Genomic DNA, 62865 nt, shown 5'->3' on the forward strand with positions numbered 1-62865 from the left:
CTAGCCTCCGGATAATTATATCAGCACGTCGCTAGCATGATGCTAACGCTATTAGCATGTTGCTAGTATTACATATACCATCCACTTTTTTCTTCCGCCTAAAACTTTGAACCGTTTCACGCCCCGCAGTTTTGAGAAAACCCCCACGTATGTTACATCGTTGCGAGCGGCTCGGTCGGGAATGGTGTGCTATGACTTTTGGTACGGATCCGTCGCACGGTTTTCCCGAAATTCCCAAATAACCACCCCATTTTTCCTCTATTCATTTCAATGGGAAATGGCCCGAAAAAGGGTGAAAACATGGGTCGCTTTGAAAGCTTACCGTTCGGCCATAATTTGTCGTAGAAACATCATTCAAAGTTTAAACGAGTCACAAGACTTTGGACTTTTACGGATTGGGTCCATGTTTCGATAACTTTCACGGTTGCTTCACGAGAGCAGTTTAAGTTTGATGAAAATTTTGATTTTTCACCATGCGTGCCACTGTCAACTGCCATATTCACAGAGTGTGAATCGGAGGGTGTCTTTACACTGTCACCACGTCAATATAATACACTCTTCGGGCATGAGGATTCAATATGTCGTAGTCAGGAAGTTCCTGCCACTCACGGTGAAAGAATTTTTGCGATCGGACCTACGGTTCTCTGTTGGGAAGCGTTTGTTTGAGAGCTTAATTACAGTTTGCGGTTCTCTGTGTCTGTCACAGAGCAGTGTGCGTGCGCCCTACTCTCCCATCCCCCCCACACACACACACCCCTCCACCACCCCCCCCTCCACCACTGACAGGAGTTATACAGGCACTGAATAATAGCGACACTGATTAGAAGTGACCCGGCATGCGCATAGACACACTTTAAAATTTCTTCAGGAATTTTCGCTCTCTAGTATTACATATACCATGCTCTTTTTTCTTCCGCCTAAAACTTTGAACCGTTTCACGCCCCGCAGTTTTGAGAAAACCCCCACGTATGTTACATCGTTGCGTGCGGCTCGGTCGGGAATGGTGTGCTATGACTTTTGGTACGGATCCGTCGCACGGTTTTCCCGAAATTCCCCAAAAACCACCCCATTTTTCCCCCATTCATTTCAATGGGAAATGGCCGGAAAAAGGGTGAAAACCCGGGTCACTTTGAAAGCTTACCGTTCGGCCATACTTCATCGTAGAAACATCATTCAAAGTTTAAACGGGTCACAAGACTTTGGACTTTTACGGATTGGGTCCATGTTTTCATAACTTTCACGGTTGCTTCACAAGGGCAGTTTAAGTTTCATGAAAATTTTGATTTTTTACCATGCGTGCCACTGTCAACTGCCATATTCACAGAGTGTGAAACGGAGGGTGTCTTTACACTGTCGCCACGTCGGTATAATACACTCTATGGGCATGAGGATTCAATATGTCGTAGTCAGGAAGTTCCTGCCACTCACGGTGAAAGAATTTTTGCGATCGGACCTACGGTTCTCCGTTGGAAAGCATTTGTTTGAGTGCTTAATTCCTGTTTTCTGTTCTCTGTGTCTGTCACAGAGCAGTGTGCGTGCGCATGCACGACCCATCCCCCCCTCCCCACACACACCACCACCACCCCCCCTCCTCCACCCACCTCCCCCACTGACAGGAGTTATACAGGCACTGAATAATAGCGACACTGATTAGAAGTGACCCGGCATGCGCATAGACACACTTTAAAATTTCTTCAGGAATTTTCGCTCTCTAGTATTACATATACCATGCTCTTTTTTCTTCCGCCTAAAACTTTGAACCGTTTCACGCCCCGCAGTTTTGAGAAAACCCCCACGTATGTTATATCGTTGCGAGCGGCTCGGTCAGGAATGGTGTGCTATGACTTTTGGTACGGATCCGTCGCACGGTTTTCCCGAAATTCCCCAAAAACCACCCCATTTTTCCCCCATTCATTTCAATGGGAAATGGCCCGAAAAAGGGTGAAAACATGGGTCACTTTGAAAGCTTACCGTTCGGCCATAATTTGTCGTAGAAACATCATTCAAAGTTTAAACGGGTCATAAGACTTTGGACTTTTACGGATTGGGTCCATGTTTTGATAACTTTCACGGTTGCTTCACGAGAGCAGTTTAAGTTTGATGAAAATTTAGATTTTTCACCATGCGTGCCACTGTTAACTGCCATATTCACAGAGTGTGAATCGGAGGGTGTCTTTACACTGTCACCACGTCATTATAATACACTCTTCGGGCATGAGAATTCAATATGTCGTAGTCAGGAAGTTCCTGCCACTCACAGTGAAAGAATTTTTGCGATCGGACCTACGGTTCTCGGTTGGGAAGCGTTTGTTTGAGAGCTTAATTACAGTTTGCGGTTCTCTGTGTCTGTCACAGAGGAGTGTGCGTGCGCATGCACGACCCATCCCCCACACCACCACCCCCCCTCCTCCACCCACCTCCCCCACTGACAGGAGTTATACAGGCACTGAATAATAGCGACACTGATTAGAAGTGACCCGGCATGCGCATAGACACACTTTAAAATTTCTTCAGGAATTTTCGCTCTCTAGTATTACATATACCATGCTCTTTTTTCTTCCGCCTAAAACTTTGAACCGTTTCACGCCCCGCAGTTTTGAGAAAACCCCCACGTATGTTACATCGTTGCGTGCGGCTCGGTCGGGAATGGTGTGCTATGACTTTTGGTACGGATCCGTCGCACGGTTTTCCCGAAATTCCCAAAAAAAGACCTTATTTCCCCCCCATTCATTTCAATGGGAAATGGCCGGAAAAAGGGTGAAAACATGGGTCACTTTGAAAGCTTACCGTTCGGCCATAATTTGTCGTAGAAACATCATTCAAAGTTTAAACGGGTCACAAGACTTTGGACTTTTACGGATTGGGTCCATGTTTTGATAACTTTCACGGTTGCTTCACGAGAGCAGTTTAAGTTTGATGAAAATTTTGATTTTTCACCATGCTTGCCACTGTCAACTGCCATATTCACAGAGTGTGAATCGGAGGGTGTCTTTACACTTTCGCCCCGTCGGTATAATACACTCTACGGACATGAGGATTCAATAAGTCGTAGTCAGGAAGTTCCTGACGCTCAGCGTCCAAGAATTTTTGCGATCGGACCTACGGTTCTCGGTTGGGAAGCGTTTGTTTGAGAGCTTAGTTTCTGTTTTCTGTTCTCTGTCTCTCACAGAGGAGTGTGCGTGCACATGCACGACCCATCCCCCCCTCCCCACACACACCATCACCACCCCCCCTCCTCCACCCACCTCCCCCACTGACAGGAGTTATACAGGCACTGAATAATAGCGACACTGATTAGAAGTGACCCGGCATGCGCATAGACACACTTTAAAATTTCTTCAGGAATTTTCGCTCTCTAGTTAGTGGTGCTTGCAAAGCATCACTATTGTTATCTTGCAGGCTTATTATTTTTTTTATTATTAGTGGTGCTTGCAAAGCATCACTATTGTTATCTTGCAAACTTATTAGTGGTGCTTGCAAAGCATCACTATTGTTATCTTGCAGGCTTATTATTTTTTTTATTATTATTTTTATTCTTCCGTACAAAAGTTTGGCACGTAACTAGTCCCGCACCGTTTGTCGTAGACCCATGAGAGAGGTGTCAAATCGTGCGGCTTATACGGGAATGGGGTGCTATGACTTTTATAAGGGGTGGGCGGTTAATTGCCCCCACAGGGGGCAATTAACCGGCCAAAAAATCCCATAGACTTAACATTACGGCCAACTTTGACGGATTGTAGCGCAGAGAGTGAATTTTGTAGAGACGTCAGATTTACCACATTTGAAGAGGTTTGCAGCCTGTGTGAGAAGATACCCCGCACAAGGGGATACGTTCGACCCCCGGGGCAAGAGAGGTCCCCAAAGTTGCCCCATAGAATTTGAATGGGGATTTTGGCGACTTTGCCCATTGACTTATAATGGGAATTTAAAAAAATTACTAGTCCCGCACCGTTCGTCGTAGACCCATGAATGAGGTGTCTAACCATGCGGCTTATTCTGGAGTAGGGTACTCTCACTGTTGAAAGGGGTGGGTGGTTAATTGCCCCCGCAGGGGGCAATTAACCACCTACAGACTTAACACTGAGAACAACTTTGACTGAGTCCTGCACCGTTCGTCGTAGACCCATGAATGAGGTGTCAAACCGTGCAGCTTATTCGGGAGTAGGGTGCTCTGACTGTTTAAAGGGGTGGGTGGTTAATTGCCCCCGCAGGGGGCAATTAACCACCCACAGACTTAACACTGACAACAAATTTGACTGAGTCCCGCACCGTTCGTCGTAGACCCATGAATGAGGTGTCAAACCGTGCGGCTTATTCGGGAGTAGGGTGCTCTGACTGTTTGAAGGGGTGGGTGGTTAATTGCCCCCGCAGGGGGCAATTAACCACCCACAGACTTAACATTGAGACCAACTTTGACCGAGTACCATGAGTGAGGTGTCAAACTGTGCGGCCCATTTTCGGGAACAGGGTGCTGTGACTTTTCTAAGGGGTGGGTGGTTAATTGCCCCCGCAGGGGGCAATTAACCACCCACACACTTAACACTGAGAACAACTTTGACTGAGTCTTGCACCGTTCGTCGTAGACCCATGAATGAGGTGTCAAACCGTGCGGCTTATTCGGGAGTAGGCTGCTTTGACTGTTTGAAGGGGTGGGTGGTTAATTGCCCCCGCAGGGGGCAATTAACCACCCACAGACTTAACATTGAGACCAACTTTGACTGAGTCCCATGAGTGAGGTGTCAAACCGTGCGGCCCATCTTCGGGAACGGGGTGCTGTGACTTTCCTAAGGGGTGGGTGGTTAATTGCCCCCGCAGGGGGCAATTAACCACTCACAGACTTAAAATTGATTTAACTGTGGAACCGACTGTCGTAGAGACACTCTTTTGCATGTATCATCATGCTCATAAGCCACGCCCCCTAGCACCCTCATTAGCATGCTGTTAGCATGATGCTAACAAAATTAGCATCTTGCTAGCGTTTTGCTAATTTCATCAGCACATCGCTAGCATGATGCTAACGCTATTAGCATGTCGCTAGCATTATGCTAACTTTTCGCTAATAACATGTATAGAATGTTCCTAGCATCATGCTAGTGTAATTAGCATGATGTTTAGCTGATTAGCATGGTGCTAGCTTGATGCTAGCTATATTAGCATGTTGCTGTCAAGATCCCATTGCCGTAGAGATATGGAGGGCCAGAGTTTCGCCACGGCAAGCACCACTCACATTTTCTTCAGGAAATGTACCTCTCTAGTTATTATTATTCTTCTTCCGTACAAAAGTTCGGCGCGTAACTAGTCTCGCACCGTTTGTCGTAGACCCATGGGTGAAGTGTCAAATCGTGCGGCCTATACGGGAATGGGGTGCTATGACTTTTATAAGGGGTGGGCGGTTAATTGCCCCCGCAGGGGGCAATTAACCGCCCCAAAAATCCCATTGACTTAACATTGAGACCAACTTTGACGAATTATAGCGCAGAGAGTGAATTTTGTAGAGACATCAGATTTACCACATTTGAAGAGGTTTGCAGCCTGTGTCAGAAGATACCCGGCACAGGGGGATAAGTTCGACCCCCGGGGCAAGAGAGGTCCCCAAAGTTGCCCCATAGAATTTGAATGGGGATTTTGGCGACTTTGCCCATTGACTTATAATGGGAATTTTAAAAAATTACTAGTCCCGCACCGTTCGTCGTGGACCCATGAATGAGGTGTCAAACCATGCGGCTTATTCGGGAGTAGGGTACTCTCACTGTTTGAAGGGGTGGGTGGTTAATTGCCCCCGCCGGGGGCAATTAACCACCCACAGACTTAACCCTGACAACAAATTTGACTGAGTCCCGCACCGTTTGTCGTAGACCCATGAATGAGGTGTCAAACCGTGCGGCTTATTCGGGAGTAGGGTGCTCTGACTGTTTGAAGGGGTGGGTGGTTAATTGCCCCCGCAGGGGGCAATTAACCACCCACAGACTTAACACTAAGAACAACTTTGACTGAGTCTTGCACCGTTTGTCGTAGACCCATGACTGAGGTGTCAAACCGTGCGGCTTATTCGGGAGTAGGGTGCTCTGACTGTTTGATGGGGTGGGTGGTTAATTGCCCCCGCAGGGGGCAATTAACCACCCACAGACTTAACATTGAGACCAACTTTGACCGAGTACCATAAGTGAGGTGTCAAACTGTGCGGCCCATTTTCGGGAACAGGGTGCTGTGACTTTTCTTAGGGGTGGGTGGTTAATTGCCCCCGCAGGGGGCAATTAACCACCTACAGACTTAACTTTGAGACCAACTTTGAGTCCCATGAGTAAGGTGTCAAACCGTGCGGCCCATCTTCGGGAACAGGGTGCTGTGACTTTTCTAAGGGGTGGGTGGTTAATTGCCCCCGCAGGGGGCAATTAACCACCCACAGACTTAAAATTGATTTAACTGTGGAACCAACTGTCGTAGAGACACTCTTTTGCATGTATCATCATGCTCATAAGCCACACCCCCTAGCACCTTCATTAGCATGCTGTTAGCATGATGCTAACGCGATTAGCATTTTGCTAGCATGATGCTAACAAAATTAGCATCTTGCTAGCGTTATGCTAATTTCATCAGCACATCGCTAGCATGATGCTAACGCTATTAGCATGTCGCTAGCATTGTGCTAACTTTTCGCTAATAACATGTATAGAATGTTCCTAGCATCATGCTAGTGTGATTAGCACGATGTTTAGCTGATTAGCATGGTGCTAGCTTGATGCTAGCTCTATTAGCATGTTGCTATCGAGATCCCATTATCGAAGAGATTTGGGGGGCCAGAGTTTCGCCACGGCAAGCACCACTCACATTTTCTTCAGGAAATGTACCTCTCTAGTTAGTGGTGCTTGCAAAGCATCACTATTGTTATCTTGCAAAATTCTTCCGTACAAAAGTTTGGCGCGTAACTAGTCCCGCACCGTTTGTCATAGACCCATGAGTGAGGTGTCAAATCGTGCGGCTTATACGGGAATGGGGTGCTATGACTTTTATAAGGGGTGGGCGGTTAATTGCCCCCGCAGGGGGCAATTAACCGGCCAAAAAATCCCATAGACTTAACATTGAGGCCAACTTTGACGGATTGTAGCGCAGAGAGTGAAATTTGTAGAGACGTCAGATTTACCACATTTGAAGAGGATTGCAGCCTGTGTCAGATGATACCCCGCACAGGGGAATAAGTTCGACCCCCGGGGCAAGAGAGGTCCCCAAAGTTGCCCCATAGAATTTGAATGGGGATTTTGGCGACTTTGCCCATTGACTTATAATGGGAATTTAAAAAAATTACTAGTGCCGCACCGTTCGTCGTAGACCCATGAATGAGGTGTCAACCCGTGCGGCTTATTCGGGAGTAGGTTGCTTTGACTGTTTGAAGGGGTGGGTGGTTAATTGCCCCCGCAGGGGGCAATTAACCACCCACAGACTTAACACTGACAACAACTTTGACTGAGTCCCGCACCGTTCGTCGTAGACCCACGAATGAGGTGTCAAACCGTGCGGCTTATTCAGGAGTAGGGTGCTCTGACTGTTTGAAGGGGTGGGTGGTTAATTGCCCCCGCAGGGGGCAATTAACCTCCCACAGACTTAACATTGAGACCAACTTTGACCGAGTACCATGAGTGAGGTGTCAAACTGTGCGGCCCATTTTCGGGAACAGGGTGCTGTGACTTTTCTGAGGGGTGGGTGGTTAATTGCCGCCGCAGGGGGCAATTAACCGCCCACAGACTTAACACTGAGAACAACTTTGACTGAGTCTTGCACCGTTCGTCGTAGACCCATGAATGAGGTGTCAAACCGTGCGGCTTATTCGGGAGTAGGATGCTTTGACTGTTTGAAGGGGTGGGTGGTTAATTGCCCCCGCAGGGGGCAATTAACCACCCACAGACTTAACATTGAGACCAACTTTGAATGAGTCCCATGAGTGAGGTGTCAAACCGTGCGGCCCATCTTCGGGAACAGGGTGCTGTCACTTTTTTAAGGGGTGGGTGGTTAATTGCCCCCACAGGGGGCAATTAACCACCCACAGACTTAAAATTGATTTAACTGTGGAACCGACTGTCGTAGAGACACACTTTTGCATTTATCATCATGCTCATAAGCCACGCCCCCTAGCACCCTCATTAGCATGCTGTTAGCATGATGCTAACCCGATTAGCATTTTGCTAGCATGATGCTAACAAAATTAGCATCTTGGGAATGGGGGCAATTAACCGCCCACAGACTTAACACTGAGAACAACTTTGACTGAGTCTTGCACCGTTCGTCGTAGACCCATGAATGAGGTGTCAAACCGTGCGGCTTATTCGGGAGTAGGGTGCTCTCACTGTTCGAAGGGGTGGGTGGTTAATTGCCCCCGCAGGGGGCAATTAACCTCCCACAGACTTAACATTGAGACCATGTTTGACCAAGTACCATGAGTGAGGTGTCAAACCGTGCGGCCCATCTTCAGGAAGGGGGTGCTGTGACTTTTCTAAGGGGTGGGTGGTTAATTGCCCCCGCAGGGGGCAATTAACCACCCACAGACTTAACATTGATTTAACTGTGGAACCGACTGTCGTAGAGACACGGGGGAAAGCTCATTTGACTCAATCACTCTTTTGCATTTATCATCATGCTCATAGGCCACGCCCCCTAGCACCCTCATTAGCATGATGCTAACGCGATTAGCATTTTGCTAGCATGATGCTAACAAAATTAGCATCTTGCTAGCATTATGCTAATTTTATCAGCACATCGCTAGCATGATGCTATAGCTATTAGCATGTTGCTAGCATTATGCTAACTTTAGTGGCATTTTGCTAATAACATGTGTAGAATGTTCCTAGCATCATGCTAGTGTAATTAGCATGATGTTTAGCTGATTAGCATGGTGCTAGCATGATGCTATCCATATTAGCATGTTGCTATCAACATCTTTAAAATTCACTCACATGATGCTAACATCCCATTGTCATAGAGATATGGGGGGCCAGAGTTTCGCCACGGCAAGCACCACTCACATTTTCTTCAGGAAATGTACCTCTCTAGTTATTTTTATTCTTCCGTACAAAAGTTTGGCACGTAACTAGTCCCGCACCGTTTGTCGTAGACCCCTGAGTGAGGTGTCAAATCGTGCGGCCTATACGGGAATGGGGTGCTATGACTTTTATAAGGGGTGGCCGGTTAATTGCCCCCGCAGGGGGCAATTAACCGGCCAAAAAATCCCATAGACTTAACATTACGGCCAACTTTGACGGATTGTAGCGCAGAGAGTGAATTTTGTAGAGACGTCAGATTTACCACATTTGAAGAGGTTTGCAGCCTGTGTGAGAAGATACCCCGCACAAGGGGATACGTTCGACCCCCGGGGCAAGAGAGGTCCCCAAAGTTGCCCCATAGAATTTGAATGGGGATTTTGGCGACTTTGCCCATTGACTTATAATGGGAATTTAAAAAAATTACTAGTCCCGCACCGTTCGTCGTAGACCCATGAATGAGGTGTCTAACCATGCGGCTTATTCTGGAGTAGGGTACTCTCACTGTTGAAAGGGGTGGGTGGTTAATTGCCCCCGCAGGGGGCAATTAACCACCTACAGACTTAACACTGAGAACAACTTTGACTGAGTCCTGCACCGTTCGTCGTAGACCCATGAATGAGGTGTCAAACCGTGCAGCTTATTCGGGAGTAGGGTGCTCTGACTGTTTAAAGGGGTGGGTGGTTAATTGCCCCCGCAGGGGGCAATTAACCACCCACAGACTTAACATTGAGACCAACTTTGACCGAGTACCATGAGTGAGGTGTCAAACTGTGCGGCCCATTTTCGGGAACAGGGTGCTGTGACTTTTCTCAGGGGTGGGTGGTTAATTGCCCCCGCAGGGGGCAATTAACCACCCACAGACTTAACACTGAGAAAAACTTTGACTGAGTCTTGCACCGTTCGTCGTAGACCCATGAATGAGGTGTCAAACCGTGCGGCTTATTCGGGAGTAGGCTGCTTTGACTGTTTGAAGGGGTGGGTGGTTAATTGCCCCCGCAGGGGGCAAATAACCACCCACAGACATAACATTGAGACCAACTTTGACTGAGTCCTATGAGTGAGGTGTCAAACCGTGCGGCCCATCTTCGGGAACGGGGTGCTGTGACTTTTCTAAGGGGTGGGTGGTTAATTGCCCCCGCAGGGGGCAATTAACCACCCACAGACTTAACATTGATTTAACTGTGGAACCGACTGTCGTAGAGGCACTCTTTTGCATTTATCATCATGCTTATAAGCCACGCCCCCTAGCACCCTCATTAGCATGCTGTTAGCATGATGCTAACGCGATTAGCATTTTGCTAGCATGATGCTAACGCGATTAGCATTTTGCTAGCATGATGCTAACAAAATTAGCATCTTGCTAGCGTTATGCTAATTTCATCAGCACATCGCTAGCATGATGCTAACGCTATTAGCATGTCGCTAGCATTATGCTAACTTTTCGCTAATAACATGTATAGAATGTTCCTAGCATCATGCTGGTGTAATTAGCACGATGTTTAGCTGATTAGCATGGTGCTAGCTTGATGCTAGCTATATTAGCATGTTGCTATCAAGATCCCATTGTCGTGGAGATATGGAGGGCCAGAGTTTCGCCACGGCAAGCACCACTCACATTTTCTTCAGGAAATGTACCTCTCTAGTATTACATATACCATCCACTTTTTTCTTCCGCCTAAAACTTTGCAGCGTTTCACGCCCCGCAGTTTTGAGAAAAGCCTCACGTATGTTATATCGTTGCGAGCGGCTCGGTCGGGAATGGTGTGCTATGACTTTTGGTACGGATCAGTCGCACGGTTTTCCCCAAATTCCCAAATAACCACCCCATTTTTCCTCCATTCATTTCAATGGGAAATGGCCCGAAAAAGGGTGATAACATGGGTCACTTTGAAAGCTTACCGTTCGGCCATAATTTGTCGTAGAAACATCATTCAAAGTTTAAACGGGTCACAAGACTTTGGACTTTTACAGATTGGGTCCATGTTTCGATAACTTTCACGGTTGCTTCACGAGAGCAGTTTAAGTTTGATGAAAATTTTGATTTTTCACCATGCGTGCCACTGTCAACTGCCATATTCACAGAGTGTGAATCGGAGGGTGTCTTTACACTGTCACCACGTCAATATAATACACTCTACGGGCATGAGGATTCAATATGTCGTAGTCAGGAAGTTCCTGCCACTCACAGTGAAAGAATTTTTGCGATCGGACCTACGGTTCTCGGTTGGGAAGCGTTTGTTTGAGAGCTTAAATACAGTTTGCGGGTCTCTGTGTCTGTCACAGAGGAGTGTGCGTGCACATGCACGACCCATCCCCCACACACAGCATCACCCCCCCCATCCCCTCCTCCACTCCCCTCCCCCACTGACAGGAGTTATACAGGCACTGAATAATAGCGACACTGATTAGAAGTGACCCGGCATGCGCATAGACACACTTTAAAATTTCTTCAGGAATTTTCGCTCTCTAGTTAGTGGTGCTTGCAAAGCATCACTACTGTTATCTTGCAAACTTATTATTCTTTTTATTATTATTCTTCCGTACAAAAGTTTGGCGCGTAACTAGTCCCGCACCGTTTGTCGTAGACCCATGAGTGAGGTGTCAAATCGTGCGGCCTATACGGGAATGGGGTGCTATGACTTTTCTAAGGGGTGGGCGGTTAATTGCCCCCGCAGGGGGCAATTAACCGGCCAAAAAATCCCATTGACTTAACATTGAGACCAACTTTGACGGATTATAGCGCAGAGAGTGAATTTTGTAGAGACATCAAACTTACCAGATTTGAAGAAGTTTGCAGCCTGTGTCAGAAGATACCCCGCACAGGGGGATAAGTTCGACACCCGGGGCAAGAGAGGTCCCCAAAGTTGCCCCATAGAATTTGAATGGGGATTTTGGCGACTTTGCCCATTGACTTATAATGGGAATTTAAAAAAATTACTAGTCCCGCACCGTTCGTCGTAGACCCATGAATGAGGTGTCAAACCATGTAGCTTATTCGGGAGTAGGGTACTCTCACTGTGGAAAGGGGTGGGTGGTTAATTGCCCCCGCAGGGGGCAATTAACCACCCACAGACTTAACACTGAGAACAACTTTGACTGAGTCTTGCACCGTTCGTCGTAGACCCATGAATGAGGTGTCAAACCGTGTGGCTTATTCGGGAGTGGGGTGCTTTGACTGTTCAAAGGGGTGGGTGGTTAATTGCCCCCGCAGGGGGCAATTAACCACCTACAGACATAACATTGAGACCAACTTTGAGTCCCATGACTGAGGTGTCAAACCGTGCGGCCCACTTTCGGAAACGGGGTGCTGTGACTTTTCTGAGGGGTGGGTGGTTAATTGCCCCCGCAGGGGGCAATTAACCGCCCACAGACTTAACACTGAGAACAACTTTGACTGAGTCTTGCACCGTTCGTCGTAGACCCATGAATGAGGTGTCAACCCGTGCGGCTTATTCGGGAGTAGGCTGCTCTGACTGTTTGAAGGGGTGGGTGGTTAATTGCCCCCGCAGGGGGCAATTAACCACCCACAGACTTAACATTGAGTCCAACTTTGACTGAGTCCCATGAGTGAGGTGTCAAACCGTGCGGCCCATCTTCGGGAACGGGGTGCTGTGACTTTTCTAAGGGGTGGGTGGTTAATTGCCCCCGCAGGGGGCAATTAACCACCCACAGACTTAACATTGATTTAACTGTGGAACCGACTGTCGTAGAGGCACTCTTTTGCATTTATCATCATGCTCATAAGCCACGCCCCCTAGCACCCTCATTAGCATGCTGTTAGCATGATGCTAACGCGATTAGCATTTTGCTAGCATGATGCTAACAAAATTAGCATCTTGCTAGCGGTATGCTAATTTCATCAGCACACCGCTAGCATGATGCTAACGCTATTAGCATGTCGCTAGCATTATGCTAACTTTTTGCTAATAACATGTATAGAATGTTCCTAGCAACATGCTAGTGTAATTAGCATGATGTTTAGCTGATTAGCATGATGCTAGCTATATTAGCATGTTGCTATCAACATCTTTAAAAATTTACTAACTTAATGATAAGATCCCATTTTCATAGAGATACGAGGGGCCAGAGCTTCGCCACGGCAAGCACCACTCACATTTTCTTCAGGAAATGTACCTCTCTAGTTAGTGGTGCTTGCAAAGCATCACTACTATTCTCTTGCAGGCTTATTATTATTCTTTTTCTTATTCTTTTTCTTCTTCTTCTTCCGTATGAAAGTTCGGCGCGTAACTAGTCCCGCACCGTTTGTCGTAGACCCATGAGTGAGGTGTCAAATCGTGCGGCCTATACGGGAATGGGGTGCTATGACTTTTCTAAGGGGTGGGTGGTTAATTGCCCCCGCAGGGGGCAATTAACCGCCCCGAAAAGTCCCATAGACTTAACATTGAGGCCAACTTTGACGGATTGTAGCGCAGAGAGTGAATTTTGTAGAGACGTCAAATTTACCACATTTGAAGAGGTTTGCAGCCTGTGTCAGAAGATACCCGGCACAGGGGGATAAGTTCGACCCCCGGGGCAAGAGGGGTCCCCAAAGTTGCCCCATAGAATTTGAATGGGGATTTTGGCAACTTTGCCCATTGACTTATAATGGGAATTTAAAAAAATTACTAGTGCCGCACCGTTCGTCGTAGACCCATGAATGAGGTGTCAACCCGTGCGGCTTATTCGGGAGTAGGGTGCTTTGATTGTTTGAAGGGGTGGGTGGTTAATTGCCCCCGCAGGGGGCAATTAACCACCCACAGACTTAACCCTGACAACAAATTTGACTGAGTCCCGCACCGTTCGTCGTAGACCCATGAATGAGGTGTCAAACCGTGCGGCTTATTCGGGAGTAGGGTGCTCTGACTGTTTGAAGGGGTGGGTGGTTAATTGCCCCCGCAGGGGGCAATTAACCACCCACAGACTTAACATTGAGACCAACTTTGACCGAGTACCATGAGTGAGGTGTCAAACTGTGCGGCCCATTTTCGGGAACAGGGTGCTGTGACTTTTCTGAGGGGTGGGTGGTTAATTGCCCCCGCAGGGGGCAATTAACCGCCCACAGACTTAACACTGAGAACAACTTTGACCGAGTACCATGAGTGAGGTGTCAAACTGTGCGGCCCATTTTCGGGAACAGGGTGCTGTGACTTTTCTGAGGGGTGGGTGGTTAATTGCCCCCGCAGGGGGCAATTAACCGCCCACAGACTTAACACTGAGAACAACTTTGACTGAGTCTTGCACCGTTCGTCGTAGACCCATGAATGAGGTGTCAAACCGTGCGGCTTATTCGGGAGTAAGCTGCTTTGACTCTTCGAAGGGGTGGGTGGTTAATTGCCCCCGCAGGGGGCAATTAACCACCCACAGACTTAACATTGAGACCAACTTTGACTGAGTCCCATGAGTGAGGCGTCAAACCGTGCGGCCCATCTTCGGGAACGGGGTGCTGTGACTTTTCTAAGGGGTGGGTGGTTAATTGCCCCCGCAGGGGGCAATTAACCACACACACACTTAACATTGATTTAACTGTGGAACCGACTGTCGTAGAGACACACTTTTGCATATATCATCATGCTCATAAGCCACGCCCCCTAGCACCCTCATTAGCATGCTGTTAGCATGATGCTAACGCGATTAGCATTTTGCTAGCATGATGCTAACAAAATTAGCATGTTTCTAGCTTTATGCTAATTTCATCAGCACATCGCTAGCATGATGCTAACGCTATTAGCATGTCGCTAGCATTATGCTAACTTTTCGCTAATCACATGTATAGAATGGTCCTAGCATCATGCTAGTGTAATTAGCATGATGTTTAGCTGATTAGCATGGTGCTAGCTTGATGCTAGCTGTATTAGCATGTTGCTATCAAGATCCCATTGTCGTAGAGATATGGAGGGTCAGAGTTTCGCCACGGCAAGCACCACTCACATTTTCTTCAGGAAATGTACCTCTCTAGTTAGTGGTGCTTGCAAAGCATCACTATTGTTATCTTGCAGGCTTATTATTATTATTATTCTTCCGTACAAAGTTTGGCGCGTAACTAGTCCCGCACCGTTTGTCCTAGACCCATGAGTGAGGTGTCAAATCGTGCGGCCTATACGGGAATGGGGTGCTATGACTTTTCTAAGGGGTGGGCGGTTAATTGCCCCCGCAGGGGGCAATTAACCGGCCAAAAAATCCCATAGAATTAACATTACGGCCAACTTTGACGGATTGTAGCGCAGAGAGGGAATCTTGTAGAAACGTAAACTTTTCCAGATTTGAAGAGGTTTGCAACCTGTGTCAGAAGATACCCTGCACAAGGGGATACGTTCGACCCCCGGGGCAAGAGGGGTCCCCAAAGTTGCCCCATAGAATTTGAATGGGGATTTTGGCAACTTTGCCCATTGACTTATAATGGGAATTAAAAAAAATTACTAGTGCCGCACCGTTCGTCATAGACCCATGAATGAGGTGTCAACCCGTGCGGCTTATTCGGGAGTAGGGTGCTTTGACTGTTTGAAGGGGTGGGTGGTTAATTGCCCCCGCAGGGGGCAATTAACCACCTACAGACTTAACATTGAGACCAACTTTGAGTCCCATGAGTGAGGTGTCAAACCGTGCGGCCCATCTTCGGGAACGGGGTGCTGTGACTTTTCTGAGGGGTGGGTGGTTAATTGCCCCCGCAGGGGGCAATTAACCGCCCACAGACTTAACACTGAGAACAACTTTGACTGAGTCTTGCACCGTTTGTCGTAGACCCATGAATGAGGTGTCAAACCGTGCGGCTTATTCGGGACTAGGCTGCTCTGACTGTTCGAAGGGGTGGGTGGTTAATTGCCCCCGCAGGGGGCAATTAACCACCCACAAACTTAACATTGAGACCAACTTTGACCGAGTCCCATGAGTGAGGTGTCAAACCGTGCAGCCCATCTTCGGGAACGGGGTGCTGTGACCTTTTTAAGGGGTGGGTGGTTAATTGCCCCCGCAGGGGGCAATTAACCACCCACAGACTTAACATTAATTTAACTGTGGAACCGACTGTCGTAGGGACACTCTTTTGCATGTATCATCATGCTCATAAGCCACGCCCCCTAGCACCTTCATTAGCATGCTGTTAGCATGATGCTAACGCGATTAGCATTTTGCTAGCATGATGCTAACAAAATTAGCATCTTGCTAGCTTCATGCTAATTTCATCAGCACATCGCTAGCATGATGCTAACGCTATTAGCATGTCGCTAGCATTATGCTAACTTTTCGCTAATAACATGTATAAAATGTTCCTAGCATCATGCTAGTGTAATTAGCACGATGTTTAGCTGATTAGCATGGTGCTAGCTTGATGCTAGCTATATTAGCATGTTGCTATCAAGATCCCATTGTCGTGGAGATATGGAGGGCCAGAGTTTCGCCACGGCAAGCACCACTCACATTTTCTTCAGGAAATGTACCTCTCTAGTTATTATTATTATTCTTCCGTACAAAGTTTGGCGCGTAACTAGTCCCGCACCGTTTGTCCTAGACCCATGAGTGAGGTGTCAAATCGTGCGGCCTATACGGGAATGGGGTGCTATGACTTTTCTAAGGGGTGGGCGGTTAATTGCCCCCGCAGGGGGCAATTAACCGGCCAAAAAATCCCATAGAATTAACATTACGGCCAACTTTGACGGATTGTAGCGCAGAGAGGGAATCTTGTAGAAACGTAAACTTTTCCAGATTTGAAGAGGTTTGCAACCTGTGTCAGAAGATACCCTGCACAAGGGGATACGTTCGACCCCCGGGGCAAGAGGGGTCCCCAAAGTTGCCCCATAGAATTTGAATGGGGATTTTGGCAACTTTGCCCATTGACTTATAATGGGAATTAAAAAAAATTACTAGTGCCGCACCGTTCGTCATAGACCCATGAATGAGGTGTCAACCCGTGCGGCTTATTCGGGAGTAGGGTGCTTTGACTGTTTGAAGGGGTGGGTGGTTAATTGCCCCCGCAGGGGGCAATTAACCACCTACAGACTTAACATTGAGACCAACTTTGAGTCCCATGAGTGAGGTGTCAAACCGTGCGGCCCATCTTCGGGAACGGGGTGCTGTGACTTTTCTGAGGGGTGGGTGGTTAATTGCCCCCGCAGGGGGCAATTAACCGCCCACAGACTTAACACTGAGAACAACTTTGACTGAGTCTTGCACCGTTTGTCGTAGACCCATGAATGAGGTGTCAAACCGTGCGGCTTATTCGGGACTAGGCTGCTCTGACTGTTCGAAGGGGTGGGTGGTTAATTGCCCCCGCAGGGGGCAATTAACCACCCACAAACTTAACATTGAGACCAACTTTGACCGAGTCCCATGAGTGAGGTGTCAAACCGTGCAGCCCATCTTCGGGAACGGGGTGCTGTGACCTTTTTAAGGGGTGGGTGGTTAATTGCCCCCGCAGGGGGCAATTAACCACCCACAGACTTAACATTAATTTAACTGTGGAACCGACTGTCGTAGGGACACTCTTTTGCATGTATCATCATGCTCATAAGCCACGCCCCCTAGCACCTTCATTAGCATGCTGTTAGCATGATGCTAACGCGATTAGCATTTTGCTAGCATGATGCTAACAAAATTAGCATCTTGCTAGCTTCATGCTAATTTCATCAGCACATCGCTAGCATGATGCTAACGCTATTAGCATGTCGCTAGCATTATGCTAACTTTTCGCTAATAACATGTATAAAATGTTCCTAGCATCATGCTAGTGTAATTAGCACGATGTTTAGCTGATTAGCATGGTGCTAGCTTGATGCTAGCTATATTAGCATGTTGCTATCAAGATCCCATTGTCGTGGAGATATGGAGGGCCAGAGTTTCGCCACGGCAAGCACCACTCACATTTTCTTCAGGAAATGTACCTCTCTAGTTCTTTTTCTTCTTCTTCTTCCGTATGAAAGTTCGGCGCGTAACTAGTCCCGCACCGTTTGTCGTAGACCCATGAATGAGGTGTCAAATCGTGCGGCCTAATCGGGAATGGGGTGCTATGACTTTTCTAAGGGGTGGGTGGTTAATTGCCCCCGCAGGGGGCAATTAACCGCCCCGAAAAGTCCCATAGACTTAACATTGAGGCCAACTTTGACGGCTTGTAGCGCAGAGGGGGAATTTTGTAGAAACGTGAAATTTACAACATTTGAAGAGGTTTGCAGCCTGTGTCAGAAGATACCCCGCACAAGGGTATAGGTTTTACCCCCGGGGCAAGAGGGGTCCCTAAATTTGCCCCATTGACTTATAATGGGGATTTTGGTGAATCACTTGTCCTGCACCGTTCATCGTAGACCCATGAATGAGGTGTCGAACCATGCGGCTTATTCGGGAGTAGGGTGCTCTGACTGTTGGAAGGGGTGGGTGGTTAATTGCCCCCGCAGGGGGCAATTAACCACACACAGACTTAACATTGAGACCAACTTTGACCGAGTACCATGAGTGAGGTGTCAAACCGTGCGGCCCATTTTTGGGAACAGGGTGCTGTGACTTTTCTAAGGGGTGGGTGGTTAATTGCCCCCGCAGGGGGCAATTAACCACCTACAGACTTAACATTGATTTAACTGTGGATCTGACTGTCGTAGAGACACTCTTTTGCATTTATCATCATGCTCATAAGCCACGCACCCTAGCACCCTCATTAGCATGCTGTTAGCATGATGCTAACGCGATTAGCATTTTGCTAGCATGATGCTAACAAAATTAGCATCTTGCTAGCTTTATGCTAATTTCATCAGCACATCGCTAGCATGATGCTAACCCTATTAGCATGTCGCTAGCATTATGCTAACTTTAGTGGCATTTCGCTAATAACATGTATAGAATGTTCCTAGCATCATGCTAGTGTGGTAAGCATGATGTTTAGCTGGTTAGCATGCTGCTAGCTTGATGCTAGCTATATTAGCATGTTGCAATCAAGATCCCATTGTCGAAGAGATATGGGGGGCCAGAGTTTCGCCACGGCAAGCACCACTCACATTTTCTTCAGGAAATGTACCTCTCTAGTTATTATTATTATTCTTCCGTACAAAGTTTGGCGCGTAACTAGTCCCGCACCGTTTGTCCTAGACCCATGAGAGAGGTGTCAAATCGTGCGGCTTATACGGGAATGGGGTGCTATGACTTTTATAAGGGGTGGGCGGTTAATTGCCCCCGCAGGGGGCAATTAACCGGCCAAAAAATCCCATAGAATTAACATTACGGCCAACTTTGACGGATTGTAGCGCAGAGAGGGAATCTTGTAGAAACGTCAACTTTTCCAGATTTGAAGAGGTTTGCAACCTGTGTCAGAAGATACCCCGCACAAGGGGATACGTTCGACCCCCGGGGCAAGAGGGGTCCCCAAAGTTGCCCCATAGAATTTGAATGGGGATTTTGGCAACTTTGCCCATTGACTTATAATGGGAATTAAAAAAAATTACTAGTGCCGCGCCGTTCGTCATAGACCCATGAATGAGGTGTCAGCCCGTGCGGCTTATTCGGGAGTAGGGTGCTCTGACTGTTTAAAGGGGTGGGTGGTTAATTGCCCCCGCAGGGGGCAATTAACCACCCACAGACTTAACACTGACAACAAATTTGACTGAGTCCCGCACCGTTCGTCGTAGACCCATGAATGAGGTGTCAAACCGTGCGGCTTATTCGGGAGTAGGGTGCTCTGACTGTTTGAAGGGGTGGGTGGTTAATTGCCCCCGCAGGGGGCAATTAACCACCCACAGACTTAACATTGAGACCAACTTTGACCGAGTACCATGAGTGAGGTGTCAAACTGTGCGGCCCATTTTCGGGAACAGGGTGCTGTGACTTTTCTGAGGGGTGGGTGGTTAATTGCCCCCGCAGGGGGCAATTAACCGCCCACAGACTTAACACTGAGAACAACTTTGACTGAGTCTTGCACCGTACGTCGTAGACCCATGAATGAGGTGTCAAACCGTGCGGCTTATTCGGGAGTAGGCTGCTTTGACTGTTTGAAGGGGTGGGTGGTTAATTGCCCCCGCAGGGGGCAATTAACCTCCCACAGACTTAACATTGAGACCAACTTTGAATGAGTTCCATGAGTGAGGTGTCAAACCGTGCGGCCCATCTTCGGGAACAGGGTGCTGTCACTTTTCTAAGGGGTGGGTGGTTAATTGCCCCCGCAGGGGGCAATTAACCACCCACAGACTTAAAATTGATTTAACTGTGGAACCGACTGTCGTAGAGACACTCTTTTGCATTTATCATCATGCTCATAAGCCACGACCCCTACCACCCTCATTAGCATGCTGTTAGCATGATGCTAACGCGATTAGCATTTTGCTAGCATGATGCTAACAAAATTAGCATGTTTCTAGCTTTATGCTAATTTCATCAGCACATCGCTAGCATGATGCTAACGCTATTAGCATGTCGCTAGCATTATGCTAACTTTTCGCTAATAACATGTATAGAATGTTCCTAGCAACATGCTAGTGTAATTAGCATGATGTTTAGCTGATTAGCATGATGCTAGCTATATTAGCATGTTGCTATCAACATCTTTAAAAATTTACTAACTTAATGATAAGATCCCATTTTCATAGAGATACGAGGGGCCAGAGTTTCGCCACGGCAAGCACCACTCACATTTTCTTCAGGAAATGTACCTCTCTAGTTATTATTATTATTCTTCCGTACAAAGTTTGGCGCGTAACTAGTCCCGCACCGTTTGTCGTAGACCCATGAGAGAGGTGTCAAATCGTGCGGCTTATACGGGAATGGGGTGCTATGACTTTTATAAGGGGTGGGCGGTTAATTGCCCCCGCAGGGGGCAATTAACCGGCCAAAAAATCCCATAGAATTAACATTACGGCCAACTTTGACGGATTGTAGCGCAGAGAGGGAATCTTGTAGAGATGTCAGATTTACCACATTTGAAGAGGTTTGCAGCCTGTGTCAGAAGATACCCGGCACAGGGGGATAAGTTCGACCCCCGGGGCAAGAGAGGTCCCCAAAGTTGCCCCATAGAATTTGAATGGGGAATTTGGTGACTTTGCCCATTGACTTATAATGGGAATTAAAAAAAATTACTAGTGCCGCACCGTTCGTCGTAGACCCATGAATGAGGTGTCAACCCGTGCGGCTTATTCGGGAGTAGGGTGCTTTGACTGTTTGAAGGGGTGGGTGGTTAATTGCCCCCGCAGGGGGCAATTAACCACCCACAGACTTAACACTGAGAACAACTTTGACTGAGTCCCGCACCGTTCATCGTAGACTCATGAATGAGGTGTCAAACCGTGCGGCTTATTCGGGAGTAGGGTTCTCTGACTGTTTGAAGGGGTGGGTGGTTAATTGCCCCCGCAGGGGGCAATTAACCACCCACAGACTTAACATTGAGACCAACTTTGACCGAGTACCATGAGTGAGGTGTCAAACTGTGCGGCCCATTTTCGGGAACAGGGTGCTGTGACTTTTCTGAGGGGTGGGTGGTTAATTGCCCCCGCAGGGGGCAATTAACCGCCCACAGACTTAACACTAAGAACAACTTTGACTGAGTCTTGCACCGTTCGTCGTAGACCCATGAATGAGGTGTCAAACCGTGCGGCTTATTCGGGAGTAGGCTGCTTTGACTGTTTGAAGGGGTGGGTGGTTAATTGCCCCCGCAGGGGGCAATTAACCACCCACAGACTTAACATTGAGACCAACTTTGACTGAGTCCCATGAGTGAGGTGTCAAACCGTGCGGCCCATCTTCGGGAACGGGGTGCTGTGAATTTTCTAAGGGGTGGGTGGTTAATTGCCCCCGCAGGGGGCAATTAACCGCCCACAGACTTAACACTGAGAACAACTTTGACTGAGTCTTGCACCGTTCGTCGTAGACCCATGAATGAGGTGTCAAACCGTGCGGCTTATTCGGGAGTAGGGTGCTTTGACTGTTTGAAGGGGTGGGTGGTTAATTGCCCCCGCAGGGGGCAATTAACCACCCACAGACTTAACATTGAGACCAACTTTGACTGAGTCCCATGAGTGAGGTGTCAAACCGTGCGGCCCATCTTCGGGAACGGGGTGCTGTGACTTTTCTAAGGGGTGGGTGGTTAATTGCCCCCGCAGGGGGCAATTAACCACACACACACTTAACATTGATTTAACTGTGGAACCGTCTGTCGTAGAGACACTCTTTTGCATATATCATCATGCTCATAAGCCACGCCCCCTAGCACCCTCATTAGCATGCTGTTAGCATGATGCTAACGCGATTAGCATTTTGCTAGCATGATGCTAACAAAATTAGCATCTTGCTAGCGTTATGCTAATTTCATCAGCACATCGCTAGCATGATGCTAACGCTATTAGCATGTCGCTAGCATTATGCTAACTTTTCGCTAATAACATGTATAGAATGTTCCTAGCATCATGCTAGTGTAATTAGCACGATGTTTAGCTGATTAGCATGGTGCTAGCTTGATGCTAGCTATATTAGCATGTTGCTATCAAGATCCCATTGTCGTGGAGATATGGAGGGCCAGAGTTTCGCCACGGCAAGCACCACTCACATTTTCTTCAGGAAATGTACCTCTCTAGTTATTTTTTTTATTTTTTAGTGGTGCTTGCAAAGCATCACTATTGTTATCTTGCAAACTTATTAGTGGTGCTTGCAAAGCATCACTACTGTTATCTTGCAAACTTATTATTCTTTTTATTATTATTCTTCCGTACAAAAGTTTGGCGCGTAACTAGTCCCGCACCGTTTGTCGTAGACCCATGAGTGAGGTGTCAAATCGTGCGGCCTATACGGGAATGGGGTGCTATGACTTTTCTAAGGGGTGGGCGGTTAATTGCCCCCGCAGGGGGCAATTAACCGGCCAAAAAATCCCATTGACTTAACATTGAGACCAACTTTGACGGATTATAGCGCAGAGAGTGAATTTTGTAGAGACATCAAACTTACCAGATTTGAAGAAGTTTGCAGCCTGTGTCAGAAGATACCCCGCACAGGGGGATAAGTTCGACACCCGGGGCAAGAGAGGTCCCCAAAGTTGCCCCATAGAATTTGAATGGGGATTTTGGCGACTTTGCCCATTGACTTATAATGGGAATTTAAAAAAATTACTAGTCCCGCACCGTTCGTCGTAGACCCATGAATGAGGTGTCAAACCATGTAGCTTATTCGGGAGTAGGGTACTCTCACTGTGGAAAGGGGTGGGTGGTTAATTGCCCCCGCAGGGGGCAATTAACCACCCACAGACTTAACACTGAGAACAACTTTGACTGAGTCTTGCACCGTTCGTCGTAGACCCATGAATGAGGTGTCAAACCGTGTGGCTTATTCGGGAGTGGGGTGCTTTGACTGTTCAAAGGGGTGGGTGGTTAATTGCCCCCGCAGGGGGCAATTAACCACCTACAGACATAACATTGAGACCAACTTTGAGTCCCATGACTGAGGTGTCAAACCGTGCGGCCCACTTTCGGAAACGGGGTGCTGTGACTTTTCTGAGGGGTGGGTGGTTAATTGCCCCCGCAGGGGGCAATTAACCGCCCACAGACTTAACACTGAGAACAACTTTGACTGAGTCTTGCACCGTTCGTCGTAGACCCATGAATGAGGTGTCAACCCGTGCGGCTTATTCGGGAGTAGGCTGCTCTGACTGTTTGAAGGGGTGGGTGGTTAATTGCCCCCGCAGGGGGCAATTAACCACCCACAGACTTAACATTGAGTCCAACTTTGACTGAGTCCCATGAGTGAGGTGTCAAACCGTGCGGCCCATCTTCGGGAACGGGGTGCTGTGACTTTTCTAAGGGGTGGGTGGTTAATTGCCCCCGCAGGGGGCAATTAACCACCCACAGACTTAACATTGATTTAACTGTGGAACCGACTGTCGTAGAGGCACTCTTTTGCATTTATCATCATGCTCATAAGCCACGCCCCCTAGCACCCTCATTAGCATGCTGTTAGCATGATGCTAACGCGATTAGCATTTTGCTAGCATGATGCTAACAAAATTAGCATCTTGCTAGCGGTATGCTAATTTCATCAGCACACCGCTAGCATGATGCTAACGCTATTAGCATGTCGCTAGCATTATGCTAACTTTTTGCTAATAACATGTATAGAATGTTCCTAGCAACATGCTAGTGTAATTAGCATGATGTTTAGCTGATTAGCATGATGCTAGCTATATTAGCATGTTGCTATCAACATCTTTAAAAATTTACTAACTTAATGATAAGATCCCATTTTCATAGAGATACGAGGGGCCAGAGCTTCGCCACGGCAAGCACCACTCACATTTTCTTCAGGAAATGTACCTCTCTAGTTATTATTATTCTTCTTCCGTACAAAAGTTCGGCGCGTAACTAGTCTCGCACCGTTTGTCGTAGACCCATGGGTGAAGTGTCAAATCGTGCGGCCTATACGGGAATGGGGTGCTATGACTTTTATAAGGGGTGGGCGGTTAATTGCCCCCGCAGGGGGCAATTAACCGCCCCAAAAATCCCATTGACTTAACATTGAGACCAACTTTGACGAATTATAGCGCAGAGAGTGAATTTTGTAGAGACATCAGATTTACCACATTTGAAGAGGTTTGCAGCCTGTGTCAGAAGATACCCGGCACAGGGGGATAAGTTCGACCCCCGGGGCAAGAGAGGTCCCCAAAGTTGCCCCATAGAATTTGAATGGGGATTTTGGCGACTTTGCCCATTGACTTATAATGGGAATTTTAAAAAATTACTAGTCCCGCACCGTTCGTCGTGGACCCATGAATGAGGTGTCAAACCATGCGGCTTATTCGGGAGTAGGGTACTCTCACTGTTTGAAGGGGTGGGTGGTTAATTGCCCCCGCAGGGGGCAATTAACCACCCACAGACTTAACCCTGACAACAAATTTGACTGAGTCCCGCACCGTTTGTCGTAGACCCATGAATGAGGTGTCAAACCGTGCGGCTTATTCGGGAGTAGGGTGCTCTGACTGTTTGAAGGGGTGGGTGGTTAATTGCCCCCGCAGGGGGCAATTAACCACCCACAGACTTAACACTAAGAACAACTTTGACTGAGTCTTGCACCGTTTGTCGTAGACCCATGACTGAGGTGTCAAACCGTGCGGCTTATTCGGGAGTAGGGTGCTCTGACTGTTTGAAGGGGTGGGTGGTTAATTGCCCCCGCAGGGGGCAATTAACCACCCACAGACTTAACATTGAGACCAACTTTGACCGAGTACCATAAGTGAGGTGTCAAACTGTGCGGCCCATTTTCGGGAACAGGGTGCTGTGACTTTTCTTAGGGGTGGGTGGTTAATTGCCCCCGCAGGGGGCAATTAACCACCTACAGACTTAACTTTGAGACCAACTTTGAGTCCCATGAGTAAGGTGTCAAACCGTGCGGCCCATCTTCGGGAACAGGGTGCTGTGACTTTTCTAAGGGGTGGGTGGTTAATTGCCCCCGCAGGGGGCAATTAACCACCCACAGACTTAAAATTGATTTAACTGTGGAACCAACTGTCGTAGAGACACTCTTTTGCATGTATCATCATGCTCATAAGCCACACCCCCTAGCACCTTCATTAGCATGCTGTTAGCATGATGCTAACGCGATTAGCATTTTGCTAGCATGATGCTAACAAAATTAGCATCTTGCTAGCGTTATGCTAATTTCATCAGCACATCGCTAGCATGATGCTAACGCTATTAGCATGTCGCTAGCATTGTGCTAACTTTTCGCTAATAACATGTATAGAATGTTCCTAGCATCATGCTAGTGTGATTAGCACGATGTTTAGCTGATTAGCATGGTGCTAGCTTGATGCTAGCTCTATTAGCATGTTGCTATCGAGATCCCATTATCGAAGAGATTTGGGGGGCCAGAGTTTCGCCACGGCAAGCACCACTCACATTTTCTTCAGGAAATGTACCTCTCTAGTTAGTGGTGCTTGCAAAGCATCACTATTGTTATCTTGCAAACTTATTAGTGGTGCTTGCAAAGCATCACTATTGTTATCTTGCAGGCTTATTATTTTTATTATTTTTATTATTCTTCCGTACAAAAGTTTGGCACGTAACTAGTCCCGCACCGTTTGTCGTAGACCCCTGAGTGAGGTGTCAAATCGTGCGGCCTATACGGGAATGGGGTGCTATGACTTTTATAAGGGGTGGGCGGTTAATTGCCCCCGCAGGGGGAAATTAACCGCCCTAAAAATCCCATTGACTTAACATTGAGACCAACTTTGACGAATTATAGCGCAGAGAGTGAATTTTGTAGAGACGTCAGATTTACCACATTTGAAGAGGTTTGCAGCCTGTGTCAGAAGATACCCGGCACAGGGGGATAAGTTCGACCCCCGGGGCAAGAGAGGTCCCCAAAGTTGCCCCATAGAATTTGAATGGGGAATTTGGTGACTTTGCCCATTGACTTATAATGGGAATTAAAAAAAATTACTAGTGCCGCACCGTTCGTCGTAGACCCATGAATGAGGTGTCAACCCGTGTGGCTTATTCGGGAGTAGGGTGCTTTGACTGTTTGAAGGGGTGGGTGGTTAATTGCCCCCGCAGGGGGCAATTAACCACCCACAGACTTAACACTGACAACAACTTTGACTGAGTCCCGCACCGTTCATCGTAGACTCATGAATGAGGTGTCAAACCGTGCGGCTTATTCGGGAGTAGGGTGCTCTGACTGTTTGAAGGGGTGGGTGGTTAATTGCCCCCGCAGGGGGCAATTAACCACCCACAGACTTAACATTGAGACCAACTTTGACCGAGTACCATAAGTGAGGTGTCAAACTGTGCGGCCCATTTTCGGGAACAGGGTGCTGTGACTTTTCTGAGGGGTGGGTGGTTAATTGCCCCCGCAGGGGGCAATTAATCGCCCACAGACTTAACACTGAGAACAACTTTGACTGAGTCTTGCACCGTTCGTCGTAGACCCATGAATGAGGTGTCAAACCGTGCGGCTTATTTGGGAGTAGGGTGCTTTGACTGTTTGAAGGGGTGGGTGGTTAATTGCCCCCGCAGGGGGCAATTAACCACCCACAGACTTAACATTGAGACCAACTTTGACTGAGTCCCATGAGTGAGGTGTCAAACCGTGCGGCCCATCTTCGGGAATGGGGTGCTGTGAGTTTTCTAAGGGGTGGGTGGTTAATTGCCCCCGCAGGGGGCAATTAACCACACACACACTTAACATTGATTTAACTGTGGAACCGTCTGTCGTAGAGACACTCTTTTGCATATATCATCATGCTCATAAGCCACGCCCCCTAGCACCCTCATTAGCATGCTGTTAGCATGATGCTAACGCGATTAGCATTTTGCTAGCATGATGCTAACAAAATTAGCATCTTGCTAGCGTTATGCTAATTTCATCAGCACATCGCTAGCATGATGCTAACGCTATTAGCATGTCGCTAGCATTATGCTAACTTTTCGCTAATAACATGTATAGAATGTTCCTAGCATCATGCTAGTGTAATTAGCACGATGTTTAGCTGATTAGCATGGTGCTAGCTTGATGCTAGCTATATTAGCATGTTGCTATCAAGATCCCATTGTCGTGGAGATATGGAGGGCCAGAGTTTCGCCACGGCAAGCACCACTCACATTTTCTTCAGGAAATGTACCTCTCTAGTTATTATTATTCTTCTTCCGTACAAAAGTTCGGCGCGTAACTAGTCTCGCACCGTTTGTCGTAGACCCATGGGTGAAGTGTCAAATCGTGCGGCCTATACGGGAATGGGGTGCTATGACTTTTATAAGGGGTGGGCGGTTAATTGCCCCCGCAGGGGGCAATTAACCGCCCCAAAAATCCCATTGACTTAACATTGAGACCAACTTTGACGAATTATAGCGCAGAGAGTGAATTTTGTAGAGACATCAGATTTACCACATTTGAAGAGGTTTGCAGCCTGTGTCAGAAGATACCCGGCACAGGGGGATAAGTTCGACCCCCGGGGCAAGAGAGGTCCCCAAAGTTGCCCCATAGAATTTGAATGGGGATTTTGGCGACTTTGCCCATTGACTTATAATGGGAATTTTAAAAAATTACTAGTCCCGCACCGTTCGTCGTGGACCCATGAATGAGGTGTCAAACCATGCGGCTTATTCGGGAGTAGGGTACTCTCACTGTTTGAAGGGGTGGGTGGTTAATTGCCCCCGCAGGGGGCAATTAACCACCCACAGACTTAACCCTGACAACAAATTTGACTGAGTCCCGCACCGTTTGTCGTAGACCCATGAATGAGGTGTCAAACCGTGCGGCTTATTCGGGAGTAGGGTGCTCTGACTGTTTGAAGGGGTGGGTGGTTAATTGCCCCCGCAGGGGGCAATTAACCACCCACAGACTTAACACTAAGAACAACTTTGACTGAGTCTTGCACCGTTTGTCGTAGACCCATGACTGAGGTGTCAAACCGTGCGGCTTATTCGGGAGTAGGGTGCTCTGACTGTTTGAAGGGGTGGGTGGTTAATTGCCCCCGCAGGGGGCAATTAACCACCCACAGACTTAACATTGAGACCAACTTTGACCGAGTACCATAAGTGAGGTGTCAAACTGTGCGGCCCATTTTCGGGAACAGGGTGCTGTGACTTTTCTTAGGGGTGGGTGGTTAATTGCCCCCGCAGGGGGCAATTAACCACCTACAGACTTAACTTTGAGACCAACTTTGAGTCCCATGAGTAAGGTGTCAAACCGTGCGGCCCATCTTCGGGAACAGGGTGCTGTGACTTTTCTAAGGGGTGGGTGGTTAATTGCCCCCGCAGGGGGCAATTAACCACCCACAGACTTAAAATTGATTTAACTGTGGAACCAACTGTCGTAGAGACACTCTTTTGCATGTATCATCATGCTCATAAGCCACACCCCCTAGCACCTTCATTAGCATGCTGTTAGCATGATGCTAACGCGATTAGCATTTTGCTAGCATGATGCTAACAAAATTAGCATCTTGCTAGCGTTATGCTAATTTCATCAGCACATCGCTAGCATGATGCTAACGCTATTAGCATGTCGCTAGCATTGTGCTAACTTTTCGCTAATAACATGTATAGAATGTTCCTAGCATCATGCTAGTGTGATTAGCACGATGTTTAGCTGATTAGCATGGTGCTAGCTTGATGCTAGCTCTATTAGCATGTTGCTATCGAGATCCCATTATCGAAGAGATTTGGGGGGCCAGAGTTTCGCCACGGCAAGCACCACTCACATTTTCTTCAGGAAATGTACCTCTCTAGTTTTATTTTTATTCTTCTTCCGTATGAAAGTTCGGCGCGTAACTAGTCCCGCACCGTTTGTCGTAGACCCCTGAGTAAGGTGTCAAATCGTGCGGCCTATACGGGAATGGGGTGCTATGACTTTTATAAGGGGTGGGCGGTTAATTGCCCCCGCAGGGGGCAATTAACCGCCCGAAAAATCCCATTGACTTAACATTGAGACCAACTTTGACGGATTATAGCGCAGAGAGTGAATTTTGTAGAGACATCAAACTTACCAGATTTGAAGAGGTTTGCAGCCTGTGCCAGAAGATAACCCGCACAGGGGGATAAGTTCGACCCCCGGGGCAAGAGAGGTCCCCAAAGTTGCCCCATAGAATTTGAATGGGGATTTTGGCGACTTTGCCCATTGACTTATAATGGGAATTAAAAAAAATTACTAGTGCCGCACCGTTTGTCGTAGACCCATGAATGAGGTGTCAGCCCGTGCGGCTTATTCGGGAGTAGGGTGCTTTGACTGTTTGAAGGGGTGGGTGGTTAATTGCCCCCGCAGGGGGCAATTAACCACCCACAGACTTAACACTGACAACAACTTTGACTGAATCCCGCACCGTTCGTCGTAGAGCCATGAATGAGGTGTCAAACTGTGCGGTTTATTCGGGAGTAGGGTGCTCTGACTGTTCGAAGGGGTGGGTGGTTAATTGCCCCCGCAGGGGGCAATTAACCACCCACAGACTTAACATTGAGACCAACTTTGACCGAGTACCATGAGTGAGGTGTCAAACCGTGCGGCCCATCTTCGGGAACGGGGTGCTGTGACTTTTCTGAGGGGTGGGTGGTTAATTGCCCCCGCAGGGGGCAATTAACCACCTACAGACTTAACACTGAGAACAACTTTGACTGAGTCTTGCACCGTTCGTCGTGGACCCATGAATGAGGTGTCAAACCGTGCCGCTTATTCGGGAGTAGGGTACTCTGACTGTTTGAAGGGGTGGGTGGTTAATTGCCCCCGCAGGGGGCAATTAACCACCCACAGACTTAACATTGAGACCAACTTTGACTGAGTCCCATGAGTAAGGTGTCAAACCGTGCGGCCCATCTTCGGGAACGGGGTGCTGTAACTTTTCTAAGGGGTGGGTGGTTAATTGCCCCCGCAGGGGGCAATTAACCACCTACAGACTTAACATTGATTTAACTGTGGATCTGACTGTCGTAGAGACACTCTTTTGCATTTATCATCATGCTCATGAGCCACGCCCCCTAGCACCCTCATTAGCATGCTGTTAGCATGATGCTAACGCGATTAGCATTTTGCTAGCATGATGCTAACAAAATTAGCATGTTTCTAGCTTTATGCTAATTTCATCAGCACATCGCTAGCATGATGCTAACGCTATTAGCATGTCGCTAGCATTATGCTAACTTTTCGCTAATCACATGTATAGAATGGTCCTAGCATCATGCTAGTGTAATTAGCATGATGTTTAGCTGATTAGCATGGTGCTAGCTTGATGCTAGCTATATTAGCATGTTGCTATCAAGATCCCATTGTCGTAGAGATATGGAGGGTTAGAGTTTCGCCACGGCAAGCACCACTCACATTTTCTTCAGGAAATGTACCTCTCTAGTTTTTATTGTTGTTGCTAATTAAATTTCATTTTACCATTATTCTGTGCTCAAATATGCTTATAACTGAATGAAACATTTTTTTCCACTTTCTGATCCATTTACACATATTTCATTGACAAAAGATATATATTTAAGTTCTCCCTAGTTTTTATTTTTTATTTTTAAAGAACTACTGAATTTCTCCCGACATTCTGCATTTGGGAGATTTTCTAACCCTAGCGGGTCATGAAGGTACTGCATATGGGTCCCACAAAATCATTTACAATAAATGAACAAAAATGCTTCATTATGTAATCAAGTTAGAATTTGTATAAATAAATGTTTTCATTTACCCAGAAAGTTTGAAGATTACAAACTGACCCGCTGCTTACTTAAGGTCAGCAATAACTGCTTTAAAATTACCTGTTAAAAAAAACTGAGTGGTTTTTTTTTTTTGTGTTGTTTGATTCATACCGCCGCACCACAAGGGGGTAGTATAATAATCAAGATCAAGATGAACTAAAAAAAACAACATGAAACACAAGTGGAAAATTCCACAACGGTTAAATGTTATCGAGAATAGAAGCTACATTTCGACGCTTTTGTCACGTGAACAAAAAAAAATACAGCGTTTTATAGTGTTAACGCGTCATGTACACACTACTAAATACATAACGCGTTAACACAAGCAACTCCGAACCCTTTCACTTTGAAAACACCACCATATTATTAGCCTTGACCTATTTAGCACCTTGATTGGATCGACAACTTGACCACTTGACCAATCGTTCTTATGCGGAGGCGGGGCTTCGACGACGCTGGGGTCTGGCCAATGGCAATACAAGAAAGATATCCTTTAAAAAAAATTAAATTAAACGCAAACAAACAAACACAAATGAATAAATAGTCTAATATTCCCAGAAAAGCAGATTCCTAATTTTTATTTAAATATATTATTATGTACAATATTATGAACACAAAGAACACAGCTATTTATCAAAAGCAATGAATAAATTTCAGGTCATGAGGACATAAAGTGCTGATCATTATTAATGTGACTTCTACAGTTTCTAAAGGGTGGTCTTATTACTTTTAATTCTCTGAGCCACTTTATGTTTACATTAATAAAGTACACATGTGAATTATGAGTTCATGTTTTAGAAATAGGATGTAATGCACAGACATGACTCATAATAATACTCCAGAGCACTTTGTGTAAATAATATAATGTTCACATGCACAAGAGATAGTGGTACATGTTTAATCATGCATTACAAACATTGAGTAAGTGTAACATTAAGGGACATGAAGCTCTTGCAGCTTGTTTCTAACCAAAGTTCTACCCAAGCCATGACATCATCAAGCCTACTGTGACATCATCGATGCTCACTCACCCGGTATAAGCCTAGTGTGACACCATCGTTGGTTATTTCTGCTCGTCTCCTGCTGCACTTCAGCCTCTCATCGTTGAATCTAGCACAGTGTGTGATCTCTTGTTAGCAGAAACAGTGAAGATGGTCTCATGTTCAGGTACGGACTCACATGTGTGGAGAGGTGGGACATTAGAAGTAAATATAGAAGTACCTTGCATGGCTGTATGTGTGTAGAACTGGACAGAAAGCAAAAGAAAAATCCCTAATGTCCGAAAAACCTGATAAAGGTTATTAAAATGTGTTTTAAATTACTTCTACGTTCTTTACTCTGCTTTTAAGTGTCACTTAAATGTGAGGTTCAGGCTGGTTTCTGTGGCGCAGGTCACGAGTAACAGTTAGTTTTAGTGAAAATCTAGTTAGTGAAAGAAATGTTTTTTACAAGTCTTAGTGTATGAGTGAATAAAACACGCATTTACAATTCTATTCTTGTGTAGTTTTGTGAAATAGCTAAGCTACATCCACCCTATTCTGAAGAAGGACATGGAGTCGATCCATGGAAAGGTAGATCGACTCCATGTCAACACACAAAATCACTCAACACACAAAATCTAAATACTTATATTTATTTAAAAAAAAATTATTATTATATTTTTTAACAACCAAATTGAGCCTTTTTGACCTGAATGTGAACAGTTGTGATTCTAAATTTGGGGAATTTTCCACTGAAACCTCCCAAGTTCAAAAGTAAACATCAATTGATCAAAAGCATCAAAGAATAAATAAAGGCTTTATTTGATTTTATAATTCACTTAAAACCTTTAGCTTTGTGTTTTTGAATTCTTATATAGGTAATAACGTTATTACCTGGTTTAATAGCTGGCACTAATCTGCCATACATTACCTAGCACTATTAAGTTGATATTTATATTTCGACAGCTGACCTGACATCGTTTCTGAGCTACACATATTAACATTATTTCTAACTAGTACACAAGTTTACAATTCTGTAAGATGAATAAGATTTATATTTACAATAAGGTTCTTATCCCTGGCTATTGTTTTAATGGTTGCCAGCAGGGAATCGCAGTGTCCCGCGCCGTGGTGAGAAGAACGTGTCTAAAGGAAAGATTAAAACTTTTCCAGGCCCTCTGCTGGGGTAAGAGGCTCTGTCTCTTCTTGTGTAATATTAACACATTCAATCAGCTGCCTGTTTCAGAAGTTACATCGTGTCCTGCTACATCTCTTACAGCAGTCAGATGAAGAAATCCGCCCTGGACGCTTTCATCCAGGAGAAATCTCAGGAGCTTCTACAGCGTCTTGATGATCCTGAGCAACCAGAACAGTATTTCTTTTGGAAAATCATGGAGCTCTTCTGTAAATGTAAAGAGGTAAGTAAAAAGGATTGTTTTAGCAAAAAAATGTGTGAATAAATAAACAAATGCATAAATGTTCTAGACATACAAGTTAAATTATTATTATTATTATTATTATTTTTACAGAAAGTCCTAATGCGCGACTTTGCTACATGCCTGTTCAGGGCCTACATACACCTGAGGAGCAAGGTACCAAAAGTTATATATATATATATATATATATATATATATATATATATATATATATATATATATATTAGCACTTTAGCATCTATCTGTCATTGATGTGGATTGTATAATTGTGTACTTCTGCTTCTACAGGGTGTGCATGATGAGAGCCTGGACCACTGGTGCCTTCCTCTGGTGCGGCTTTTATGCTCGGAAGCTCCGGTCAAGCGGCTTATAAAAGTCGTAATCAAAATGGCAGACGATCTTGGTAATGACAATTAACGGTATATATTTGTAATGATAACTTTATTATCAAATCAGCATTGGTTTGTGATCCCTAATGTGTGGCGTTTCATCGGCAGCCTGCAGAGGGCGAATGTTCGCGGCGCACATCTGCTGTGTGGTGGCGCAATTGCAGCTGGGATCGTACAACGACTGCAGCTTCGATCTGATTGGCTGTAATAGGTACTGTATATTAATAGATGTGCGTGTGCATGGGTATGATTCATTTCCTTCTCTCGCGACTAAGACATAATCCTTTTTTTCCACCAGCTTGCCATTCGAGAAACCAGCCATCAGGGAAGCTATCGAGCGATCTGAGGTTTATGAATATGTACTGTTCATGACCTCAGGGTTCGCTCAGCCAAGCTTCCAGGTCAGATTTAAAATTTATATATATATACATATTTAAAAAAAAAAAATTTATGTAAAATTTACGTGGAAATCACCGTACTGAGAACGAACTACTACTGTCTGTCGCAGGAGTACAAACTCCTTCACGCGAGAATGCTAGCCAGGGAGGGACTTACGGATCAAGCGCTTGAATATAGTGAATGCATCGCTAGAGCAGTCATCACCTCACCCTCCAGCATCACCACGGCCTTAATGAAACAGATTGTTCAGGTAAATGTGATAAACTCACAGGTGAATGCATAGTGGTGTCTCATCAACGTCTTACTTTTCCTGTTTGTCTTGAAGCTGTCTGAGAAGCTTCACAGAGGGAGGACGGAGGAACCCGAGTGGCTACTGAAACTTCGCCGGCTCCTTCAGCAGGACGAGATGTCTTCTCCTCCTGTGTTGATTTCAAGGTTTCCATCTTTTAAGTGGCCCGAGAGTCCTGTGCTCCGGCCTTTTCCTGTGCAGTTGAACACCACACCAGAAGAAGGTATGTTAGAATCTGGCCTTTGCATGGATTATTATTTTTATATTAACCAAGCACAAAGTTGCTAGTGTGATTATTTCAGATGCACTTTCTTTTCCAGAATAATTGAACAGAATGATGATCTGTTTGTTTAACAGTGGCGTTTGCGTCACGGTACATCCTGGGAGAGCTGCTGGGCAAAGGAGGCATGGGCTCGGTTTATGCTGGAGTAAGGAAGGCAGATGGGAAGTCCGTAAGTCACGTGCACATATACTGAACACTTAATAACATTCAAATGGAAATCATCAGGAATTCCAATTTTTCATAATTATGTTCTATATATTTGAATAGGTCGCTATTAAATTTGTGGCCAAGTCTACCTGCACGGAATACATCAGCAAGGTGAGGAAACCTACTTTACACTTCGATCATGTCTCAGACACCTCTTCCACCATACCCATGCTAACCCGAGTTGTCATTTCAGCCTGGAGAAACACATAGCCTGCCTCTGGAGGTTGCGCTAATGCGGATGGTGTCCATTGCTCCTCGCTGTGAGAACCTGGTGGAGCTACTGGACTGGTGTGAGATGTCCGGTTGCGTCGTCTTGGTTCTGGAGCGACCCAGTCCCTGCATTGACCTGCGTGAGTTCTGCACTCGTATAAACAGCCCACTGTCTGAACCACTGGCTCGACTCGTCATGCGGCAAGTGATCCAGGCGGCTCGGCACTGCTGCGATCGCCAGGTCCTTCATCGCGACATAAAACCGGAGAACCTGCTCATCAACATTGACACACTCAAGGTGAAGCTGATAGACTTTGGATGTGGTGCATTGTTAAAAGACTCGCCCTACACGAGATTTGCTGGTAAGCGTAGAATACATATAAGAACGAATACATATGAGAACGAATCCAAGAGAACGCAGCTGAGAAACATTGTTGCGACGGTTAATGAACTGTCTGTTGTTTTTTCCCCTCAGGAACTTCAATATATTCTCCTCCTGAGTGGATTCGAGACAGGCAGTACATGGGGCGTCCGGCTACCGTCTGGAGTCTGGGTGTGCTCCTGTACGACCTGGTCTGCGGAGACGTCCCCTTTCAGACCACTAAGGAAATAGCTGAAGAGGACGTCCCACTACCTCGTCATCTGTCTAGCGGTGAGAAAATGCAGAAGCGTCACCTCAGACCTGTAGCATAAAAGCTGCAAAACTTAAAAAGTAAAATAATAATTCATGTTTTTCAAATCTCTATCTCACTTACAGACTGCCAAACACTGATCACATGGTGCCTGGAGAAAGACCCTCACTATCGGGCAGCTCTGGAGGACATCAACAACCATGTCTGGTTTACGGACAATCCAGAATTTACAAACTGACAATGCTGTGAAGAATATTTTTATAATTCTTAGCTTAAAGCGTTTGAGATTTCTGTACAAGTATTTGACTTCTTTTCTGAATTAATTCATTATTATTATTTTTTTTAATTGTATTTAATTATAGTTTGTTTTTATAATAAAAAAATCAAATAGGACTCACAATCATTATTATAATCATCGGAAAGCATAGTAATAATCAGGGAATCTGTATCTAGAACATTTCTTGGGCCTACTACCTCAGACTATGCAGAGATTTTTACTTACTGTACTGTTTATATGAGTTTAGAAAATCTGATTTTTTTACCGCTGTATAAAACAGCAATATATTAACAATTGTTAATTGAAACAGCTTTTTACTGTGGATTCTCGACATCCATAAATATCTGCATGATGTTTAGTTTTATTCACTACTTCATGTGTATCATTTTTTCCCCCACAAAACCTGCCATGGTGCCTAGTGGCAGTACACTGGTACACTGGACATGTACACGTTTTACTGTGGATTCCCCAATTCCAGAGCCGACACGTGATTATCATTTTAGGTCTAAAACAGACAAACTTGTCTTCACAAATGCTGTTTCTAATTATGTCCTAAATCCTAAAATATATTAGTATTTTCTGTGTGGGTTTTTAAGGTTTTCAAAGTACTTTATTTCATTTTATTTGTTAAAAGAACTGATGAATTATGCGGTCGGCAGATTTTTTAACCCAGCGTTTCCCCCTAGCGGGTCGTGAAGGTACTGCACATGGATAACAAGAAATCATTGACAAAAAATATATATATTTAAAAAATGTATGATACATTTTTTGTATAATTACATTTTATTTGTTAATAAATACATTTTGAATATAAATCAGTAATGTATGAATAAATATGAACATTTAAAAATGTTAGAGCTAGAAAAAAAGTTTAAAGTGCCCCAATTATGCCATTTTAAAGGTTGCTAATATTGCTTAATGAGTCTCTTAAAACGGGTTTACAGGTATGCAAGGTCAAAAAACACTTTAGTTTTCTCCAAAAATAGATTAAATTTTACCCAATTTCTAAATGATTCGTAAATGACTCGTGTGAAGTAGTTCGAAAATTCTGTCTGTCTAAACTCCTCCTTTCCGTGCGCCCTCACTGCTGTGATTGGTCAGATGGTGCAGTGATTTATGATTGGTCAACCGCTACAGCGTGTCAATACATAGAAAAGATGGCGTAGGTTTTACCGTCTAACGACCAGCTAATTTTATATTAACTGTGGCTACAAAAATCCAGAGGTCTTTTATCTTTGTGTCGATGTTGCGTTAAAAGGGCGGTGAGCAAAAATGACAAAAACAAACAAGTAGATAAAGCAAACGTGTATTTTACAAAACTAAATAAAGTAAACGAAAAAGGTGCACCACAACCAAACAAAGATATAAACAATATTTACAAAATACATATAATAAATAGTAGGTGTATGTATGCGAGTGAGTGGAAAATGTCCGAAGTCCGTGTTGATTGTATGTGTATTAGAGGAGTATAGTTTTATAGTCTTACCAGGGTTAATGAAGTCAGAGAGGCAGATGACAGGGAATATGTCCAGTCAAAGATAATCCCGTTTAAAAAATCTTCGAAAGAAAATGATCCACACAATCTCTCCTTCTCTTGTCCAAACAAATAACGCCAGCGCTAGTCCACCATTACTACTCATGCATTTTGTGTGTGTGTGTGTGTGTGATGCGCAAAGTGCACAAGCTCTGTTCCCTTAGTCTTCGCGTGTATGCGAAGTGCGGATGTTCCCTGCCCATACTCTTCGCGCGTGTGTGTGTGTGATGCGCGAAGTGCGCATGCTCTGTTCCCCTACTCCCTTACTCTTCGCGTGTGTGCGAAGTGCGCATGCTCCGTGCCCTTACACGAGTGTTAGAGTTCAGTTTTGGTGAATGGTGGAGAATAAACAGTTAAAAAGGATTTCCTGTGCTCTCGTTTTTATTGTTTTTTTTTTATTACAAAGTGTTTAAGAGAACCTGGCATGAATGCTCGGTCACATTAACAATAGTGTGGTAACGTTAATTGTAAGATGGCGGGCAAGTTGTTTGTGACATAGAACGTGGGCGGACATTATGCAAATATGTTACGGAGTGACGTGGATCCGTAACAGATTTGCCAACGACTCGTTTAGGCGAATGTGAGCCGATTCTTTTTTTTAATAGACAAAAACTTCATTTATCGTGCACTGTCAGCGTCACAGATAGTACAGATAATTTATGTTCACATACAGCTACATGATGCACTGCATGAAAGAAAATATTTTAAAAAGTATAATAGTGGCACTTTAAAGTTACATGTTTTTCTTCATTTATCCTTTAATTCTTCAGTTGAAGTTAAGTCAATGGAGGTGGGGCATTTTATGTCTGTGCAATACATTTTGTCCTTTGGGGCTTGCCATAGGCAAGTGTGTGTGCACGCAGATCTATGGCGAGAGCCTAAAGAACAAAAAATATTCCTCGGACAGAGTAGGACATAAAAGTTCTTTAGGTAGCTTTCAACTCTTATTATCACCAAGGAGTACTTTTAGCTTTTAGGACTGCTCCTAGGAAAGTGTGTGACGACACTGAGAACTGCAAACTAGGCTTTACATTATAGTGGGTGTTGTAGTTTTGACAAGCTTTTGTAGTTTTAAACGGTGGAAAAGCAAAATAAAGAAATCATTATGCACATCGACAAAACTTATAGATGCATGACTCAACCAGATGAAGTTATCCTAATCATACTGCTCTAATCACAACTGTTTCAATAGAGCGGTGTAGGACTGTCATAATGTGATCAACATGAATTCGAAATAAAAGCAAAACTAGATGGAAGACGAGAGCGTTTGCTGGCAAACGAGGGAGTAAAATGTCAAAAAAAAATTTTTAAGAAAATCCTGCTCTGCTCTTACCTATAAAGATAAAATGTTCGTGGACGGCAATTTGTGAAAGCATTAATATAAATATATAAAATGTATATATATATATATATATATATATATATATATATATATATAGTGGTACCCAAAAATAATACCAATACTACCAATTTCCAATCATAATCATATTTTATACATATAAAAACTATCAAAATATTTATAAAAGATGTTTAAATAAATTAAACATGAAATAAATAAGCATTAAACCTCACTTAACCTTAATTTATGCTTCCTCTTGACACTGGTTGCTTTGGGGGGGAATGATGATTCTCACAGAGTTTACTGTTCTACATTGTTTTGTACAAAAATTGCACAAAATTTTTTGGTGGCACTGTGACCTTGCACTTCTCGAGTCCGTGTGCATGGAGTTTGCATGTTCTCCGCATTCTAGGTTTTCTCAGGTACTCCACCCACATTCCAAAAACATGCAGATTACATTTAGCAGACGCTCTTATCCAGAGTGACTTACATTTTTATCGCATTATATATCTGAGCAGTTGAGGGTTAAGGGCCTTGCTCAAGGGCCCAACAGTGGCAACTTGGTGGTTATGGGGTCTGGGATCTTCCGAACCATAGTCCAATGCCTTAACCACTGAGCTACCACTAGATTAAGTAAACTGCTATTTCCAAATCACCTGCAGTGTGTGTTTGCTCTGTGATGACTTGTGACCACCTTGTGACCTGCGCCTCCTGGGGTAGGCTCTAGACCCCGCTAAATTTTTTCAGCTATTTCCTCTTCCACCTTACTGAATGGTAAATTCCAACTAAAATGTTTTATCCTACTGGTCAACATGGGCCAAGATAATTGTACTGGATCAGTTAGATTTGGGCAATGAGATTAAAGAAAATGCAGCAGGTTAAGTCACTGAGAAAACTTACTGACAGTGGAGACTCCTTACAAAAATATATTGCTTAATGGTATCACAATATTCTGTATATATCATAATGCAACTCTATATATATAACCATATAATTCTAGTCATTTTTAGTGTTTATCACTCTTTAGTGTTGTTCCTTATATTTAACATAACAGCCAGACCTTGACCAATTTTCAGGTATGTCATGCTCACTCTCACCATTAGATGTCACTTGATGTCCACTTTTCTTCATTTTCCCTCCTCTTTTTCTCCCTGATATCCCTGACTGCAACTTTAACTACAAATGTTATAATGGTGCAGACTGTATGTATACTTCATATACCTTTGTTACACGTATTAAGTGGCTTCTCAGGGCTCTTTAACATGTATTTGTAGTCATGTCTACAGAAAGGCAAATGTCCACATGGAGCCTGGGATTTATATATACATTTACCTTTGACACGCCGTACTGATGTGGTACACACATGAAACACCAAGTTACATCAGCTGAGTATAAATTGTACAAAACTTTCTGAACAAATACCCCCAAGTGCATAAGCGTGTGTCATACCTGGCGTATAAGTATCTTTCACTCTGTCCCTCTTACACAGATACACAGATATACAGTAGACATTCATGCACTTAAATTTGTGGGCCGCTGTTGATGCAAGTGCACTTTAACAGAATAGTTCTGTTGGTTAATCATCATATGAGTGCAGCAATCAGCAGATTTATTTCTTGCATTATGAAATACAGGGCCAAGCGTCAGTTTTTTTTTTACTTTTTTCTCAAGGAATGCAATTTATTTGCTTTTATTTGTGATTAATTTTAAGGACATGATACTAAGTAAAAAAAAGAAAAAATCTTATAAATAATTATACAATCAGCCATAACATTATATATACGACTCCTTGTCTGTTATCGAGCAAGTCCCTCCAAAACAGCCCTGACCTGTCGAGGCATGGACTCCACTAGACCTCTAGAGTGCTGTGGTGTCTGGCACCAAGCTACCAGTTGCAGATCCTTTAAATCCTGTAAGTTGTAAGGTGGGACCTTTACAGATTAGACTTGTTCTTCGAGCACTTTCCACAGATGTTCTATTAGATTGAGATTCAAAGGACAGGTCAAGCACTCAATCTCATTGTTGTGCTCCTCAAACCATTCTTAAACCATTTTTTGCAGTATGTCAGGAAAAGAGGCCACTTCTATCAGGGACCACCGTTCTCATAAAGGGGTGTACGTGGTCAACGAGAATGTTTAGTTAGGTGTTTAGCTAGTGAAATGGCAGGACCCAAAGTTTCCAAGAAGAACATTACCCAAAGCATTACACTGCCTCCACTGCTTCACCTTCTTCCCATAGTGCCTCCTAGTGCCATCTATTTCCCAAGTATAGTAATGTAAAAGAAAACATGATTCGTCAGATCAGGCCACCTTCTTCCCTTGCTCTGTGGTTCAGTTCTGATGCTCATGTGCCAATTGTAAGAGTTTTTTGGCAGAACACACACTGCATTGCTGTTTGTTGTGTAACCCATGTCCCCTGACACATTTCTGCCAAAACCAGCATGTACCTTTTCAAAAACATTTTGAGCTACAGTATCGCTTCTAGTGGCGGCACGGTGGTGTAGTGGTAAGCACTGTCGCCTTGCACCTCCGGGGTCCGGGATTGATTCCTGGCCAGGCTTGATTCCCGTCTCTGTGTGCATGGAGTTTGCTTGTTCACCCTGTGCTTGGTGGGTTTCCTCCGGGTACTCCGGTTCTCTCCCACAGTCCAAAGACAAGTATATTAGGCTAATTGGTGTTCCCATAGTGTGCGAATGAGTGTGTGTGTGTGCCCTGCGATGGATTGGCACCCTGCCTCAAGCCCTAAGCCTCATGGGATAGGCTCCCGGTCCCAGCGACCCTGAATACAGGATAAAGCGGTATAGATGAGTGAGTGAGAAAGTATCGCTTCTATTGGATCGGACTACAAGGACCAGCCTTCTCTCCCCGTGAGCCTTGACTCCTATAATCCTGTCTCCGTTTCATCTGTTTTTTCCATAGTAGAAGTCTAAGTTCTTTTCTCTTTATAAAGTTTCTTTATAAACATTAGCCAGTGTTGAGTGTAACACGTTACAAAGTAGACTAGATTAGTAGTTAGAGTACTTTTTTGATGTAACGAATTTTTTTTTTAAATGGAATCCTTTATTCAGACAATTTATGTAATCCTTGAGCCAGACAACAGTCATTCCCAATCTTTTAGCGTGTGTGTGTGTGTGTGTGTGTGTGTGTGTGTAAAAGTCGTCCTTCAAGCCCCGCTCCCAATAACCTGCCCCCTCTGTTACTCCTGCTGTTATACCCCTATCTCACCTATGCACTTTGACTATGTGAGGACCGACGCACGGAAAGATGAAAACCTAATCACATCGCCAAAACTAACGGTGAATCATAATGAACCGTACTTACGGCCACCGCGTGAAACCGCGTAGGTGGGATTGGGGTATTAGTAGTTAACAGATTATGGGCCAAACTTTACTGAGTGATGATGGTAGAATAATTATAAAGGTCTTGACTAAAGCAACATGCCTAAGGAATCACAAAGGAGTTATCATTTTCTGCAGTGGAAAAGTACTCAAACTAGTTACTTTTATCAGAAAGTAACGCTGTAATGTAACTGATTACTTTTTAAAGACAGTAATTTTGTAATAAAATTAGTTACTTTAAAAAGTTACGTCCCCCAACACCGACAATGGCATACACCCACTTGTCTATCAAATCACAGTGACGCTAACCATGTGTGTTCGCATATGCATAAGATGGTGGATAGCTCTTCCCGTTAAGTGGATTACAGAACCCAGTGATGTTCTAATTGAGAGCAACGTAAGGGGTGGCAATGTTTTTGCTCTCGGTTGTTGTTGGTATTGTATTTTCAAGCAGGTTTGAAAGTTCACACGTGAATGCCAAGATCCCACACAAAGCACATCCAACAGAATAAATACTATTTGACATGCAGTAGTGTATAATTATGTATCATATGCAACATGACTCAGATTGTATAAAAAGTAACATTTGGGAGTATGCTACTGTATTCTGGCACTAAACCTAGGATTAAATTCTCTTCTGGTATTTACTTTTGTGAATATTGCACTTCCTAGTGCACTATTCTTACTTGCTCCAGTTCTGTGAATCCAAGAGCTTAGAGCCTTTAGTCTAGTGAGAACCATGCCTGCTAAAGCACTCTGCACTGATCATGTCAGTGATGACCAGTCTCTCTCTCTCTCTCTCTCTCTCTCTTTCTCTCTCTCTGACCTCTCCTCTTGTTTTCAAGGCGGTGGCGTGACTGTTCTAGTTCAGTCCCTGTTTCCCAACATGCACTTGGGTCATCAATCCATCAGCTATAACCATTCTGACAACCAACCAATCCATGACAGCCAGACCCATCACTCCAGACACAATCAAGAATATTAAAAAAAATTATTATATGTACAATAATGCACAACAGAACGCACAGAAATGAAATCCATTTTAAATACATATTGTTAAAAGACGAAAGCAATTTTGTAATAAAATGACTGATAGGAATAAAAGACAAACAAGTCCAAAGATATGTCCACTCTTGTCCCGGGTGTACCCCACACTGTGCCCTGGGAGTTCTCTAGGATAGACTCCAGGCCCCTGCGACCCTGTACACAGTACAAGTGGTATAGCGGATGAACGACATAGTGTCACGTGATGCGAGTTTGAGCGCCGCACTACGAGATGTTTTTTTTTTTTAAGCCATATAAGAGGATTTCTGAAGGGATCGATAAAATAGGAGGCTGTAAGAGCGCTTATCGTGTGAAGATAGCTTGGGTTTATTAATTAGAAACTTAAAACGAAACAAAAGAAAACTGAAAACACACCAAAATAAACAGAGCTTCGCCGTCTGCACGAGACCGACATGGCTTTGGAAAATAAAAATAAAACAATATCCTCTCGGGGGTTTCACCCTTACCTAGGATTTATGGGATTTTATGCTTTGCACTTGAACTGAGAGCGCACACTTGACAGGTGTCATGCTGTTCTTGCGCTCTCTACTCCTTTACGTCTAAGGAAGACTGAAGTTTGTCTTTGGCCCTGATACCTTTACTGGTGCTACCTATTGATAGCACGAAGTGCGCCAGCATTAGGACCCTTAAATAGACACGCCTCCAGGTGTAGCTAATTTGCCTCCACGGCGGCGTCGCCTGGCAACCGCATGACTAGATGCCCGTGCTTCTGCCTGTTTAGAACTCCACGGGTTAGCATTAGCATTGTATATTCCATGTATATTTTACAAATGAAATGTATTATTTTTTAAATACATATCCAGTGTCTCTTTCTACATTTAATGAGTCTATTGTATTTAAATTTAAATAATACACCGCCTGGACAAAAAAAGAAAAAGGGCATTATGCATAATGGGAGCATCGCTCCATGTGCTTCCCTTATTACCCTGGATCGCTCCAAAATAGGGTCAATCTGGACTCATCAGACATCATGACCTTTTTCCATTGCTTAATAGTCTAATCTTAGGTTTTTTCTTTTCTTTTTTTTTTGTCTCATTAACAAGTTTTTTTTTTTTTTTTTACATGGACACACAGCTGTTTAATCTCAATTCTATGAGTCCTTGTCACATTGTGTGTGTGAATAGAAATGCTTTTACTTTGACTGATAAACATAGCTCTAATTTCTGCTCTATGTTTTGTGAATCTCAGATAATAATAATTCCTATTTTTTTTATCATTCATTCATTATTTTTCTTCTGTTGAGTTGATGGTAAAGCACTATTGTTCCAGGTTTTAATAATGCATCGGACAGTTCTTAACCCAGTTCCAGTAATTTCAGGAATCTCCTTAGTTGCTATCTTTGCTTAATGCAGCTTAATAAGTCGACCCTTCTGAAGCACAACTACTGTTTTGGCCCGACTGTATATTCTTGTACATATTTAACAAAAAATAAAATAAAAACTTAATAGCAGTTGTTAAAAGTGGAGTTAGATCCTCTGACAGTTTTAGATAATGTTATAGACATATTTCGTCCTGTTTTAGACATGAAGTACCAGACTGACAGATTGCTCTATGCGGTCTGTCTTGTGGTCCACAAAGGCAATCATACAGCAATAATTTTTTCTCCTCTTGCAGAAGTGAGTGGCGCAATATGACCTCCAGTACAAAGCCTTAAGGCTGCACTGTGCTGATATCCCTCAGCCTCTCACCATGTTTCATAACGTCTTTGGGGGTAAAGTCATAGATAAGAGTACAGACACAGTAATGTAGTCTCATAGCAGCAAGGCACTAAATAATGACCCGTGTGTGACAGTCTATAAGCCTTGTCCCAAATTGTTTTATTTATTACATACAAATTTATAAAAATCTATTCGAAAAGCATTACATTTCCATGATAGAGATGTGTATGGTTATCTATATACAGTATGCCTTATATGGTTAATATACTGCAATAATTAAATTATATAGCGTTCTCTAACTGAAAATGAGTTTTGATGATTGACAAAAAAAATCTCTGACTTAGCAATGATATGATGTCAGATTGCCTTCAGAATGAATGACTGGAATTTTATGCCTATGTAGAGTGATGTGAGCAGGTTAGAAGTGCTTCTATAAGCTTCATAAACATGCTCCTTGAATAAACTGTTAGCATATTATCATGAATCACACACACATTCCACATGACCCGGTCTTTCTCCTTAATCACAGCCATATGAAGTGTTTAAGTCACTGATGCCCGTATCACCACATCACAGCAATGCCTTGACGGGCAACTCTATAACAGGTGCCAAATATATTTTACAAACCCTCACACCTCTATTATGATCACTCAGCTGCTGTCAAGAGGAAAGTGCTGGAGGTTGATACAGGACCTGCAGAACAGAATGACGTACTGTAGCTGGAGGTTGGAATAGACACTGGAACATTAACACACACTCTGATCTGATCCTGGATGACTGGCTGGTCCGTGGAAACTTTTTCCAACACCTGATTCAGTGACAGCCTTCAAAGTCAGATTTACTGTAGACTCGTTTACAAAGAAATGTCAGTCATTCACACCGAACAAAATGGAGACGTTTCGAACAAGCAAAAGTTTCAGACTTTAAGAAATTTCTGATGATTTTGAAACTTTATTATCTCTTCAGCTTCTAGTTCTAGTTAGTGCAACCCTAACATCAAGAAATAGTCATGGTGGCTGTTGATAACAAATTAGGGAGAGCTGGCTGGTGGGTTGGAGTTGGCTGGTGACCAAATGAGGCGGAAGAAATGGGAAAACCTTCCCCCCAGACATTATAACCTCACACCAACCCAAGCCCAAGTTTCTAAAATCAAAATTGTCTTTTTACTAAACTTTGACTTCATCAAGTCTCATATTTTAATTATGGTGTGTGCTACGGCACCGTCTGTACCTCTGAACGTTTTCCAACAGTGCTGGACTACATAAACACAAACACGCACACACTCAGTACACACCACACACACACTGTGTAATTCATCCTGTGCAGTGGCAGCATGCGGAACGAATAGAATCACATGGCGTGTGAAATTCTCAGGCATCCACGATGTAAAACAGAGGATACATTCAACCATTCATTCCTTTTGGAAACACACTCACACACACGCCATTTGAGCAGCCGTGAGCTGTAGTAAACTCTTTCATTTTAGCGTTTCTTTGTGTGTGTTTGTCACCAATAGTTCCTGTCCATCAGATTACAATGTGTATTTATTTTTGCTTTAAGTTAGGATGTAAATGGTTGGAATGCATTGAAGAAGAGGTATTATTCAATTATACAAAGCTTACACAAGTGTAACGATGGTCTAAAAACATCCCCTAATTTCCATACATTTTTTTGGAGGGGGTGGGGGGTGGACTGGGGGCAGTGATAAATATAAATTCAGAGATTCGATTGCTTTCATGTGTTCAAAACTTGACACTTTATTTATAGACCTTGGATACGTATGGCATTGTTTATTTTAGATTACACTTTAAAGAAGCTCTTGAGCCAATTCTCCAATCAACAACCCAGAGCCTCAACCCTTAGAGCCACCCAAAAAAAATGTTCACTTTAAATGCATCCAAGTCTGATCTAAATACATTACCAACATAAGCAACTTTGTTGGCATAACAGTTGCAAATTTCTAACAATTTGCACCATCAAGGATTAGCTCTGATACTCATTCATATTTAATTTTTTTTCATTGTTCAAAAAAATTTCACTCAAAGGTCATTTTTCATTTACTCTTTTTAATTGTTCACAAAATCTCTCTCAATGTTCACAGGGTTCATTTACTCTTTTTAACTGGTAGACAGAGAGTTAAATATCTACAGTACCTCTATCACCCATAACATTAAAGCCATCGACAGGTGAAGTGAATAACATTACCACCTGTCAATGGGTGGGATATAAGACAGTCAATTCCTAAACTTGATATGTTGAAAGCAAGAAAAAAAAATGGACAAAAGTTAATAAAAAAATAATCATCCACAGCATTTGGTTGGAGCATATATATATATATATATATATTACAGAATATAATTAAAAAATTATAAACACACAAAATACTATACATTAAACATTTAAATGCAAAACAAATGCACAATCTTAAAGGAACTCGACTAATCTGTACTTTGAATAAAAGTGGTCAGTTTCGAATTCCTGATCGGAATGTTAAGCAGAGGCAGCTCGGACGAAGCATTAGATCACAGCTCTAACATCTTAAATAACAAATACTTAGTTTACAAACGAACACATGACACTTATTAAGTAAAAAGAGCACAAGACATTAGTGAATTTATAAGTGCACTAGGTTGTAATAAGTAACATATTATATGACATGCAACAAAAAATTGTTATATCATTATTTACAAAATATAGCCAAACTTAATCTTTCAAGTAGTTCCTTATACTGTACTTCATGTTCAATAATACACAACGACACACCTTCCGATTTTATTTTCACTCTGCTCATCGAGATTATGACTGTGTAACTCAAAAGTCTTTAGATTGATTGTAGATAGTATTAAAGTTCACAGCGCAGCGACCAAATCAGGAACTCTGTGCAATTGCCGTCTTTGTGGTTCCCGTCATTGTGTTCCCTGTTTGCTTTTCTGGATTTTTCAAGTCGGCCGCCGTCTCGGTTTCATTCCGCTTGAAGAAGCTGCCGTGCATTTTAAGCCTATGTAACCTGAAACAAATCAGCGACAACAAGAACAAGATTTCAGTTTGCTCCTCATACGAACTTAATGGTCTTGGTTGTTCCACGATTACAAACAATGGATTAGTTTTTTTAAATCCAGTTGTCTTTACCTTTCCTCTTTCCTGCTCTGTGGATGATCGGTAGATTTTACAAAGATGACACCATCAGCTCCCCGATTTAGGACTGCAAATTCCACATCCTTCGGTTTAAAAATTACCCTGGAACAAAAAAAAATACATTTCCTCTTACAACTACATATTAAACCTACTGTAGAGCGTTATGGTATAGAGAGTAAAACGTTCTGATGTCAAATTTACATAATAAATGACTTGTTCACAAAATCATTTTTCGAAATTAAAAGTTCCATTACATTCACTTTCTCTCCAAGCATGAAATTGGTTTTGTACCAATAATTTAGCAATTTCTTTCCTTAACGTGTATTCAGTCATAAGTGCCATAAGCTTTTTATTCATATAATTATAATTAAATAAAATTGTATAATGCAACATTGGAGGTAGCTAGTCAACATTTGCAAGGCAGCGTGCCAAATGTGCAACCACACATTGCCTTGTGCCCTCTCTAGGGCCTTGCTTCTGGCCTGCAACCCTGCATATTTTTATTAGTTCTTCAGTAATGGTGCTAATAAATTCATGTGTGTTAATATATAATCAAGGTCACATAAAAATAAAACATTTTATCAAGTATTATATTTCATCAGCACAAAGTCGAGTGTTATGAATGAATGACATGACATGGATTTTCATTGTATGAATTTTCATGGATAAAATGTATCATGTGACCGGCTTGAAGGATTTTCCAGTCCAGTGCTGAAAAATAAAAAAGCTGAGAACTATGTTAGATTTTAAAAGGTTACTTTGTGGGTTTGTTTACATGTGGCATCAGGCAAACAAAGCTTTTCGAAGTTAAAGATTATTAACAGTGGGTAGTTTAAAGTTTTTTGTTTTTTTTATCGGTTTACAGCAACTTTATTGTGTGGGAGTTTGCTGAGTTTGCAAACAAGAAGGCAAGGAAAGTGACCATTACGGAAAGTGACCATTTATTCAACAAGCCATCTCATTATACCACTAAAAAAAGAAAAGCTTCTGTAAGGGCTAGAACCGCACGATATGGCAGCGTTGCAACGGCACAGCTGTTGGCATCAAGGAGCTATGATTTATACAGCTATGATCCATGGTTTTAAAAACTGTGTAATTTCTTGTTGTATACGACCTGGGGGTTCAAAATTCATGGCAAAATAAATGACAGCTGAGCAGACTTAATGATTTAAAGCCACTAGTTTTACTGTTTGTTTCGGTTGGAAAGACAGCAGAAAGTCATAGCTGAGACTGTCAATGTTAAGCTGTGTTTTTCTATTTGTAAAAAAAATGGATAGCACAGGAAGATGACGTGTTATTGCACAGGGACTCACACTCTTCTTTTAAAATAGCACTTTGAATATCCATACTTCAAATTAACCAATTATTCAAAACAAAAAAAAAGTCAATTATTTTAAAAGAAACTTATTTAGCTAAGTATTAGCAGTTCACGCAACTTTAATTAAAGGTTGGGATTTAAACAGGATTCATGATCTTAATCATTTTTTTCATAATAAGTCAAGTAAAATTTAAACCCAATTTTAAATGCTTGTTATTTAAGAAGAAACTAATTCTTTTTTTTATGCTAGTCTTTTTTTCATGATTGTTTAAGTGTGAGGTGAGTTAATATAATACTGGGTTAGTTTGGGATTATTACTGCCACTGAAGCCTATTTTAATATTCAAATAATTTGTTGATTACTGAAACGAATAACTATTTGGGACTAAGAATTACATAATTACCCATTGGCTTATTTTTTAGCCCTCAGCTTTTAAATTAGCTCATGCTTGTTTTAGGCATGTGCCAACAAAAAACACAATACAAATAAATACTACATTCAAATTTACATGTTTTAATGTCTTTTTTTTGTATAGTTGTATGGGTTTTTGTATATAATGTACAGTACATATTGGTACTTGTACTGAAATAATACGTGAAACTGGATTTGTTATACTGATACTTAGTCTGTAAAATAAAAGTAAGGAGTAGAAATTTTGAAGGAAATTCAAGTGTATGTTGTTTTTATTGTACACTTCCCCTCTTGTCTGCTCCAACCACTCAGCATTCAGCATCAGCAGGACTGTATACTAATCACTGGGCTGATCATCTGTCATCATCTGCACCTGTTTCTCACTGGTTCATCCCGTAAGTTAGATGTTTTTTTAATGCTTGAACGGTTCATAGGTCGCTGTGTGGCGTAACAATATATATATATATATATATATATATATATATATATATATAAACATTAGGTCAGGTTTGTGGGGTTTTCTGCAAAAATATGCACTAATCAGGAGTTTAAAAACCGGGGTAATTTTCTACTGACTTACTGTCGCTACACTGTAAATCCACATTCATTTTCAGTGGAGTGAGTTTGTCCTGAGTTGTCCACCATGACTGATACTAACCTGGTTTGTGTCTCGCCAGATTTAATTCTCAATTTGCGAATCAGGAACTGATTGGTGCTGAAGAAGCTCGGCAGGTATGAATCACTCTCCCACTCGATCTTGAGCATCAGTAGCTCACCTACATCGACATCTGAGGTAACCAGGAAAGAGATGGTGGTGTTGGTGATCATACTTGGCCTGAAATGGAACACATGAAATGTTCCTATTGACAGAATTTTAATTCATATGTAACGTTAACATGTAACAATGTACAGTAACTTCATGTAACATGTACATGTGAAAGTAGTTCCTGAGTAATTATCCATCATGAACAATTCAGAATGAAACAAATTTTAAAAGGTTTCATATTTTGCTTTTGCACACAACAAATGTATAAATTTGTGTCTGAAATTATGAGAACTTACACAACTACTGCGATGTTGTCTCGCTCATCATGAGTTCCATACAGAGACACTTTCATAGGCTGGTTATCCAGGGTCAATTGATATTGGCTAAATAGATGTACCTTAACCTGGTAATGAAAAACTAGAGAGATAAAAAGAACGCACAGACGTAATGTAATTAATAAGGCACAGTAAAAAAATAAAAAAATAAAAAAATAAATCAGCAAATAACAATAAATAATTCTGGGTTAGATTACGCACATACCTTTGTAAGGCATCATTTCACGTGTCCTAAGGAACATCCTGCTGTTCCTGGCCGATCGGACCTTGTTGACGTTGTAGCCCAGCTTGTTGCAGCGGTTCTTGCGGCAGCTGAGACACAGGCCTTTGTAAAAGGTTTCTTTTGAGCTGCAGCGATAAGCCAGGCTCTGCTGATCCCGATTCACCAGCGAGTCAATAAACAGGTGCACCGAGCGCTCATGAGAACATTTCACCAGCTGGTCCATGTCTGTGGAGAATGCAGGTGGAACACAGACGTCACAGGAAGTAAATATTTCAAATATTTAGAAAGCTTTGACAGTTTAATGTATCCTGAAGCCATCTGCTAACATGCTTCACCGTTGCTGCCTATTACATGGCTACATACAATTTGTACTATAATGTAGTTATTGAATAAATCTTAGTAATAACAAGTACAATGGGCAGAAATAAAGGAGAGATTGGTGGGTATAAGCGATAGAGAGGATTCGATTATAGCAGTAAAGTAAAAGTACGATTTTTATTTTATTTTATTTTAAATTGTATTTACTTTTTAAATATCTGTAACCAATTGCACTGCTTAAAGCCAATATTTATTTATTTATCAATTTATAATAATAATAATAATAATAATAATGATAATGATTATTATTATTATTATTATTATTAAAGATAGGATAAAACAAGAAATCTTATACAACAAAGAGAGACCAGAAGCCAAAACGGAATGTAACAATAAGACAAAAATATTTTTTTATAATAGAAAAAATATACTGTAGGAATATATGCAATGGCATATACTGTATGTGTACTGTGGGACTTGTTGCAAGGTAATGATGCAAACAAGTATTGTCAGTAAGCATTATCCATAATCGTATAAATATAATAATAATTAATAAGTTAAGTAATTAAATAACATAACAAGGATCTTATTAAAACATATATATTATTTTTTATTATAAATTTATATTATTGTTTTTTTACTTAAGAAGATTGGTGGCTAGTTAGCTAAGGGACTATATATTTAATTACTATAGGGTTTTTTAAATATACAATACTGTGCAAAGGTCTTAGGCACATGCAAGTAACTGTGGTAGAGCAAAGATGCCTTTAAAAAGTTTCTTTGTTCAAAAAAAAATACTATAGAAATTTAATAAACAGTAATAATCAAATAAAATCAGTAAGTAATTGTAAGATTACCCTTTTTGCTGGAACACTAATGTTTTAAAATGAGATATTTTTGTACTGACTTCATAATGAAGTCATAGAATAAACAAAGCTTTTGAACAGAACTGTACCTCAGGACACACTAGTTAGCTGGCAAAACTTATAGAAAAATCTTTTTTTTTTCCTTTAGGACAAATGCCTAGTTAGCTATTTGCTCTAGAAATGTCAACAAACCTATTACATTTAATTCCACATATCTTAAACTCTGGAGTCTATCGCAGAAGACTTAGGGCCAAGGTCGGTGTACACCCTGGATGTGGTGCCAATCCATCAAGGGCACTCACATACATGCACTCGCATGCTTATTCACACACTATGTGGAAACCGGAGCACCCAGATGAACCCCTCCAAGCACGGGAAGAACATGCAGACCACCAATCACAGGGAGAACATGCACACAGACCCAAGGAAGAAATCAAACCCGCAATCCTGAAGGTGCCAGGCCATAGTGCTAAACCCTACACCACCGTGCCTCCTTCTTTTAGTTTAACTATAATAACTGAATAATAGACTTTAACTTGCAGAAGTATATAATAAACCTTAGCTAAGAAAAGTTGCTCTAAGATTCAGATGATTGATGGCACTAAACACCACAGGACCCAACATCCCCCAAGTAATAAAGTGAAGCAGCTGGGGTAACTGCTTTAACTGATACATACATGATCTACAAGTTCAGTAAACACTATTGGAATTGATATCACCATAAACACAATGACTTACTGTACAAGCCGTATGTAGCTATCATTCTCATGGTGTTCTGCAAGCTACAGCCAGGCTGGAAGGTGCCACCATTGGGGTAGATGTCCACATGACCCACAGGTCTCTGGATGCCGATGCTGAGGTCCGGGCTGCCTCTGGTGTTTGTGTGCAGGACATCGACGAACTTCGCATCATCTGGGGAGAGCCGTTTTGGTCTGTCTGCGTGCTCAAAGGTCGGGCCGGCTGGGTCAAATCCTAAAAGTGTAAAAGGGTGGGGAGAAATTAGATTTTTTATTGATTTAGGAATATTTATTGTATTGTAAATGGTTTTCCGTAATCTACATAAAGGCAATAAAAAATAAGCTATGATACTGTGCTGACCATGTACAATAATAGACAAGATATGTGCTTTTTAGGTCAATAAATCTTTTAATTCATTGCTAATTCCAAACAGTTGGTTAATGAGATACTAATATGTTCATACAAAACTGTGCAAAAGCTTGCAATGTTTATTTGGTCTATTAGTAGAGAAGTACATCCCAAGCAAAATTACTGTGTGGCATAAAACTTAAATGTAATTGATGCCTCTGACCTGTGATTCTGTGGATTTTGTTGTTGGTGAGGTTTCCTGCCACGCCTGCCACGTGTGCACCCAGACTATACCCTAAAACATGTAGCTTCTCAAGTGGATGGCCTTCAAACTACTCCCAAAAAAAAAAATCAGAACTTAGAGTGAGTGTTAAATTAAAACAACATCCTAAACTCCATCAATATTTTATGGAAATGTCCAAACATCCTACCTCTAACCAGTTAATAAACTGTGCCACTTCCCAACCCACTAGTCTGGTGTTCTCAGCTGAGGTGGGGTAGTGATGGCTGGCACGGTCCAGCCAGTCCACCACAATTACATTGGCACTGGGCTCGCGTGCAAATAAAGCAGCCACCAGCTTAGCGACCCAGCTTTCAAATAGTCCTGCAACCTGCAAAAAACAGAATTATCCCAAGGATTAAAAATGTTTAGGATTAGCTTTTCACAGCGACATAATATAAATAGTTATATAAGCTTTACAAGTTTAAGAACCATAGATTGCATCCAGAACATGGGAGTACATGTTGAACTCACCGACCAGCCATGAATCACCAGAAAGGTCTGCGAATCGAGCTTGAACCCACAGTCTGATATAGTCTCTTTTATTCCTGGGACGAGGTAGCACAGGTCCTCATCTGGAAACTCTGCGTTTCTCAACGAGAACTTGGACTGTATGTTTCTGAAGTCTGCTCTCCGCTGAGTGCTGTTACCTGGTAATAAAGTTGGAGCTAAATGAGGCCTGTATAGTCAGGGACAGGTTCTGGTTCTGGTTCTTTGTGATTAGACATCTTAGTGATCCAACTTTAATAAAACCTTATGATAAGTGAAATAATTAATACATGACAGAGGAAATACAGGAATTTGTATTGAAATAAACTCATCTGGATTTACAGAAGGTTTTATCCTTATTTATATTAATACTGATATGATACACTTATAGCAGTGACAGTAGAAATGTATTTAAAGACTAGACATTTACATTAAACTCTGTTAGACACTTTTTAAAAATATGTTTTATGGCTTCTGAACATCTTATTTGCAAAACTAGAATGCACAACTTACTAGTTTTCACTTACTTGTTGTAGATGTCTCGGGTGGATCGCACGAAATAAGAGAAACACCAATGATCAACAACCAGATACTTTCTTTTCCCATATTACACTGCACTGCGCAAATACTCAAATACAAGGAAATATATAAAGCGCTATTCGATGTGCGAATAATTCACCCTGATCAGCCGTACAATACACCAACCGTTGATCTGCCGGGGGCCGCTCCGGGTATTTCTACCCTCTTTGCGATTTCTAATTGGCTAGAAGTGAATCGGGGGGCGTGATGTAAGCATCCAGCGCGAGATGCATTGTCAAACTGTCACTTAGGGACTGAGGGGGGAATCACGTGACTTCCATTTCATCTTGGTGAGGAAAGATCGTTTAAGCAATATATTTTAAAAAGAAATAAGTTAAATCCTTAAGTTAATACTTGTTTTTTTTTTCATTATTACTTTTATAGAATTAGATTTTTTATTAAAATTAAACTTTTATTTATCACATACACAGTCATACACTGTACAATAGTGAAATGCTTAAATGACCGCCCGTGACCTTCAAAATAAAAGATTATTAACAGGAAATAAATATAAATAAAAAAAGAAATACAATAGAAAATAAATTTAACTAGAATAAAATAAAAATATTTTGTACAATATAGAAAAATATAGAAATGTTAGTGTAAAGAAATAAAATGGATAATCAATTTAGCTAAGATAAGAATAATATATATAGAAGACAAATTATACAATTTAAGAAAAATAAATAAATAATAATTATTTTAAAAAATCTACTGCTGTACAAATATAGAAAAATATAGAAATTATAGTGTGAAAATAAAGTTGGGGGGGAAGTGTGCAAATATGCATGAAAGTGTCTTTCTATACTTTTGTATTATGTAAATATATTTTTAATATTTCTAAATTATCTAATAATATAACAAGTAATAATAAAATAATAAATTAACCTATTAATCAATTAATCATTTTTTCTTTAATTTTCACAAATTCCCAGATGTATTTAAAAATAAATAAATAAATCAGAATCAGAATAATGGGATATAGAAGAATTTTTAAAATAGTATAATAGTTTTTTCATTACTCATTGTATTTGTATTTTTTAAACACATGGTATGTTAAATATTATATAATATATAAATAATAAATAATGTATAATTAATAGATAATAAATAATAATAGATAATAATAATAGAGCCCGGTAATGGATTGGCCCCCTGTTCAGGATGTACCCCGCCTTGTGCCCTAAGTCTCCTGGGATAGGCATCAGGTCACCCCTGCGGCCCTATAGGGTAAAGCGGTATAGAAGATAAGTGAGTGAGTGAGAATAATAATAAATTAATAAACTAGCTAACTTAGTAATCAATAAAGCAATAAATCAATTTTCTTTTATTTCTTCATATTTTCATATGTATTGAAAAAAATAATTAATAAAATAAAAAATTATAAAATGATTGTTATTATTAACTTTATAGATTTATATAGCATTTTTATATTATGTGAGCATATAGTAAATAATAATAAAACAAGAAATAAAAAAATTAATCAATCAATAATCAATCAATCAATTTTCCTTTAATTTCTACGAATTCCCACATGTATTTTTTATTTTATCCTAGCGAAATTTAAACCACCATTTGGGGGAAACACTCAAAACATTTAGCTTTGACACTCTGACTTTGCTTTACACAAATACCTTTGTAATTAAAAATCTTAAAGTAATTAACTGACTATCTATCTAATGAACCAATTAATCAATCGATCAATCAATTATTCTTTAATTTCTACAAATCCCTGATGTAAAAAAAAAAATTGATTACCATAGCAAAATGCAAAAATATTGCTTTGACTCTCTGACCTTGCTTTACACAAATACTCTTGTTTTACACAAGTACACTTGAAGATCCTTCTTAAAAATAAACAAATTCATCAATCAATAATTGAAACAAAAATACTGACTTTTTAAACACATTCCAAGAATTGCCCTGCAAACACTGTCTGTTCCTGTGAGTATTGGCAATGTGCCCTTTACCATGTGTTCATAAACAGATAAATGTAAGCAATGTAATATTGGTAATGTAATACCAATGTGTTGTATGTATATTATATAATATTATATTGTATATATTTTTGCATTACCTAATAAGAAATAACTTTAAATAAACTGATAAGTGACTTCTGGCGAGTCGAGATCTTCGACTTTCATGCACTGCATATCATACGCTGCTGTTTGTTTGCTTTGTTCCGAACACACACAAAATTATACGTCAGTGCAAATGAAAAAAAAAAAACAGGAATAGACATGGACAAACCAATCGGTCTATTTGAGGTAGTGCAGAGACAGCACTTAATAAATGTCAAGGGATATTTTAATTCATGCGTGTAATAACGCTTATTCATGACATGTTTCTATTTTTATTCAATATGTGCTTGAATGGAATAGAGACTCGGACTGAGACAGAAAGACTGATTGGGCCTAGCTTGTAAATAAACTGTTTAAATACATTTATACACAAATCAGCTCATTACTACTTCACGGGTGAGACAATGTGAACAGACATGCCCTGCTTTACAATAAGATAGACACTGTTTTTCAATACATAACAATGATATTCATGTATGCATCTAGCAATGTATAAATATGAGACTGAAAATGACATTAATCTAAAACAACATCTACACAAACACAAGCATGTTCTCCAAAAAGGTCCTGGATGTTTTTCTGTGGCACCTAGAACAATTGTGCAATATAGCACGTCGAAGAACACATTGAACTGCTCTTTAAACAAAACTGTCCGTTCAAGCACTCTCAGCCAACCGGGTCAAAGAAGGGGCCCCCCACCCACCACCTATCATCCAATACCCCCCCGCCCTTTTCCACATCAATACACACAGAAGAAGAGAGTATCTAAAAAAAGACCTCCCATGTTGATGTCAGAACAGCGTCAGCGCTGAGACAAACGCTGAGAGTTTCCTGAACTGGTTGGACTTGAACTCTGTGACCTACTCGGCCCAGGATGGTATCCATATTTCTCCCACTCTCTGGGAAATTGGTGTATAACGGCTTGTAGGGTGATAAGATGTTACTCAATAATAGTAAATAATATGTCTTTCAGTAAAACACTTCTGTATTTTTTATATACACTCCTACAGTGGATACCATTGAATTGAACACAACCTGCATTAGTACCAGCATACAAATTTTGTTTAGTCACAGCAGACCATCAATCTGCACAACAACTTGGCACAGGTTTAACCCCGGATGCCCCTCCTGACTCGCATTTTTATCCAGGCTTGGGACTGGCACTGCATGCAGTGGCTGGGTAGTAGGGGTGTGGCAACCCATTGAGGGCGGGGCTCGAACCCAGATCCTCAGATCGCTAAACCAACAACCTAGAGCCTTACCACTCCCGGCCAACATACAAAGAAATCTAATATTAGCTATTGTAGCTAGTTAGCTGTTAGGGTTTCAGTTGCTTTCTAAGTTTATTACTTAGATACCTATTTAATGTTTATGCTCACTTTCTATATGTGTCAGAAAAGTTTCTCTCCCATACCCTAAAAAATGTTTTCTTTTTCTTTATCTCATGTGCATGCACTCACGTTAAAACCACCGTCTGTTTGCAATTAAACGGTGTAATTTAATAAAGTATAAGCAGACGTTTTTGTGAAGACTATATTTTGGCACATTGCCACACCTATCATTGTCCCTGTTGTTGCGCAATCCCTTCATTCTGTCTGATTCTTTGGTCCCCACAGGCATAGATGAGCCTAGAATGATCCCATGAGCCTGTCACTGGTTTACATATATATAATTCATAATCAGTTCTTAAATTTACCTGGGGTGGTGTTAGTGTTGTGGCTGATCAGTGTAAATCTACAGGACCTGTAGTACATTAATGTACTGTAGCCTATATCGCATAACTATCACACACTCTATCCATAACTGGTTGTCAATGACAGTAAGATTCAAGCTGTTTATTTTTAGAGTGGTTACAGTAACAAGGCAAATCGCAGATTTTTATGAATGGGTTGTACTTTTTCTAGTACATCAAAATTTCTATTGTAACAGTAATTCATGTGAATGTCCATGGAGGACACTCAACATATTGTAATCCAAGACAAAGAATAAAACAATTCAAGATTGTGTTAAAATATTTTTTTCTTTTCTTTTTCTGAAAAACATGGATGTTACAAAAATGATTGTTTTCTATTATCGCCCCAACAGCAAAAAAGATTTGAGAATCCCTTGAATCATTCCTGCCGCATGATGCTGCATGGGGCTGAATAAGGAAGGAAGGAAGAAAGGATTTCTACACCATGTATTTTATGACATTTTCTACAACCCACTCAATAAGTAATATTAGCATGCGTATTTAATTTTAACGATCATGACATGCACTTTGAGGAACAATGGTGTATCACCACAATAAAAATAACATTTTCCCCTTGAATGTGAAAGTCAAACTGGGGCTTATGATGAAATTCCTCATGAATGAAGGCGTATATAACCGTTTGACATTTACAGGCACAGTACGGTGATGAGACTCTTAGCCGCAATAAAAAAAAACTAAAAATTTGAACAGTGCATATGTTTTAAAGAAGACCGTATATCTGTGATTGACGATCCCAGCCCGTGGTGGAATCTTCAGCAAGTGGAACGTCTGATCCTTCAACATCTATGGATAATTTGTTGCCAACTTGCACAAGATATAAATCTGTCTGTGGGAACTGGACACACAATCATTCAGCAACATCACTTTCTCATTACAGGAGCTTGGCTGGGAGTTATTGCCACGTCCTGGAAGTCCTGACCTCACTCCAAGAAATTTCCATATGTTTGGGATATTAAACGGGTTCCTAGGAGTCCAGTGTTTCGGACATGGCAGACATGGCAGTCCAATGATGACTCCAGTGTACTGAGAAAACCTCTTCTGTTATTCTGCACAATCAAAAGTCCACCCTTTGTAATTTCATTATTTATTAACAGTCAATTATAAAGGAGCTCACTACAATTAACTGGTTTTAACAAAAATAGTTAGTTTTTACCTGTGATTTACTTACTAAAAACAGAAATAAGATCTTTTTAGACCACACAATATTTAACTAAATAGTTCATGACATACCATATACAGTATAACCAAGGATGTGTATTAGGTTAGGTTTAGTGTTATTTACTCACTCACTCTTTACTGTGTTATTTAGTGTAGGTTTAATACTTCATTATGGCTTGTATAAAAATCCAAACACCATTGTTCAAGTTTATTAACACTGTTATTTACTTTTAGAAGAAATACATTCATTATTTATTATAGTGTGGTATAAATGCAATCACATTCATGATTAAAAAAAAATCTGTATGAATATTTTATAAGATTATTTTACTGTATGAACCACTGTAATTACACTAACAGGCTTATAGAATATATAGAATTATATTTGAGCAACGATGGTTGTTGTGGTACCTGGATTGGAGTTTAAATGAATTTAATTAACTTAAATGTAATTTAATTGTGGCAGTAAGTAAATAATGTCATGCTTTGTAGTTATAAATAAAATGAGTGTGAGATTTTATCTTTTAATTTTTAAGAAAATAAAATTCCTAAGTATTTCAGTTTTAGTAGTTTTACATCTATACCTATAGAATCTATAGAATTGTTTTTTTTGTTTTGTTTTGTTTTTGTTTTTTTTAATATTGATTTATTATGATATACTGTACTGTACATACATTACCTGGCATTAGCATTTAAGAAAAGCTAATAATGGGTGTTGCAAACTAAAGTATGGCATATTCACTGCAATAAAATTACTTTTATTGCCATCCTCCTTCACAAAGGATGGCATTAAAATGTCTTGTCTCTAAAACACTTCTGTAATGAGATAATGTTTTTTGTCCAAGAGCTCCCTCTGGTGGTTTGGCCAGGGTTATTACAGGCATATAACGTTATATATATCAACACATATTTTTCCAGAGTATCATTAACACGTTTCAAAATCATGTCTCTGTGAGGTTTGCTGTCTATTCTTTCTTTTTAATTTCCCAAAGGCTGTGTTTACTGTCCAACTGCTTCTCTAGTTTTGCTAACAATAAATTAAAAAAAAGAGTAATGCTAACAATTATTGGTTTCCTAAACGATCTGGAGACATTTATTTTAGGTTCGGGGATTATTCGATTTTCCTTTACAAAAAAATACAGCCTAATCTTAGTGATTTTTACACACTATGAATCAGCGAAAGTGGCTTAGTGGTTAGCACTGGCGCCTTGCACCGCCAGGGTCGATGTTCACTTCCTGCTCCGGGTCTCTGTGCATGGACTTTGCATGTTCTCCCTGTGCTTGGTGGGTTTCCTTTGGGTAGTCTGGTTTCCTCCAACAGTTTTTGGCACTAATTGGCGTCACCAACCTGTGTGGTGTGAATAAGCCGGTGTATGTGTGCGTTCCCCAACGATGGATTGGCACCCCGTCCAGGGTGTACCTCGCCTCGTGCCTTAAGTGTCCTGGGATAGGCTCCAAGCCCTCGTGACCATAAACGGCGGTGAGACGACAGCGATGATGATTTGGAGAACATTCACATCATGTTGCCATAATGTTTATATAACCTTGAGGAAACCCAAGATGGTTCAAATAAGTTTCCCAAATGTTATAGTAATGTTTAATTGCTCATTTAATAGAAGTACAGAAAGAGTTATAGAAATCTAAAACACACCAAACTAAAACAGAATTAAAATGTAAAAACTAATCTGAAGAGCTTGACCTCCCACTAACGAAGATGTACACCCAAGGATAATGTAGCCGTAGCCTGAAAGCTAACAGCACTGTGAGATTCTTGGCCCGGATCTCCAGAAGTCTGTCTTATTCTGAGACGACAGCTGTTGCCTCCAAGACGTTCCTCTGTGTTTTAACTTTGGCGGGTGTTAGCAGTTGTTTGTGAGATGTGCCTATTTCTGCTCACACACTGGAATCCTAGTTTGTCTTCAGGGACATTGTTGGAAAGATGATTTCAGCAGATCGCTTTCCTTGCTTTTCAATCCCTCCATCCTGAAATAGGACTGATGAAAAGAGTGTGAACAAAGATTTACAGACAGCAGAATGGTGTTAGACTGGGATCGGTTTTCTCTGGGTAGATGTAGATGTGTGCGCTGACCTCTTGTGTCATGATGGTTCACTAATCAGTGTTGTCAATAGTGTACCAAAGTCCTAGACACACACATTTTTATGCACTTTCCCTTATATGTCTTGGGAATTAATTTGCAAAGCAAATCTAAAGAGTTTTTATTTTTCAACAAGGTAAAGTAAAGTAAACATCATAACTTTTTTTAGATGTTCAGTATTCTGCAAAAGTCTTGCGCCATCCCACATTTCTTCATATTTCGCTTCCAAAGAGCCGGACGTCATTATATTATTATTTAAACATAGTCTTTAGGAATAGTGACCTATGGATCATTCAAGCATAAAAAAAAAAACATCTAACTTAAGGCATGAACTAGTGCGAAACAGGTGCAGATGATGGCTGATGATCAGCCCAGGGATTAGTATAGTGGTGATGCTGAATGCTGAGTGGTTGAAACAGATGAGAGGGGAAATGAGGTTGCTGCTAAGCTTGTTACATAAACAAGCAGTTTCTAAATTGTGCTTTTAGACACTTTGCAGCATGTTCCAGTAAATTATTTGTTTGTATGTTTTAATGTAATGCACACCATTTTATTTAGTTGGCTATGAATAAATAAGGGGGCTCAAGACTTTTGCACAGTCCTGTATGCCCCTTTGAAAACTCATCCTTATAATACTGTATGACAGTGTAGATGTGTGCAGCGTCACTAGGATCCCGTTGAACACTTCTTAATCCTGACCCTTTTAAGGAAATTGGCTGGTATGTTTTTCCCAGTTTCTTCGTCTGAACTGATGTTAAGCCTCACAATATAAAGTTAATCGTA

General features: G+C 42.1%; 3 protein-coding genes across 4 annotated transcripts; 2 read left to right on the top strand and 1 right to left on the bottom strand.

Moving 5' to 3' along the window:
- The first annotated feature begins 33891 nt into the window (after positions 1–33891).
- LOC128513080 (protein transport protein Sec16B-like) lies at positions 33892–35371 on the top strand. Of its 2 annotated transcripts, XM_053486707.1 has the most exons (6): positions 33922–33972; positions 34067–34169; positions 34257–34359; positions 34467–34607; positions 34683–34869; positions 35004–35371. In XM_053486707.1, exons 1-6 carry the CDS (start codon positions 33957–33959, stop codon positions 35120–35122), a joined length of 669 nt encoding a protein of 222 aa, XP_053342682.1. In that variant the 5' UTR covers positions 33922–33956; the 3' UTR covers positions 35123–35371. The 2 variants fall into 2 exon arrangements, with proteins under 2 accessions (XP_053342680.1, XP_053342682.1); XM_053486705.1 differs by having other exon boundaries at positions 33892–34169.
- LOC128513464 (serine/threonine-protein kinase pim-3-like) lies at positions 35197–36265 on the top strand (the record flags this gene model as incomplete). Its single annotated transcript, XM_053487213.1, has 4 exons — positions 35197–35247; positions 35330–35708; positions 35822–35998; positions 36104–36265. Coding segments are annotated over 4 exons (720 nt in total), but the record flags the coding sequence as incomplete, so codon positions are not given.
- A 10989-nt stretch (positions 36266–47254) lies between these two features.
- LOC128513107 (lipoprotein lipase) lies at positions 47255–55107 on the bottom strand. Its single transcript, XM_053486752.1, has 10 exons — positions 54943–55107; positions 54401–54576; positions 54078–54257; positions 53870–53978; positions 53299–53532; positions 51359–51601; positions 51115–51235; positions 50711–50887; positions 48318–48425; positions 47255–48195 (listed from the first exon to the last, which is right to left on the bottom strand). Exons 1-10 carry the CDS (start codon positions 55019–55021, stop codon positions 48057–48059), a joined length of 1566 nt encoding a protein of 521 aa, XP_053342727.1. The 5' UTR covers positions 55022–55107; the 3' UTR covers positions 47255–48056.
- Positions 55108–62865: the final 7758 nt, after the last annotated feature.

This window comes from Clarias gariepinus, chromosome 25 (genome assembly GCF_024256425.1).
Source record: "Clarias gariepinus isolate MV-2021 ecotype Netherlands chromosome 25, CGAR_prim_01v2, whole genome shotgun sequence".
NCBI lineage: Eukaryota > Metazoa > Chordata > Actinopteri > Siluriformes > Clariidae > Clarias > Clarias gariepinus.

Bases quoted from the DNA above. Each gene is read 5' to 3' on its own strand.
- LOC128513080 (XM_053486705.1), top strand. From the start codon at position 34,045: ATGTGTGGCGTTTCATCGGCAGCCTGCAGAGGGCGAATGTTCGCGGCG. The intron at 34,360-34,466 runs GTCAGATTTAAA...TGTCTGTCGCAG, and splicing joins TCGCTCAGCCAAGCTTCCAG to GAGTACAAACTCCTTCACGC. The intron at 34,870-35,003 runs GTATGTTAGAAT...TTTGTTTAACAG, and splicing joins GAACACCACACCAGAAGAAG to TGGCGTTTGCGTCACGGTAC.
- LOC128513107 (XM_053486752.1), bottom strand. From the start codon at position 55,021: ATGGGAAAAGAAAGTATCTGGTTGTTGATCATTGGTGTTTCTCTTATT. The intron at 53,979-54,077 runs GTAGGATGTTTG...TTTTGGGAGTAG, and splicing joins AGTTTATTAACTGGTTAGAG to TTTGAAGGCCATCCACTTGA. The intron at 50,888-51,114 runs GTAAGTTCTCAT...GTTCCATTTCAG, and splicing joins GACAACATCGCAGTAGTTGT to GCCAAGTATGATCACCAACA.